Source organism: Thermobia domestica, chromosome 9 (genome assembly GCF_964235325.1).
Source record: "Thermobia domestica chromosome 9, izTheDome1.hap1.1, whole genome shotgun sequence".
Lineage (NCBI taxonomy): Eukaryota > Metazoa > Arthropoda > Insecta > Zygentoma > Lepismatidae > Thermobia > Thermobia domestica.
Genome location: NC_137462.1, coordinates 177,527,930 through 177,600,018, shown reverse-complemented (window position 1 = coordinate 177,600,018; position 72,089 = coordinate 177,527,930). Strand labels below are relative to the sequence as shown.

At 35.0% G+C, this 72,089-nt stretch overlaps 3 protein-coding genes across 3 annotated transcripts in view; 2 read left to right on the top strand and 1 right to left on the bottom strand.

Annotated features, from left to right (window-relative positions):
- The first annotated feature begins 22,325 nt into the window (after positions 1-22,325).
- tilB (touch insensitive larva B) lies at positions 22,326-23,862 on the top strand. The gene has a single exon (XM_081725504.1). It carries the CDS (start codon positions 22,552-22,554, stop codon positions 23,860-23,862), a length of 1,311 nt encoding a protein of 436 aa, XP_081581630.1. The 5' UTR covers positions 22,326-22,551.
- Positions 23,863-24,021: 159 nt separating this feature from the next.
- Positions 24,022-42,012, top strand: LOC145660459 (cytoplasmic 60S subunit biogenesis factor ZNF622). Its single transcript, XM_081725505.1, has 3 exons — positions 24,022-25,075; positions 26,937-27,041; positions 41,762-42,012. Exons 1-3 carry the CDS (start codon positions 24,159-24,161, stop codon positions 41,871-41,873), a joined length of 1,134 nt encoding a protein of 377 aa, XP_081581631.1. The 5' UTR covers positions 24,022-24,158; the 3' UTR covers positions 41,874-42,012.
- A 10,430-nt stretch (positions 42,013-52,442) lies between these two features.
- Positions 52,443-72,089, bottom strand: part of LOC145660457 (V-type proton ATPase subunit D 1-like) — a 26,011-nt gene continuing 6,364 nt past the window's right edge. The window contains exons 3-6 of the mRNA XM_081725503.1: positions 63,409-63,556; positions 59,306-59,521; positions 56,510-56,588; positions 52,443-53,302 (exon numbers count right to left, since the gene is read on the bottom strand). Of these exons, the coding sequence (XP_081581629.1) occupies positions 53,167-53,302; positions 56,510-56,588; positions 59,306-59,521; positions 63,409-63,556 (579 nt within the window). The 3' untranslated portion in view covers positions 52,443-53,166. The remainder of the gene's footprint in view (positions 53,303-56,509; positions 56,589-59,305; positions 59,522-63,408; positions 63,557-72,089) is intronic.

Genomic DNA, 72,089 nt, shown 5'->3' with positions numbered 1-72,089 from the left:
TGATTCGTCTGGATCAACTTCTGCTGTATTCCTACTAACTTAGTATCGAATTGCTGCTGCTGTATGTCCAACTTGCTATCAAGAAGTTGATGTAATTCACCCATAAGTTGTTGTTACTGTTGAGAGAGTTCATCCTTAAGTTGTTGTTGCTGTTGAGAGAGTTCATCCATTTTTCCATCAAATTGTCGTGAAAGTTCACCCTTAAATTGTTGTTGCTGTTGAGAGAGTTGTTTGAGGAGATCCAACACACTTTCAGTACGATTTGTTCCAGTCTCATTCGTATTGTTATCAACCACTTTGTGTTCAATATCAATCATCTTGGCACTTCTATCTATTTTTGTGCCACTTCTCAAAATATTGAAATTAATATTTGGCTCAACTGTGATCGTCTTACTAAAACTTCGGAGCGATCCACAAGGTTTCCCGGGTTTCGGCACCGTATAATATGTCACCTCCTGATTCTTAACGATATTATTTTATCGTTGTTTGAGCCACACAATGAGTACACTAAATTGACATAATGCAAAATGTCGTTTATTGTTTACCTTCCTTTTTATAACGGTTATGATTCTTACAAGGTAGTTTACATTATATCTATAACCTTACTTCTGTTACCATAGCAATAACTAAATATGTCGTCTTGGTGATAACAACACATCATTCATTTTTTTCTAATACATTGACTTTATAATATTTCTTTTCTTTTCTTCTTCTTAATCCAGCTGGCTAGTGCATATTTTATAGACAAGATCAGACATTTTTCCCAAAGAATATAATTAAAAATACAACATATCGTTGTAACATTATTCTTTTAAAATGAAAACTATTTTATATTTACTAGTTTACAGTTAAGATCATTGAGTACTTATGTTTCTTGTATTAGAGTAAGGAAATTTTATGGCAACAAATATATTTGCACCAGCTGTTTAAAGTTAGCACCGTGATAGAATGGAGTTATGGCTACGAAGGCTACTAAAATATAATCCTAGTTAGATTAATTAATATAGACGCATTTAATTACCTTAAGTAATATTATAAAGTTACCGTTTTATGGCAGGGAAGTGTTAAAATAACAGGGTCAGAATCATTTTAGTTAATACCAGTATGTTAAAATCAAATATATATATATATTTATGGAGATACGTACCTTCCTTGTGCTGTGTAAAATTTCTGGAAATGTTGAACCCATTAGAAAAAGTCTTTTGTTCGGAAATATTGGCAAAACCCGGAAAATGTAATTTAAAAACTATTTCTTCGCCTGATGCTAATCTTATTTGCTGCAACCTGTCTGCAGCATATATACAGCGTATTTCGCTACCAGGAAAAATATTTAAAGCAACAGCTTTTAATTTTTCTTTTTAGTTGTCTGATTTCTGATAAAAATCCCTCTTTATTATTTGTATATTTTTCGAACAACTCTAAGGGTGGTGAGCACCAAACTAGTGTAAATTACTCTTATAGTAACTCTTACTTCTTTAGTCTGGACTACTTTAGTAAATTACTCCCGTAGTAATATACTCTTTTAGTAACTGTTGGAGAGCTCAATTTCTATTTACTTCTTTAGTTATAACTAAAGTAGTAACGCCTTTTTACTAAAGAAGTCAGCCATTTCTGAACACTGCTGGCACGTGCATTTAGTTTTCTATCGGTAGCTGAAGCTTATCGGAAGATGCGCCTATGAAGAAAGGCAGAGAATATGGGGTTGTAGTGAAGGACAGGAAGTTGTTGGCAAAAGCAAACGAGCTTCATTCGTTAAAAATGCGTTTAATACGAGAGGAATATAATGCAAAAATGTTGTTAATTGAAAGACAAAGACAAATCATGGAAGAAGAGCATAACCTTAAATGGAAAGTTCAAGAATGAAATGGAGCAAACTTCAGGTTCCGGTTCTTCAGGCAATATGTTCGAAAAGTTTATGTTTTTGTAAATAAATATAAATATGTTTGATATGTATAAAACATATTTTATATGCTTGATATTTTTCAGTGGTTTATGTGTTTTTGTTTTTACATGACATAATATTTGTGTATATTAATTCAGTATTAGTACACTCATGTCCGAAATTATTGTCGCATGTCTATAAATATGTTGTTGTAGGAATATAATTTGATATTGAATTTGCCCGGTATTTCTTACAATGTTAGAACGTGTACAATCGTGAAAGACATGTATGTGGCAAATTTCATGTCAAAAGAACAGTAAATAAGAACAATAAAACACAAATAAAACTTTCTTGTCCATTTAGCAACATTATGTTTTATTCGCCCTAATTTTCGTATTTATTATTCTTTTCCTATGAAATTCGCCACAAATATACATTTTCTGATTATACACATAGTATCAGTATTAAAAGTGGCCTGCGAAATCACTATCAAATTATATTCTTACAAGAAGAGAGTTATAGATATGCGACAATCATTTTGGACATGAGTGTACATTTAATTTTTCTAATTACCACATTCTAATATTAATTTGTGTTACCAAAATTATAAAAGTAGACATCTTGTTTTTCTTAGAGATTATCAAAACACTTTTATTGTATAACTTTGTGTGCTGAAGTAAGAAATAAAATGAAAATATTAATTCCCTAATTGCAAATAAGAAAAAAGAAAAAGAAAAACAGAGAAACGTAACTATAAAATTATACGTAAATAAAAGAAGTGCCTTATTTATTCATTTAAGAAAGAAAAGTCTTTACACTAACTTGTTATTTTACTAGAAAATTAGGTACAATTTTAATTAAAAATAATTAAGTATAATAAACCTTCTGACAGATTGCCTTGCAGCATCTGCTTCTGTATGAAATGCATATTGGTTGATGTCATTCACATCCATAGCATTAAGGTAAAACACGCCTTCAGTTCTATTCCAAAGTAGTGTAGAACTGCAGCAGCCACAATAACATTCCCACACGTGTTCTGTTTATTTCGCATTGTTTTAGTAAGAATTTGGAAACGTTTCTTCCAACACCGAATGTACGTTCTATTACATATCTTGTAGCAATTCAGGCTCTAGTCTAGCGCCCTTCGGCTCCTATGTGGGGTAGAAATTCAGGAGTCATAAGGTGTTTGAAGAGAGCATGTCCACTGTCTCCTTAACAAGCAACCCATCATATTGTCCATTATTAAATTCTACAGCAACTTTACTATTGTCCGAAATGCATGCATCATGTGTGGAACCCAGCCAACCGCTTACCATGTTGAAAAATTTCATATTGGCATCACAAATGATTTGTGTATTCAGGGGTGCCCATCCCCCCCAAAGCTGATGGCGCACTCCCCCCAAAAACTAATAATCTCTTCCCTCCTCAAAACTCAAGTCCTCTAAAAACAATTGCCCAGTGTAGCAGTAGTTTTTATAGTACTAGTAATTGTTATTTTTGTTGTTGTTTTTATTTCCTGTAGTAGTATTATAGAATGCTTGTAGTAGTAGTAGGAGCAGTAGTAATTATAAAAATGGCATTACTTTTATTAGTAGTCTTGGTAGTGTACAATACTAAATATGTTCTATAAGGATATTGAAGGGTATAAAAACTTCTACACACTGTGTATGGCACAGGTATTCTTTTTTTACAATTAGTAGTATTATTTTTTTCTTTACAAAATATTGATATAATTCCCGTGTACATGAAAAGTAAGACGCAAGTTACAAGTTATTGAGTTTGATACCATAAGAAAATGTTATCCTCGAAATTAGCCTACAAAAAGAAGTGATATCCAACAAAAAACATTCTTGTAAAAGAGCCAAGTACGAGTGGCCTTAAAAAGAATTGAAATCACAAAAATAGGCGCCAAGTTCTGGTGGACAACAGTTACAAACACTCACTGGCTCACTTCAAATTTAGATTTGAAACTTGGCTGTTATTTGTATGGTTACCACTAGCTCACAATTATGTCAAACTACTTTATAATTTTTGGCGTGGGAGACCCGGGTTCGATTCCCGGCGGGAGCTCATGTGGTTCGGATTCCACGTTAATCAGTAGGTCCACGTCTCATATAGCCTCGCTGCTGAAAGGGACGCTAAACTAAAATCACCTTACTTTATAATTTTCAACAGACAACATAGGCAATTTTCAAATCTAAATTTGAAAGTGATTCCTTGAGTGTTTGTAACTGTTGTTCACCAGAACTTGGCGTTATCCTTTCATATAGCAACTTGCGCGGTACTTCATTCATAGAGTTTCTAAGCAGGGGGTAGGGGGATTCATTCTCGAGATTTAAAAAAAAAAAATCGCATCGTGTTCCAATGTTATTCTGACGACAGCAAAATTACTTATTCGACATTAGAGTAAAATTCTTCCCCAATTTTTTTATTCCCCCCAAATTTTTTCTCGATGGCGCCATTCATCCCTCCTGTGGGCGACCCTTCTCTCTTAAAACGAACCAACCTTTCCTTTCATACGGCTACTTGCGCGGTACTTCATTCATCGAGTATCGAAGCAGGGGGTACGGAGGTTCACCCCGGAAAATTTTTGAAAATTAGCTTCTCAAAATCGTGTTTTAATGCTATTCCGACAGTAAAATTGCTAGTTCGAAAGTAGAGTAAAATCCCCCCCAAAATTTTTCTCAATGGCGCAGCTTGCGCCATAATCCCCCCTGTGGGCGGCCCTGTGTGTATTAATAGAAAAGAAATTTTGGCTATTTCTATATAGTTCTGCTTGTGCTCCAGAAGGACAAAGTATGGGTATATATATACATAATTTATGATCCCTATGACATTCGGCAATCCACCAATTCGATAGAACTCTCTTTTGTTCATTGATATATTTTCTTGGGTCTGTGGCATGAATACATACAGTGGCTTTAAGGCAATAGAACTGTCTACCACTCTGTTAAAAGTTCTTCCAGTAGTTAATGAGATCTCCTGCTACAATTTGATAAGTATATACCAGTGCGAAATATTTGCAAGCCGCAAAAGAAGTTGCAGCTAGGAGACAAAGCACGGTTCCTGTCAGAATTATGCTACATTTACGGCTCCAGCATACCAAACAGCGACTCAAAAGATCCCGTACGAAACGCAAACGGCTCTTTGAAATCATTGCCGCTATACATCGCAAATGGATCTCGTCTCTCCATTAAAAGCCTCATTTTTGGGATGTGTACCTCTTCTGCCATCTCCTTATATTCTTCGTAGACCAGGTAATCCATAGAATTCGATATTTAACACGCAGAAACCAAAGAACTCATCTTACTGTCTAACTTTACTCCTACTAGTGCTTAGGAGTAAATATTGGTCTTATTTACTCCTAAAGTTACTAATGTAGTAGTGTATTCTTTGATGGTGCTCTCCACTACTTGTGGAGTAAATAAATTTACTACATTAGTAAATGAAAATTTTTACTTCTGTAGTAATTTACTCCTTTAGTTCCTGTAGTAATTTACTACTGTAGTAAATTTATTTACTCCAAAACTGGTGGAGAGCACCATTCTGGAGTACGCTAATACATTAGTAACTTAATAAGGCCAAAATTTACTCCTAAGCAGTAGTAGGAGTACAGTTACAGAGTAAGGTGTGTACTGTGGTTTCTGCGTGTTAAATACAGAATTCTATGGATTATCTGGATTACAAAGAATATATGGAGATGGAGGAAGAGGTAGACATTCCATGAATGAGAGTTTTAATGGAGAGAAGAGAACCACTTGCAATGTATAGCGACAATGATCTCAAAGAGCTCTTTGGGTTTCGTAAGGAATCTTTTGAGTCACTACTTGGTATGTTGGAGCCGTTACTGCAGCATAATTTTGATAGGAATCGTGCTTTGTCCCCTAGGCTGCAACTTCTTTGTAAATTACGAATTCTTCGCACTGGTCCATCGTAATACTGCTGGAAGAGCTTTTAACAGTGTGATAGACAGTTTAATTGCCTTAAAACCACTGTGTGGGTCCATGCCACAGAACCAAGAAAATATATCAAGGGAAAAAAGGAAATTCTATCGAATTGGTGGTTTCCCGAATGTCGTAGGACCATGGGTTGTGTACATATACCCTACTTTGTCCCTTGGAGCTCAAGCAGAACTATACAGAAATCGCAAGAATTTCTTTTCTATCAATACACTAATCATTTCTAATGCCACTATGAAGATTTTGAACGTAATTAGCCTTTGGCTGAGTTCCACGCATGATGCACGCATTTGAGACAATAGTAGAAATGCTGCAGAATTTAAAACCGAACAATATAATGGGTTGCTTGTTGGAGATAGTGGATATGCTCTCCCCAAACATATGACTCCTGTGTTTCATCCCCACAGAGGAGCCGTAGGACGCTACAATAGCTACAATATTGTTACAAGATGTGTAATAGAACGTACATTCGGTGTTTGGAAGAACCGTTTCCAAATTCTCACTAAAACAATGAGATATAAACAAAACATGTGTGGGAATGCTATTGAGGATACTGCAGCTCTGCACAACTTTGGAACATAAGTAAATGTGTTTCACCCTGATGCTGTGCAGTTCTTTTTTCTTTTAAGAAAAAAAAATGTCCCAGAGGATCACACTTAGTATTCGGAGGGGAACATATTATTTTTATATGGTACTATTCTATTTATTATTATATTATAGAAGTATTATTTTCGTCTCCCCCGGGAGAAACTCTCAGAGTTTCCGGGGGGCAATGCCCTCAAAACCCCTGGAAGAAACACTGATGCTGTGGATGTGAATGGCATGAACCAATATGCATTTCGGCCAGAAGCAGATGCTGCAGCACAAGCTGTCAGAAGGTGTATTATGTTAATTATTTTTAATTAAAATTGTACCTTATTTGCCAATAAAATAATAAATTAGTGTAAAGACTTTTCCTTCTTAAATGAATAAATAAGGCACTGGGTTGTCACTACAGTGCAATGTGACCCATTTTTATTTATGTATAATTTTAGTTATGTTTCTCTCTATTTTCTTTTTTCTTTCTTTCTTCTTTGTTTTGCAATTAGGGATTAAGATTTTCATTTTATTTCTTACTTAAGTACACAGAGTTATACAATGAAGATGTTTTGATTATTTCTAAGAAAAATAAAATGTCTACTTTTATAATTTTGCTAATACAAATAAATATAAGAATGTGGTAATTAGAAAAATTAAATATACTGATGCTGAAATAATAAACACAAATATTACGTCATATGAAAAACAAGAACCATATTAATAATTGGAAAAAAATATAAAGCAAACAGAATATGTTTCATACATATAAAACATATTCACATTCATTTACAAATTTCTCGAGCACATTGCCTGAAGAACAGGAACCTGAAGTTTGCTCCATTTCGTTCTTGAATTCGTTCTTATTCAAAACTTCCGTTTTAAGCTTATGCTCTTCCACGATTTCTCTTTGTCTTTCAATTAACAACATTTTTGTATTATATTCCTGTTGTATTAAACGCCTTTTTAACGAATGAAGCTCGTCCCTTTTTTCCAACAACTTCCTGTTCTTCACTACAACCGCATATTCTTTGCCTTTTTTCATGGGCACATCTTCTGATAAGCTTCAGCTCCTAATAGGAAAGGAAATGCAAGTGCCAGCAGTGTGTAGAAGTGGCGTAACTACTTTAGTTACAACTAAAGAAGTAAATAGAAATTGAGCTCTCCAACAGTTACTAAAAGAGTGTATTACTACGGAAGTGATTTACTAAAGTAGTCCAGACTAAAATAGTAAGAGTTACTTCAAGAGTAATTTATATACTAGTTTGGTGCTTGCCGTCCTAAAAGACATGATCTTATTTACATATACACACATACACCGCACAAGTCTGTAAATTTGAGCAGCGACAAATATATTAAATAATTTAACATGTGAAACTTCCGTTCATTATTATTAAAGACTAGCAGAATATCTGTTCTTCGCACGGAGAGAATACGTTTCATTTTCGGTATTAAGGACAATAAAATTGTCACAAATAAACTTAGGGATCCCAAAAACTATGAATTCGACACTAGTATTAGTCATTTTCAATTACTTTTACATGTCACCCTCCCCCTTTACGATAATAGGGGCTGAATTTCGATTTAAACGACATCGGAAGTGTCACTGTTCATCTTAGCCACCCCGAAAACTATGGTTTCGACATTAATATCGCCCATTTTCGATCATTTTTATACATCCACCCCTTTTTCTTCCCCAAAGCTGCGGCGCTGAATTTGGATTTAAACAGCATTGGAATTGTTAATGTTCATCTCACGACCCTCAAACCATGGATTAGACATTAATATCGGTCATTTTCGATCAATTTTATATATATACTGTATTTCTCCCCTTCCCCGCCCCCAAGTTACGAGGATGAATTTTGATTTAAACGGCATCGGAAGCATCACTGTTCATCTCATCAACCTCGAAAACTATGGATTCGACAATAATAGTATATCAGCCATTTTCGATCATTTTTTACGTATCACTACCTTCCTCCACCTTAAAATTTCGGCGTTGAATTTGGATTGGAACTGCATCGGAAATGTCCTTGTTCATCTAAGCGGCCGTGAGAACTATGGATTCACACTAACATCGATCATTTTGAATTATTTTTATATATCTTCCCCTTCCCCGAATCTGAAGGAATAAATTTGGATTTAAACGGCATCGAAAATGTCACTGTTCACCTCAGTGACCCCGAAAACCTATGTATTCGACACTGATATCGGCTATTTTCAATTATTATATATACCCTTCCACCTCCCGTAAGTTGCGGGACTGAATTTTTATTTAAAGAGCATCGAAAGTCTTACTGTTTATCTCAGCAACCCCGAAAACTATGGATTCGACACTAATATTGATCATTTTCGATCATTTTATATATCTCCCCTACCCTTCCCCCAATTTACAGTGCTGAATTTGAATTTAAGCTTCATCGGAAATGACACTGTTCACCTTAGCAACCCAGAAAACTATGGGTCCAACACTAGGATCGGTAATTTTCAATATACAGGGTGGGCCATTTTAATCAATCCACAGAAATATCTGAAAAATGATAAAACATAGAAGAAATATTTTAAGTACACGTTATATATTGCTAAAGAGAAAACCAATTCCGCCAAAAGTACCCCTCTCCGCCCCCCGTAAATGCGGTAACGGGGGGTAACTTTGAAATGTCAAATGGGAACATGGGTCGACTAATACCTCGTTCGAAAGGTCTTGGAAAACTAAGTAACGCTGTACCAAAAGATGTTTCATATGGAGCATTAGTTTCAAAATGGCCGCCATGATATGGTTCGGAAACTCCAGTACCCGTAGTATGAAAACCACGGAAGGTAAATGAATGGAACAAAATTGAAATACGTAAATATCATAGGACATATCGAATGGTGTGGTCCTTGTGATCCCAGTGGCCTCCCTGAAGGGATCTTGGGGGCTAACTTCAAGATTTCAAATAGTAACATGAGTCGAGTGATACCTCGTTCGATAAATCTTGCAAGATCAAACATCTTGCAGGAGAAAACGATTGAGGTGAAATAGCACTGTTCTCGAAAGGCCGCCGAAACATAGTATCCGTGTCAGAGAAAAGGTTTAGTACCCGTAGTATGAAAGCGATTGGAGATAAATCAACACAAGAAAAACTGGAGTAGGTAACTGACGTAAGGCACGTCGAGAGGTGTTGTCGGGGTGACTCCACTGAAAAGTATCCGGGGCCAACTTGAAAATTTCAAATAGCAACTTGAAGCGAGTAACATCACGTTACATAGACAAATGAATATCAAACAGCTTCTGTAAGAATATTTTCGACATGAGACACCGTTTTCAGAATGATCGCCAAGACATGGTGAATGTGTCTAAGAAAACGTCTAGTGCCCAAAGTATGAATACGGTTAAAGATAAATGAAAATAACGAAAATTAAATAGGAAAACCACGGAGGCGTTCCAAGGCTCGAGTATGATACAACAGAGATAAAAATGTTACAGTAAAATGCCATGATGTATATAGAGAAATCCAAGTCCTGCAAAATAATATCTTCTGCGCTCTGTATGAGAGTGGGGTGGAAAGTAACTGTGAAAGTTCAAGTGAGAACTCTACTTTAATTCGCAAATTAAGGCTACGCTATAAATAGGTGTGGTGTGGTTGAAACATTTGTTTGTAAGGATGACGCTGTAGTGACTAAAAAAAAAGTGAAATTTTTTTTGAATGGTAACGCATATCTATATGGCTGAGTATGATTTGAAGCGAAAACAGAAGGAACGTTATACGAAAAAAGTTGTCGAATAATGCAGTTGCTGGAACTTAGAAACGTGTGAATTTGCTAATCTCCGTCGCCACAAAAACTTTTATGCAATGCGTGCTGGTTATTCGGAAAGCATTTCGGAGATATACAGTACGTACATACTGTTTCGTCACTCAAGCTCACAATATGACATGAGTGCTAATAGTTAATCAAAATGTAAATGTGGCCATCCGCATTAAGTCAGTGCACCAATTCTCTATCTATGAAGTCTGTCTTCCAAACAGCATTGGGTAGGTCAAGCGTACGCCCGAACCGTTGTCCGATTGGACATTGAAATTTTGAAGTTAGCCTACAAGACTCCTTCAGAGAAGCCGCTGGGATCACAGGAATCACATCATTCGATATGTCCTATGATATTTACGTATTTCAATTTTGTTCCATTCATTTACCTTCCATGGTTTTCATACTACGGGTACTGGAGTTTCCGAACTATATCATGGCGGCCATTTTGAAACTGGTGCTCCATATGAAACATCTTTTGGTACAGCGTTACTTAGTTTTCCAAGACCTTTCGAACGAGGTATTAGTCGACCCATGTTCCCATTTGACATTTCAAAGTTACCCCCCGTTACCCCCATTTACGGGGGGTGGGGAGGGGTACTTTTGGCGGAATTGGTTTTCTCTTTAGCAATGTATAACGTGTACATAAAATATTTCTTCTATGTTTTATCATTTTTCAGATATTTCTGTTGATTGATTAAAATGGCCACCCTGTATATCCGCACTTCCTTTTTCCAAGTTGCACCTTCAAAGTGAAATGGTAAAATCCATCTCAGGCCCGAACCTCATCTAGAAAATATGTTCTAAATTTTTATCGAGATCAGTCTGGTGGTTCAAGAGTTGTTAAGTTACAAATATAGTCACTTTCATTTTTATACATATAGATAATTTGTCGCACTAGAGAACACGTATTTGTTTACATACAAAATTTTGTACATAAAGTTTATATTAAAGTCTCTATTTGAATATTAAATAATAGTAATTATATGTCAGCATGCGCGCCGACTACGTGGGTGCTCCGGGACTCCGACACCCACACAAATAATCTTGTGGGTGGGGCACACACACAAGATTTTTACTTTGGACCCGGGTTTGAATCCGTTTCTCTTGCGTTAGCCTTGTTACCGACTGAGCTAGGTAGAGCAGCCCCAACTTATCCTTATGATACCAGTATATTTTGCTTTATCACTACATAGCCCTTTATTTCAGTGTTCATAAAAATTTTTAACTGGAAACAAATCTATCAAATATTGAGACTTCGCTAAAAAGATATATGCTAACACGTCCCGCCATTAATATGCACCACAGAAATTTTGGAAAGTCGGTGCCGTTGTGTCTTAGTGCATGAGTTTTAGTGAAATTTTCCTACTGCTCTTTCTTTTAAGAAGTAATTTGGTTAAAATTAACAAAATTTCACCAGATCAAAGAGCACATTAAGAACTCCGTTTCATTCTAGAGCCCTATTTGTTACAATATAAACGCTTCATGATAGTAGATGTGTATGCAATTGTAAACGTTCTGTAATTAATGCACAGCCAGGAGTAAACGACGAAAAGGCACATAAAGAAAATGAGTGGACACTATTAATTTTGAAGAATAATTACCAGTGGCGACTGGTACTATATGTTGCATGGTTCTGCAACCGGATATTATTTAATACTAAAGATATTTTTAGGTATTAAAGTAGTGTATCAGTAAAAAATAAACCTTTACTCTTGAGCGCAAGACAGTATTGATGCATTTCTTAAAAAAATAAATTTAAAAAACTGAAAAAAAGAGAGAGATTTACATTTCCAGTTGCAGCGAGCGTTGCCACTGGGAGCAGTAACGTTGAGCATATAGCGGCGAGCGCATATCTCTTAACATGGGGTGTCTGCTTGCAGTTGCAGCTCGTTCCGCGACTGGTGTATCGTCAGCTTCTATAATAGTTACGTATTCCTCCGCTTGGCAGCGCTTGACTCAATTGATAGGGTAACATACAGACGCTTGGAAGAAAGAAGAAGGACAATATGGCGTCGAATATGGTTGTATGTTCTTGTTCACCTGATGGAAGAAATCGTGAAACTCAGGTTAAGAAGTGTTATAAATGTAAAAAAGTAGTAAAAAAACAGTATACGCTGTGATGTTTGTAAACATATATTTCATATTGGCAAATGTAGCGGTGTGAAGAAAACTGACATCAAAAATAAATGGTCTTGTATTTCATGTGTTGATACTGTAATTCAAACAAGTTATGATCGACATGAAGTTTCAAATTTTCAAGCAGTGTTAGATGAATTTCCTAAAATATATGAAGAAATTGCTATATTACGTAAAATAATTGAGATCTTAAGTAATGATGTCCAGAAATTTCACCAGCACTATAGTAATGAATCGACTAACACAAGTGAAGTAAACAGTACGTGGAGTAAGGTTGTGCAAAAAGGTGCAAAGTCCAGTGGCTTAAATGGTAACAAAAAAGTAGTAGACCTAAGCGTGGTGAGTAGTGAAAGCTGTAATATTTACAGTAGTACCAAATGTTCTTCCCAGCTGCGAAAAAACGGTGTGAGCAGTACCCTAAATTCACAGGATCTAAGTGCAAGGGTGCAAAATGTGTCAGCTGCAAAACTGTCATGTACATCACCAATGAAGAGTGCAGATAAGGTAACTAATGTGAAAACAGTTGTAGAACCTGTTACTGAACTGACTAATGCTACAAGAGCTGATACGTTAGTGATACCTACACAGAACTGGTATAGTGTGTTGATGGAACCTGATGTTGATGAAGTACAAGGAAGGATATCTCCTACACGAAGAATAGTTCAGGTGAAGTCATCTGTGAATAATGCAGTGAAATCTACACCAACAAAGGAAGTAGCAGGTAAAATTGTTATTTACTCTGATAGCAATGGTCGTAATATGTCCTCTATGCTAAAAGATAAGGTAAATAATATTGGTGTACAAGGTTTAATTAAACCAGGCGCAAATCTTAAAGAAGTAACCCAACCTATCATGGCATCTGTTGATAAACTCACAAAAGAGGATACAGTGATAATATTCGGAGGCACAAATGATGTGTCAAAAAATGAATCAAAAATGTTACAGATACACTGCGTCAAAGGTTGCCTTATATGACACATACAAATGTAATAGTTGTAAATTTGCCTTATAGGTATGATCTTGCTGATTTCTCGTGTGTAAACAAAGAAGTGCTGAAAACAAACGAGAGTTTGAAGAGGTTGTGTAAGCACTTTGGGAATGTAAGGCTGTTAGATGTTAGTAGTATGCCAAGGGAATACCACACAAGGCATGGTATGCATTTAAATCGTAATGGTAAAGATTACATTTGTAACAAACTAAGTGAAATGATAAAACGTAACATAGTAACCTGTCCTATACCCCTCCCTTATCCAGAAAGTAGGAATGAAAATATGGTAAATTCCTTTTCAAATGTGGAAAAACTTCCTTTTTTAGTTCACAACCAGAAAAATTATGCAAAGGTCCATTAAATATTTATCATCATAATGTACAAGGGCTTGGTACAAAGGTTGAATTATTAGAAGTGCTCCTGGATAAATTAAACAATATAAACATTGTATGTCTTTCTGAACACTGGCTTGATAACAACGCAATAAAATTAGTGAATTTTAGTAAGTTTAAGTTAGCATCATTCTATTGTCGTTCGGAAAGGAAGCACGGCGGAGTCTGTATCTTTACAAATGATAATGTAAAATATACTGAGTTAGATATAAGTCAGTTCATCTGTGAAATGCACATTGAAGCAACGGCCCTGAAACTAAATGAGTCTAATGTTTACATTATATGTCTATATAGACCTTATGCTGGCGATATGTCTATCTTCTTTAATAAATTAGAATCCATGCTGAATCATTTGTTTGTTAAGCCTCGAAATGTAATTATTTGTGGTGATGTGAATATCAATTGGTTAATTGACTCGAAGTATAAGTCTCAGTTAGGTTTGCTGAACACATTTAATATGCATGCCGTTATAAATGAACCCACGCGATTTGGAAAAAACAGCTTTAGATCAGTTCATAATTATGAAAAATCAACCAATAAATGTATCACGTGTTTTCAATCCTGGTTTTTCAGATCATGACGCTATATACGTACAATTACCATTGATAGATAAATTAGTTAAAAATAAAAACTATACAGCCTTAAAGAGATCCTTTTCAGAGTCGAATATTCAATATATGTGTTATTTAATAAGCCAAGAAACATGGGAGGAGATACATAAATATAGTTCCATGAATGAAAAGTTTAAAGCTTTTATGGACACATTTTTATATTATTTTAATATTGCTTTTTCCCTAAAAAGTCGTACTATTTCGAAACGCATTGATAAAAGTTGGATTACAAATGGAATTAGAAAATCCAGTACCAATTTGATAAGATATAATAAGATCCTTAAATCTGGTAATTTTAAATCTGATGATTTAAAGAAATACATACAACTGTATAGGAAAACCTATAAGAAGGTCATAAGGGCAGCAAAATTAATGCAAAACAATAGCTTGATTTTAAATGCCCGAAATAAGACTAAAGCAATGTGGCAAATAATCAATAAAACTCTTGGCACAAGCAGGCCTAAGAGTGTAGAATATCTTAAACTAAATGGTAAAGTTATAAACAATCCACAGCAAATTGCAGATATATTTAACGATCATTTTGTGAATTCAGCTGATCAAACGAAAAATACTGATCACTCAAAAATAATGCAGAAACTCCCAAATCAAGGAGAAATAAAGACAAAGTCTATGTTCTTATATCCAGTTTCTGTAGATGAGTTAATAGGAATAATTAAATCTTTATCAAACAGCAGTTCTTCAGGTATGGATGAAGTTCCTTCCATTGTAATTAAAAAATGTGCGAAACATATCACATATCAACTTTGTTACCTTATAAATTTCTCGTTAGAAAACGGTATATTTCCCATACTACTTAAAAATGCTAAGGTTCTTCCAACTTTTAAAAAGGGTGATGAGAATGTCATGACAAATTATCGACCTATTTCAGTGCTATCGATATTTTCAAAAATATTTGAGTCAGTCATGGCAAAACGTCTTAGCAAATTTTTAATAAATCATAATATTATCTCGACTTTTCAGCACGGATTTCAGAAGAATAAAAGTATTGATACCGCTTTATTTGATTTTCTTACAGATGTCCTGAAATCACTCGATAATAAGAATTGTGTTATAGGTTTATTCATCGATCTGTCAAAGGCATTTGACAAAATTGATCACAATATTATGCTAAATAAATTGTCTCAATATGGCATACGTGGCGTAGCAAACCAGTGGTTTTCATCCTACCTAACAAATAGATGCCAAACTGTTCAAATTACAAAAGTTGAATCAAATCGATCCTGCACTTTCTTCTCAAAGCAAACAAAAATTACCAGAGGTGTCCCTCAGGCATCTATTTTAGGCCCTACTCTATTCATAATTTACATAAATGATCTGATAAAAACTTTACACCCCACAAAATGCATGTTATATGCTGATGATATAGTTATTACTGAACAAGACCCAAATTTAGTATTGGTCAAGGCAGAAAAGGTTATAAGCAAAATAGTTACTTGGTTGAATGCAAATAACCTTCTCCTAAATACAGATAAAACAGTCGCAATTAACTTTCGTTTTCCAGGAAATAATCCATCCTTCCCTTCGCTAAACATTAATGGAAAACAAATTGAGTATTCTAATGCAACAAAATTACTTGGTGTTTACATCGATGATGATTTGTCTTGGCAAACCCATGATAAAACATTAAATAAAAAATTGACTACTTTATGTTTTGCATTCTTTAGGTTACGAGATACAGTTTCACGCAATAGCTTATTATCGATATACTATGCAAAAGTCCAATCACTCCTCAGTTTTGGAATTATCTTTTGGGGTTCAGCCGCATGCAGTCAGGAAACATTTCGGATACAAAGGAAATACTACGAATAATATTCAGACTAAATAAAAGAACATCATGTAAACAAATATTTAGATCACAAAAAATTTTAACCCTTCCAAGCCTAAACATATATAAATGTATACACTTCGTGAAACAAAACAAACAGATGTTTATACAAACAAGAGATATTCATACATACAACACGCGGCAATTAAACGACATTTACGTAGTACAACAAAATTACTCTAAGTACCAAAAAAATGTTTATTTAAACTGTACGAGACTTTATAATATGTTACCATCACATTATAAAAAGGTAAATTTTAATACTCAAAACAAAATTCGTACTCTGTTACTTTCTAAAGCATATTATTCAGTTCAGGAATTTGCAAATGATAACGATGTATGAACATGATGTAATTATGTAACAAATTTAACATTTGATGTTTATTGTAACTTTGTACTTCAAATGGTGTAATAAGCTGTAATTACAATTTGATTTATATGCATAACAACTGTAGAACTTATAGGAGATACTCTCCATATTGTAAGTCAAACCAGGCTAAATAAATAAATAAAAATATCCACAAAACAAACTCGCAAAGAACAACTACGCGTCTGGTGGAAGTATTGTTTCTTTCTTTCTTAATATCGGGGGAGTTTTGCCCTCCCAACGTTGGGTGGTTGTGGTCCTAAATATTCATTGTGATTAAAACAGAGGAATTATCGAAATATAAAATAATTCTGTATTTTAATTTTGTGCTCGTATCGGTGCAGTTTTTAAGAATGTTTACTGCCTCAAGAACTGTCCCTATCGGTTCTCTTTCAAGCAAGATGTTTTCCTTTTTGTGGGGGGGGGGTATTGTCATATTACCAGCCATGAAATCAAGAGATTCCAACATGGAACACCAGGAAGTATGTCTAATAAAAAAACAAGTAAAAACGTAGTCAGCGGGACTTAATACTGTATTTATTATATTTCTTCCCACTCCACCCAGTTAAGTAATTTGTAATTAATTTCTCATCAATACTTTTTATGGCCATATACTAAAGAAGATGGTGGGAATGAATGAAATGTCTGAATGAAGAAAGTGGGAGGAAACACACGTACACGGTGTTCGTCCAACACGAAGCCCACTTGACGCGACCTGGGATCGAACCAGGGGCCGCAAGTAATTTAGAATATAGGAGATAATTTGTGACACTGAAAGAATAATAATCTTACTATGCACAGAAGTTTACATATTATTTTTGTGTTTAAGAGGTTGTTTGATTTTGTTTTCACAAAATTTCTCCAATTTAAAACATCGTTACAGTTAAGAACTAAAATAAAGAAGACACAATAGTCAAACATACATATAATATGATGTACAGAATGAATGGTAAACCAAATCAAATCAGATGAACATTGATAATAGCAGAAATATCTAGTCCTTGCAATCGCAGTTCGTTCTTTTTTTTCTACTTTGAGATATATACCTACCATTCCCAAAAGAGAAATTCCTATATTCAAGATATTTTCAGCATCAAATTCAGCGATTTCGAATTCACGGTTAATTCCCATCGATTGAAAACTAACAAATCATTCCAAATATTAATATTTAGTAAATCATGTCTCGAAGGAGAAAAAGTCCTATCACTGGTCTAATTCCTAGTTCTGTGTCTTTCATGCACATGATCCCGTGTTCGATTTCCGGCGGAGAGCATAAAAAATTAATTTGAAATCATTCACTTTCAATAATCATCTGTCTTCTTTAGCCTAATTTGTTGGAATGTTAAACTACTTTTTTAACTGTTATTTTCGAAGGAAAACATCTTAGATTTCATGCTTCTTTATAGTAGAACAGCAGACAAAAATACGTGGTTACTGAAAATGGACTTTTTGTCCCTTATATGCATACAAAGAAATGATAACAAAATGCGTATTATCGGAGAGACGTGTTTCTGTACCCTAAAGAAAATAAAGCGGAAAATATTTGCGGTAGCGGTGCTTTTTATTCAGAAAAACTTGGCGAGTAGCATTTCAGATTTCAATGAAGTCATATAAAAAATTGAAGCTCGAAAAGAACGAAGAAAGGCCTTTTATTTTAAAATAATGCATAGTTTATTTAATTAAATAATTTTTGTTTAACTGCTTGCTTGAATATGTGCAATTTCCTTGCTTTTTTCTTCTTTTGGGTTAACGCCATCATTCATGACTTACAGCACATACTATATATTCGATTTATCTCTTGTTCAATAACACGAGTGTAGAAGTTTTGTACCTGCGTATATAAATAGTTTATGAACGTACATTTATAGTGGTTGTTTCAAATAAAGAAAATAGCTTATATATTAAATCAATATTAGAGAATACACTTCAATCAATAAATATACTAATATACGTAGCTTTAAAAGACTTTCCTCTTTATATTTCCTGAATATTTTTTTTGGATAAAACTCAAGAACGCTGGGGGAGGGAAACACTTGCGCGTATCTACATACCTTTGAAATTGCAACCGGTGCTTCTACAGACTACGAACCGCTACTGATAATTACAACAGTTTTATTTTCGAATGTTTTTTGTTTTTAAATATTCACAATATTGATATTTTTCAACTTACATTTTTCACGCGTTTGAAAAGAAACTGTTCAATTACTAGTGGAACTAACCTAATACAAAGATTTTTGTTATTTTCCCATTTTTTCCGAAAGAAACCGGAATTTTTTTTTTACCAGCAGGTTCAAAATTTCCGGAAATTTTACAACACTATGCTAGATACAAAAAAAATTGAAATTCGGTTAGGGATTTCTTGTAAATTTTCATCCCTACATTTCCCTCAATAATTTTCCACCCTTTGGCAACACTGCAATGCAACTTACACCAAAAAATAGCCACATCCATTTTCTCAAGGCCTTAACCATATCAATCGAATAAATGATTTTTGAGCAATAAGTCACTAACTGAAATTGTAGGAAAACGACAAAAATGACCTGGGTCCGAAAGGAATAATCACACAATTTTGCTCGTATAGGTACAAAGAAACAAGCGATTTGTAAGTTCAGCTTCAGCTCAAGTTCTGTTTATTATTTCAATAATCTGCAACATAAATCAATAAATAATAGTTGTCAGAAAAAACAGACATTTGAAAAAAAACATGAAAAAGAACGTTTTTTTATTTTTAAAAAAACTTCACAGAAAAAAAGTTTTTTACAACACTAGGTCTACGTCTCATATAGCCTCGCTGCTGAAGCTGAATGGGATGTTAAACTCAAAATCTACTCAACTCAACTGGACTTCGTTAGCCTTATTCAAGTGAATTTTATCTTTGCCCAAAGCCATAGCTAGGGGGAGAGCGAGCGGGGCGGTTGCCCCGGGCGCTGATAGAACGGGGCGCCGAATAAACAAGAAGAAAGAGAAAGTGTTAGAAATGGGTAAACGACGCGTCGCCCTAAAAAGTATTGGCGCCCTATTAAATCGACATTATTGCGGTTTACAAAGAAATAGATTTGTTAAAAAATTTTCTTGCTCGCTCCGTTCGCAATCCGAACGTTTCAATAAGTTACAAAAGTTTTTACTTATTACTTCAAGAAAGTTATTATATAAGATTTATTAATGATAAGGTGTCGAGTAATGACTTATAGTGTACCCAGGAGCGTTTTCAAAATCATAAACGGTCAAAGTCTGAAATACGTGTTCGGCGTTTTGATGGTGGTGAAATTTCCTTAGTTAATTACCGTTTGCTATACAATCGGATTAATCACGACGGTGAGAATGAGAGAACTAAGACACACGGAAGCTGCTGTTTGCGCCGAAATATTAAAAATGAAGGTAAAAGGGTGCAATGACATTTTCGAACTTGAAGCAGTTGTAAAATAGGACTTAAGAGGTTAGATTTTAACCAAACGAGTTTCATCTTTTCCAAAGACTGGTCAATATCATTTTCTTTTATTCCTTTGACGTATGAAATGCTTCCAATTTGAAGAGATTTACGAGGTGTGGCAATTAAATAATCCTGTCGCGCAGGATCGTGGGGGATAGGGGTAGCTAATGATGTGTTGTTGATCTTGAACCCTCATGAGCAGCCACTCATGATTCTGAAAGCTTTTATTTTCTTTGCAGGCATGTCTGAAGAGAATAGTGTTCTGTAGTAGGGCCGAAATCATGGTGAACAGTAAAGCTGAGCAACGCCTTAACATCAAATTTCTTGTGAAATTAAACAAAACACCAACGAAATGTTGTGCAATGTTAAAAGAGGTGTATGGTAATAATACTATGTCACGTGCGAAAGTTTTCGAATGGCACAAACGATATTCAGAAGGTAGGGAGGAGGTTGAAGATGATGAACGACGCGGCCGCCGTTTGAGTTCAAGAACGGACGAAAATGTTCTATCGCAGACATGATGAACATTAACAAAGAGACAGTAAGACAAAGTTTGCATGACAATTTAAACATGACAAAAGTTTGTGCAAAAATTGTCCCGAAAAACCTCTTTCAGGAACAAGAAGACATTCGAAAGACCATTTGCTGTGACGTCATGGAACGAATCAAAGCAGAACCATACTTGCAAACACGTGTCACCACATGTGATGAAACATGGATTTTCCAGTATGACCCCGAGATAAGCATCAATCCATGCACTGGAAGACTCCCACATCACCAAGAATGAAAAAAGTACTTATGAGCAAGTCGAAAGTGAAGGCAATGCTCATAATTTTTTTTTCGATATCAAAGGTATCATCATGACTGAATGGGTGCCTCAGGGTCAAACGGTGAATCAGACCTACTACAAAGAAACCCTAATCAAACTGAGGGAAAGGATAAGGAAGAAGAGACCGGATTTGTGTAAGAACGATGCATGGATCCTCCACCAAGACAATGCGCCTGCCCATAATGCCCTTTCTGTGAAGCAGTTTTTAGCAGCGAAGCGCATTCCTGTGCTCGATCATTCCCCAGACCTGGCTCCCTGTGGCTTTTATCTATTCCCAAAAGTGAAAAGTGCATTGAAGGGAACACATTTTTCAGTCTATGGAAGAGGTGAAACGAAAAACGGCAGAGTTGTTGAACAGTGTGACATCTGAGGACCTACAGCATTGCTTTGAACAATAGAAGGCACGTATGCAGCGGTGTATAGATAGGGGAGGGGAGTATTGAAGGGGATAACAGTCAATTGTAACTTTCTTTGCAATACATCACATTTATGACACCAGTCTCGTTATTTAATTGCCACACCTCGTATAAGGATCATTTCTCCATCAACTACTTGCATCATCAGAATATATTTTTTTGTACATACGTATCTAGTTTTGTAATATTTTATGTGTGTGTGTGTGTATGTTGGTGTATTTTAATATGTTATATAATCTTACGTTCAGAACTTTCATTCATTAAGAATTAAGTAATTACTATACTTTCAAACGTATGATGTAGCCAAACTATATTTTGGATTTTAAATACAAACATTAAGCATATTCTTCATCTGCATTGATCAATATTGAGAAATTCGCAAAGAAGGCTCCTTCTGAATTTCCATTATATTTCACACAGTATTTTTTTTTTTTTTTTTTTTTTACCGTAAAGGAATCGAAATTAAAATGTTCTTTGTATAGTCGTATACAAAATAAAATTACAAAAGTTAACAATTACTACTGGAAATTAATTCTGTTACCCATTGCAGACACTTTATAATGTATTGAAATTTCATTTCTTTTCGATAGTATGAAACGTTGTAAATAGTTAGAAACTTGAAAACTGTTCTCCAAGTGGGTTTGCATTCATCCAAAGGTAGTTTTGTCAAGTTTAACAAACAAACAAACAAAAAAAAATCCAAGATAAATCTCTTTAAAACGACTCTTATTTGTTGTAGAAGAATACATAGTGATTGCTTTTGGCTGTTGCAATGGTCTTTCCAAGCAGCTTGATAGTAACAACAAAAGCTGCTTCTTATTTGTAAGAAAAAAAAAGATAAGGTGAGTGTAGGGGTGCCGAATTCTACTTCGAACCGGGCGCCATCTTTGTTATTTTTTTCTTAATATTTTCCTACGGTATGGAAGTTAGTATCACTTTGTTCCAATTAATTTAAATATGTAATAATTAAAAATAATAATAATGTTCTAGAATGACAATAAAAAAGAAAAAAGAATGAAGAAAGAAACGAAAGTTCGTTAAATAATAGATTATCTTTTGATTGCAACTAACAATGTTGTTTATATTGTAGATTCATACGTGTTATAGATTTGTCGATTCAAATTTAACTTTTGACAGTTAATAGTAGCTAGAAAGTGTGGAATAAAACGCTTCCCGCATGCGCAAATCAAATAGAATCGAAGTCGGAGGTTCTTGTTACAGTTCTGATGCGCTGAATCGATAATACGCAAGCAGGAACGTTGGAACAAACAGCAGCTTATATAAAGAGATCTGCTGATTCAATGTGTGCTGCTTACCAAAGAACTTCAAGATGGTTAGAATAACGGAAGAACTTGTAAGAAAGAAGTCGGAGCACAACGATTGTGAAATTGGTTCCTTAGAGGAGCTTTCTCTGCATCAAGAGGACATCGAGAAGATTGAGTGCCTTGAGAAATGGTGTAAGGACTTACAAATATTGCTTCTTCAATCTAATTTAATTTCCAAAATAGAGAATGTATCTAAACTAAAGAAACTTACATATTTGAATTTGGCACTTAACAATATAGAGATCATAGAAAATTTGGAAGGGTGTGAGTGTCTTGAAAAACTGGATTTAACGCTAAACTTCATTGGGAAAATAACAAGCGCCGAAAGTTTGAAAAATAATTACAACTTGAGAACAATATATCTAACAGGAAATCCATGTACTGATTTTCAGACTTACCGAGAGTTTGTAATAGCAACACTTCCACAACTAGAGTGCCTCGATGGTAAAGAAATTGAACGTTCTACAAAAATACAGGCCATTCACTCTTACGACAATGCACGAAGACAAGTCATGAAAGACGAGGCAGAATACAGTGTTAAACGGGAGAATCAGAGATTGCGGGAAGAAAAGAAATATAGAGAAAAATTAGAGCAAGAAAATATAAAATCTCAGCAGAATGATTCCGATTCTTCTGATGAAGACAGTAACAAAAAATTTTGGAGTGAAATGACAGAGCATAGCCCTGAAACTAGAGTGTGGCTTGCAAATAAAGCAAGAGAAAGAGAGAAGAAAGATGACAAGCCGAAGAAAGAAAGTAAGCGCGAAAGACGATTATTTGCCAATGATGGAAGACCTTTGAATATAAATGAAGCAAGAATTGACTTTTCGTTGAAGGAATGTGATGAAACAAATAGTATCATTTTAGATGTTGCCCTATACAAACACTTGGATACATCATTAGTAGAAGCTGATGTTCAACCGAAGTACGTCCGAGTCAAAATCAAGGGCAAAATTTTACAAATTACTTTAATGGACGAAGTCAAGCCTGATTCTTCAACTGCGCAGCGTTCCCAAACTACTGGACACTTATTGATTACTATGCCCAAAGCAAATGATTGTGTTCGAGTTAAGAAGCCAAATACACAAAACACTAAAAAGATTTATTCAGCACACAAATACTCTTCTGATATCTCTAAACGAGAGTTTTTGGAAATAGGAGCTGCTACTGACATGGATTTTAGCAATATTGTAAAAAAACAGACGCAGGAATTATCTACTGCCGATGTCCAGCGTGAAGCTTGTGGTTTTAAGCATAAGAACGAGTACATATCACGTGATTTTGTAGATAATCCAGATGTCCCACCATTAGAGTAAAAACAGTTGTAGCAAAATAAGTTAAAATTTAAAACACTTTTTATGTTTAATTGTTATTTTTTGTTTTTCGTAAAATTACAAGTGCACTTTTTTTTTAACGCACGAAGTAATTCTACAGTATATTTTTCTTCATAATAACACGCGCAGTAAATTGATTTTGTTACGACAAATGACTAATGACTGCGCATAGATGTGGAAATTGTATGTAAAGCGCAATTCTGATTCAGTGATAGAGAAGTGGGGTAATTGCAGACATTTTATTTTTTAGAAGTGTTATTATAATTACTCGTGTAATTATGACTTCTCGTTTCACGTGTGTAACTTGTAGAGTTGCATTTAAAGAGCCTGAAATTCAGAGGCAGCATTACAAGACCGATTGGCACAGGTATAATCTCAAAAGAAAGATTGCTGAGTTACCACCAGTGACTGCTGAAACATTTCAAAAATTAGTTTTAGAAGAACAAAAAAAGGCACAAGAAAAACAAGAGGAATTACTACTTCATTGTGATATTTGCAAAAAATATTTCAATACAAAGAATGCTTTCGAAAATCATATGAAGTCCAAGAAGCACAGGGATTCGTTTGATAAACAAGGTTTGAAAGTGAATGCTGATCGTACAGAAGATGACCAGAAGAAAGACGACTTAACTTCTAATTCTTTTGTGATTGTAAGGAAACTTAATGACAAAGAAAAACTCGAGGATAGTGCTTTAGAAGGGGATTCAGATGTCGAGATGGTAGATTCGGATGAATGGGAAGATACAGTGGGCGATCCTATTCCGGTTAACCAGTGTTTATTTTGTTCGTATAACAGTGCTAATATGGAGAAAAATTTGAAACATATGACTATAGAACACTCATTTTTCATTCCTGACATCGAATATGTGGTTGATATGAAGGGACTTATGTCATATTTGGGGGAAAAGGTTGGACAGTTTTATATGTGTTTGTGGTGCAATGACAGAGGGCGAACTTTTTATTCAGTTCAAGCAGCGCAGAGTCATATGCAAGATAAGGGTCATTGTAAGATGTTGCATGAAGGTGAAGCCTTGGCAGAGTATTCGGATTTTTATGATTATAGTTCAAGCTATCCAGATCAAGATGGAAATCCTGAAGAAGAGGTGCACGTACCAGTGTTAAGTGAGTTGGACTTCCAGTTAACCTTACCGTCAGGAGCAACCATTGGCCATCGGTCATTAATGAGATACTATAGGTAAGTGTAGTTTAATAGCTGATGTACAGTCCCCAGCTAAAATTTGGTGAACAGTGTTTAGCAGAAGGGGTCCAGCTATTTTTTTCTAAAAAAAAAATGTTACAATTTTGGTAGTTTCTGTTCACATTATGTTAGTTTAGGTTAGGATAGTTTTGGGTAAGTTACTTTGTTAGATTATATTAGCGTAGGGGTCCGGCATAGTTTTCGAAGAAATGAAAGAAAAATTTGCTTATTTCTATTAATATTAGGTTAGTTCAGGTTAGATTTGGTTATTTTATGTTAAGTCATCTTCTGTCTCTCGTAAATTTTGCATTTTTTAACGTACTTCTAGACCCCGTCTGCTAAACATTTACCAATTTGGTTCACCAGAGCTAACTAAACCTCAATTGTAGAACTCATGGGTTGACCTTACAAAGTACGCTCTAGTTGACATCCTTATGCAGCCACAAACAGTGACACTGCTTCAAACCATGATAAAAAAATAGTCGTATTAAATGTTGGAACAAGTAAAGGGTTAAGTTCCATCGCGCCAAACGTATGTACTAAGTAAGCGAACGAAACCAAGTCTAACCTAATCTAACGTATTCTTATGTCATTATTGTCATCTTGAAAAACTGCCGGAGATTAACGGAATAAATCTTTATACACATACTCACGTTCACTAACGCACTTGCTTACGCGCATACTAACATGTGGGCCTCCTGCTCTGGCATCCATTGAGTAGAGGTACTACTAAGTTATACTAACCATCTAGCACAGGTTGTTCATAGTTTTTAGCACAACCGTACTACGAATGCCTTAAAGATATAGTTAACACCTAGTCATTGAACACTGTTAAACCTTTGTCGTGTTTGCATAAGGATATTAACCAGAGCCTGAAATGCAGAATTAACCCATAGGCTATAATCTTGATAAATTACCTCTTAGTATCTGAGAAGTTAATATTCAATTGTTGACAGGTGTAGAGTAAGAACATGTGTACGGAAGAACCCCGAGGAAACATACTACGGAGTTTGTCCACCACAAAGCCCACTTTACGGAGTTGGTATTAAACTAGAGAGGCCACGCACCATAAATGAGCACTCTATCGCTGAAGCTCTGCGACTCCGTGTAGTTTTCATATATATATGATTTTGAAACAAAAATGTTTGGAAAGATAAAAAATGAAAACTGCATTTTATCGTATATTTGTTGAGATAGGGCCTGTATCAAAATAGAATGATAATTTGTCGACACTCTAAGCCGTGGTCCGAACTTATATCAGGGCTTTTTCGCATTATATATAACGGTATGTATTCCTGATGGGGACATTCGGTCGGAAAGGTGTAAAAGCTTTTTCAGGTCAGCCATTCTGAGTGAAGTTTTTACTGGGTTTTCGTCATTCACTAGGCAAATGCGGGATGGTACCTAACATAAAGATACCATGCCGCTTCCTTACTTCCCCTCTCCGGATATTGTGATTTCCGAGGGAGGCATATTTTTGGATTTTGAGGACCAGAATTCTTTGCTTAAAATTCGTATTTTCATGCCATAGTTTCTGTATTTTTGATGGTTTAGGTTAAGTTAGATTAGTACTTAATTACCCTTACGTAACATCAACTCATTTCACTTGTAAACATGGTGTTCTTTTTTACCTAATTTTGGTCCCCCAGTTCCAAAACGATTCCTCTGTGGGAGGTCATATCTTATATGGGAAGGGCTAAAATTATCATAGATGCCGAGAGCCCAGAAATATAATTCGTAGTTCATATTCGAAAACCAGACGATATCCCAGTATGGTAATTATGTGAATCAAGAAAAGAAAACTATATAAACTAGAGGAATATTTGTAAATCATATAAATAAATTAATTGCTTTTCAGACAAAACCCTCGAGTTACTCTTCAGCCAAGCAAACCATCTTCTCGCATCTTGAGTCATTACAGAGCACTTGGTTGGACGGGATCAGAGAGAGCGGCAGTGGAAAGGTAAATATATAAATATACATTACCAATATTTTTAAAAATATTGTAATTTCTATCTTCAGCAGGGTTGGCAGAAACCATGGTTTTTATTGTAAAAAAAAATGTTTTTTGGTTTAAATAATTTGCTATATATATTTATATCGCATATGGACAGAAATAAGTTTGGTTCGCCTTGGTGTTATTATGCAACAACCGGGTTATGCCAGAAAGGGTCAGATAAGCTTAAAGCAGAATCGAAACCGGGACTAATTGGCCAGAAATGCAGTAAGTCTGCCGACTCAATCACGAAGGACTCCTGATAAAAATACGTCGTACTAATCTTTACATACTTCTTAATATAACTGTCAAGAGTCATTTCAGAAGGAGAAATAGATGAACACTTGCATAAGTGAAACCATTATACAGAATTACGTATGGACAATTTCAAAATACTGCAGAGTACAGAAGAACTAATTTAGTCCCAAATTAGTTCACTACGACTTTTATTAGTCCAAGTTAGAGAAATACAATAACTTAATTTGCATATCAGTTTAAAAAAATGAATAAAGATACGAATTATTTGAGTCCACTTTGGCTCTGACGCATTTATACATAAATAGATACCAAAGATACTTCTGATATCAATAAATGTCTCTCGTGGGGTTTGTATGACCCCTCCTCTTCCCCCAAAAAGGTAGAGCATTTCGATGTATTTTATCAATAGTAAACATTATTAAAACGAAACAATATTTAGAGTTTTTCTTTGATTGCAATTGCATAACAATAATAAACTATTAAAAAATCACAAAGGAAACATTCATAAACTTATAAAAGAAAAACAAAAGTTGCTTTTATAGTATAATCTCTTTGAGTAATAAATGGGGAATTTAGGTCTGAATATAACACGAATAATATGCGGGAGTGAAACGTGATAACCCACGAATGTATGTTCATCAAGATTTACGCGTACACTGTTACGAACATTTTTCTCTTTTTGGTTTAAACCAGCCAGCCCTGATCTTCAGCAAGTTATTACGTAAGGTATTTGTGAAGTGAATGTCACATAATTTTTAGCAGTACTATTGAAATATTTTTGTAATATTTATTTAAGCACAATAAATATACTCTGTTGTATTCATAATAAACATCAACGATACAATGCCGACCAACTAATATTGTACCGTTAGCAGTGGTGCTATTCTAATCTTCTAACAACCGGTACTCTCTATATATAAAGGGTGGCCCAAAAGTAGGTATATACTCCTGCATTGATCAAGTATAACATTCTAGTTTATGAGATTATTTGCTTCGGCTCTTCCGAGCGTAAGATGTAAGTAAAAACACATTAAGAACCAATAATAAAAAAAACTAAGTCTATTTGATGGTTAACAATAAGAAATGATATAAAATGCAGCACGATACTGTTTACCTACTTTTGGGCCACCCTGTATATATATATATATATATATATTTAAATATATATATAGGGAGCCCCACCAGGAAAGTGCCATATTTAGAGGAATGATAGTATTGGTCATGACAAGCAATCGATCGAGATATCGATGAAAAGACTACTTCATTTTCTACACATCGTTTCGAAGATACATAACTCGAGAACTAATGAAGACATTGGAATTATTCAAAAACGTGTTGCAGGTAGATAGCACACATAATAGACATTAGGGGCCGTTCACAAATTACGTAACGCTGTTTTTGATCAATTTTACCCTCTCCCTTGTCACACTTCGTAATGCAAGGCTGAACCCCCTCCCCTTTCGTTACGTAAAGCTTTTTGATTTTTGTTTTTTTTACTTATTTTGGGGGTTATCACAATAAAAAAAATATGGCAGGACTTTTCATTACAAAATGCTTGTATTTTGAATATATTTGTAGTGTTTTTTTTTTTTTTTCGTCAACAAATCAAAGTATTAAAAAATGGTAGTACCATAATAATATTTAAACCCCATAAGGTTGATTAGTTAACCAGTCTTAATTTTTCGATATTCCATACTGTCGTTTTCCCAAGGAGATCGCATCCAACATCTTAGGTCACCGATGGTTGGCAAGAAGGAAATGCTGCAGGAAGATACAGGTGAAATAGGATCTAGAGAATTGACATTGACTTCTTTTTTCTGGAATCCAGGATGCTTCCTTTATTTGAAGTTTCCCAGTGTCGATGATACAAAGTTCTCTTCCCCGTAGATCACAAATTCGACGTGGCTGCACACGTGAAGGAGCAGGACAACTCGTTTGTGAACAAGCTTTCGACCACTTTCTTTGGACTTCAGTTTACCCCTTTTCAAATTCTTCTTGTCCTAAATCAATGTCAGAATGTGAATAAACTCGATTTCTCTTGGAAAATTCAAATCTAAAGATAAAAAAATCAGTATGAGATGAATATCCGACAAAATCGGTTTTTAATATTTTATTTTGCTTGGATCGTTCTGTCGCGGAAATTATTATTTCAAGAAAAAGAATTTCTTCTGTTTCACATGCGAAACCTTTTGGAAGAATACTTGGTAATGATTCAAATCAAAAGTTTTAAATCTATTCTCAGCAATAGCGATACAAGTGGGAACGCGAGGACATTTTTAAGCTGTAGTTACGATCGCTAACAACTAACTCCAGAACAGCGTGTACCGTAAATGCATTGCGGCAATAGCCACAAAACAGATCTTTATTGTATTGTAATACACGCAGGGTTCGTCACCAGTCATGCTGGTGTATAGTAGCGTCTTCAAATCCCTTCTGCATGATTCAATTTATACAGGCTGTATGTTCTCAATTTTCCAAAACAATATAAATATTTATTTATAAAAATGAAAAGAACTGAATAAAATTATTTGTTTAAAAGATTGCATATAAATCTAAGAATAGAAAGAAATATTGTAGAAAAAATCACGTTACGTAACAAAGATGTTAACCACCGCCTCCTTCATGTCATACTTTGTAACGCAAGGCTAAACCCCCTATCTCCCTTTGGCTGCGTTACGTAATATATGGACGAACCCCTAGATACGTATCACATTCATTACACTCAGAACCCAGTATCCCGGAATTCATATTCAAATTTCCATCTGCCCATTCAAATATCTGTCTGCCCATTGAATTGAAACAATTGAAAGTTGTTTGTTTTCACAACACAAGCGAGTGGGAAAAGTACAGAGTTGTTTTCACTAATTTGTTTGGCTTCTTTCTTTCATTCTTGGCTGGGCCTTTCGTTATGTATGTATGTGTATGTTTGTTTGGGTATAACAAACGGTTCTACGAACTCGAATTCTTTTGAACTGGTGCGAACCGGCTGAATAGCACCACTGACTGTTAGTATCTTTCTTAAGTTATTAATAACAATTCATGATGAAGATTTCATTGAAATTGGAAGCAGTTTTCATCAACGCTCGGAAAAATGAATCCGATTATACATTTCGAGAATGAAATACTTCCCTTCGCTAGGCTTCGAAGTATGCGCGGTTGTATGATTGCAAATGTCATAGGCCTAATAGAGCTATTCATGTATAATTTGATATTTTCATTCTTCCCGTATATAGTTTAATCTGTTTAATTCTTAGTTGTTATGTATTGGAATTCATTCTCAATCAATATTTATAGTTTGTATTGTTAAAATTCAAAATTTTAATTTGCACCCCAACTGCCACTACTTTTTAAGTTTCTCTCTAGAACCATTATCAGATGCAGGTATGACGCAAGGCGGAATCTATTTATGGTTACATTAGCATATGACCCAAAACCTCAAAATAGAAAAATTGGCATCGAGGTCTTTTTCTTACCTGGGGAAAGCAAAACGGATTCGATAATTACTCTTAATAAATGGGGAAGAAACTGTTTTCTAAGGCTGATATTTAGTATCTCCCCCAATCTTGCACATATAAGATTTACAGTGTGTTACTTACTTTACAAAATATAGCTGAGCTAGGGACAGCTAGCGAAGGTAGTTAGAAGCCCCCAGGGCCTTGTACTTCTACCTTTATCACAATTTAAACAAATACAAGGTACTCGGTTCTGGAACCATGAAACGAGTTGGGGAGATACTAAATGCCATTCGTTTTCGAACACCACGCAAGACCGGAAAACAATATTAAAATGGAATAGATGTGGGTGTCCTGACTTTTTGGACAGGAATTTCTGAAACGGTGAGGAAAATAGGCAATAATTTTGATATTAAATTTTCAGTCAAACCTGCGAACCAGTTTTGAAAATTTTTCTTACAAAATTTATTACAAAGATCAGAAGTCTTTCACAGGGATTTACGTAGCCTGTTGCACTTGCGACAAGCACTAGGTAGGCATCCAAAAGGAATATCAAGATGAGGATTAGAGAACACACAAGGGATGCACGATATAAAGAGTCCCCAATAATCAGGACTGCCCAGACATCTACAAGTAACAGATCATGAAATAGACAGTCGAAATCTTACCGTGTGCTCAAACATTGATAGTAATATTTTTGAATATTTCTTCATCAGAACAAAAAGACTTGAATTAAAAGTGGATAGCGGGAAGCCCTAAAACAGGTATAAGCAATAATGCAATACGTTTGTTTCCATAAAAACTCAGAAGTGTTGAATAGAATTGATAGGAGTCTACCACAGAATACTAGATGCCAAATTTTCTACCTACAAATTTTGGAGTAATATACTAATATAATCGTAAATAGATTCCGGTTTGCATCATACCTGTACGTGATAATGATTTTGAAGAGAACTGAAATATCTCGTGCAGAATCATGTCCTAAACAGGAACGGTAGTTGGAGGTGCAAGTTTTTGAGTTCTGAACTATGTAATCAAGAGCACAATTTAGTAATTACATATTGTAGGTGCACCGGTGCATTCGTAGGAATTGTGTTATAGTACACTCTACAAGTTTCAAAAATCATAAACTATTAGATTGTGTATTCGGAGGTCAAAATTAACAATACATTTACTGTGATTTGAAAATAACATAGACAGTGTGTACACTTTCCGAATCGTGTCAAGCGTCCTGTGGCGGACACGCCCAGTTTCACACACAGGATTTCACGTTCGCTCGTTGTTCTAATTTGTTGTCCATGATGAAATCGCAGATGTGGTAACGCGCGTGGAGAGAATAGCACCAGCTGCACAGCTCCCTATGCACACAGGATTATGTCTCTTGACACTGACTTACGAAGGTCGGTGATCCCTGTGCCTGTGCGAGCTGCCTGCGCTGCCATCTGTTGGCATGTTGCAAAACTAGTCTCGAAACTCTTTGATTTCACCTCGTATAACAGAGTTGGTTGGTAAATGCAATGCCCATAAGTGGTAGGGTAAATTTATTCAATTTTTTTATACAACAATAGAGTTGAACTTAAACTATCAGAACAACTAGGTTGTAAGTGGCTATTTTTGTTACGTGATATACTGATTGTTGAAAAAATATATATTCTGGACCAACTGTATAAAATAAGCTTTTGAAGTTAACAGTTACATACAAATTCATGCTGTAAACTAGCGCCATAATATAATATATTCTACGTGCCATCCATTTCGTGATTACCTAATTCAAGCACTCTATAAACCCTTGCCGCTGGTCTAGTAGGTGGCAAATGTTCCTTTGGTGCACTTGATTCCGATGGAAGAGCACAAAGATTTAGTTTCGAAAAGAGATGCAAGGGCTGGGAAAAAACCCGGCTTTTTTGGAAAAAAAAACTCGGTTTTTTCTGCTTCGCTTTTTTGCTTGGGAAATTTTGTGCTTTTTTTCAAAATTCTGCTTTAAATTGATAAAGCAGACTTTGTTTCGCTTCTCTATAACACAAAAAATCATTTAAAAAGTGGTTGATGCTGATAATGATATAAAACCTCGAAAATAAACCATGAATTTCGAAAAGATATTTCAAACAATTTTACTTCAACATATTTACATTATGAATTCCAAAGGATTAACCAATGTATATAATAAGAATTTTTTAACCTCCTATATACAAAAGTAAGCAGGGTTGGCAAAGTAAGCACTGCTGTTTTTGAAAATGCCAAAACCCGTTTTGGGGGGGAAGTTTAAACCAGGTTTTTTTGGGGTTTAAACCAGGTTTTTTGACTTAGATATTTTGCTTTATGTATTTATATTACATATTCACAGAAATAAGTTTGTTTCGCCTTAGTGTTATTATCAGTGGCGGCGATTGGACGTTAAAAGTGTGTGTGGGGGAAGGAGGGGGCAAGACATGATCTGAATATTTGTGTATCAATCTTAGTTTCCCTAGTTGTTTCTAACACTTTGTTTGCCGAAAGGTTGTATAACTAATAGGATACTATCTTTTTCAGTTCAAGTACTGTATATCGTATTTCATATTTTATTAAGTAAATTGACAAGAGCAACAGAAGTAGGTACTAGCTCTTTGTACTCTTGAACAACAAAGGTGTAAGAAGAAAGTTGATTCCTTGCTCATGAACATCATAAAATTGTCTGAAAAATTGTGAGATCAGATTATTTAATAACAATTTGCAAAAGAAATAAATAGAAAGGATAATATTAATCATAGTAATGAATAATGAGGCTTCATTTGTAGAAGTTACATTGAAACTGGGGATTAATGAACAACTTAATTTTTAATTCCACACAATTATTAAATGTATGTTATTACTCTTAGAAAATGAAAGACAGTGAATACTACGAACATATGCTACATTTAAAGAAATATTTACTTTTGCAGCTTCCCGAAACATGTTCGTTGCCATTAGATGGTTTTCACTTTTTTGGACCACATCAAAACAGAACACTTAGAATCACTCCACACTCCAGTTATGCAAAATAATCCTAAAACCTAGAATTGTGTTGAATTCAGTAAATTTAGTGTATATACACTCGTACACCCAGAACACACCATTTCAGTTGTATATTACACTACAAAACAATGGAAAAGGTAGAAGTTGTTTCATATTACTCCCTTTTTAATCAATATGCCTTACTATTAGAAAGAAGATACGGCATTTTACGAACTGTCCATTTTTGTGCAAGAATAACTTGTGAAAAGCTTTTTTCGAAATGTTCTCTCAATTAGTTTCAAAGCGGCTAATACATCGAACCCTTGTAAGAAGTAGTGAAAGTGTCTTGGAATTGTTGTGATCCAATAGGTTAATTTTTGGGTTATTTTCGGTGACAATTAAAACCCAATTCCTGTAGCTTTCTTAACTACACGGAAAGACAACCAATACGTACTCACGCAACAGCAAATATTATATGGCATCATTTTTTTCTATAAACCAGTATTACATACAAAAATTTTACATTTCCAGATGAAATTATATACCTTAATGGGCTACTTCAAAAAAGTGGGGACGCAACTGCCCCCTTTGCCCCCCTAATCGCCGCCCATGGTTATTATGCAACAACAGGGTTATGTTGGAAGAGGTCCCATAAGCTTAAAGAAGTCCGGTCAGTAAATTTCTTAAATTGAGAAACTCCCGCCCTAGCCATCGGGAAAATCCCGTCATTACTTTAAATGTAAAACAATAACGGGAATATCCTGTTATTGCTTTGCATGTAAAATTTAAAGGTCAACGTATCATAATCAGTACGCTAAAACTGAGGTATTAAATTACAAATTTAGTATGTAGATATCATTGAAAGTCCAATCCAAGCTAAGGTTTAGGCTTAACATCCTTACGTAATACCGAGGTTATCAAGGAGAAGACTTTCGCTTAAAGTGACATCCGAACCGTTACTTGGTTTACGCATGAAAGAAGGGTTGTGGTTCGACCGAGAATTGAACATGGGACACCTTGATTAAAAGCTGAAAAGGAAATAAAACTAATCCAGATGGTTTGATATGTGGAAACGTCACCATGAAGTTCACACGATTTGCATTTTTCGTTCTTTTTATTTTTTGGTTTAAACCAATTATTTAAAGAAGAAAAAAAAGAAAAAACAACTGGTGTAAACCAGCCAACCCTAAAAGTAAACACTTCTTTAAAAAAAATACACAAATAACTAATAAAATTGTATGTAGTATTTTATTTCAAAATATTCCATCCCCTCTTTTTGAAACAAAATAAAATTAAAATAAAACAGGAGAAATACTTTGATTTATATGATACACTTAAAGGCTGCACATCTACAGCTTTTGGTTCTGTATATTCTTGAAATTCTACAGTTTTATATAACCATCGTCACGGTTTACCCAATCCTCAAGTTTTCTGAATTTTTAACAAGAGGGATTCAACGTATCATTACGGACCCCCCCCCCCCAAAAAAAAGGACTACGGAATATATTTGAGTTAAGCTAAATACAACTGCACAACAAACATGACTGAGTGGTTAGCTTTTGCGCTTCTATCGGGAAGTCCGGGATTCAACCCAGCATTCGACCATTCTGACAAAGCTTTTCTTCATTCCATCTGTGAATGTAGAAATAGTGCGTGTACTGTGAGTTGACTGACTTCCTTTCTTATTGTTTTTAAATCGGTATTATTACTAATTACCAGCAGTGACGGTTTTACGAAGGTTAGGGGAGCGGTCTTTCGAACTGAAGCCTGTTCCCCAAAGTTACGGAATGTCTAAAACAGGGTTGACAAAGACCATGGTTTTTATTAAAAAAACCAAAAAAACCGGTTTTTTTTTTTTTTTTTTTTTTTTGGTTTAAACCAGGTTTTTATGGTTTAAATGATTTGCTCTATATATTCATATCATATATGGACAGAAATAAGTTTGTTTCGCCTTGATGTTATTATGCAACAACCGGGTTATGCTGGAAGGGGTCACATAAGCTTAAAGCGGAATAAAAACCGCTTCTTGAGTTACATCCGAGAGAAATTGTCCTCCATTTGAACTCAGAACCAGGACTAATTGGCCACAAATGCGATACGTCTGCCGACTCACTCACGAAGGAATCCTGATTTAAAAAAATACGTTGTACTGATTTTTACATGCTTCTTAATATAACTGTCAAGAGTCATTTCAGAAGGACAAAAAATTAAACAGTTGCACAAGTGAAACCATTACACAGAATTACATATGAACAATTTCAAAGTACTACGGACTACAGAAGAACTAATTTAGTTCAAGTTAGTTAACAACGACTTTTATTGGTCCAAGTTAAAGAAATACACCGACTTAATCTGCATATCAATAAGAAAGGTGAATAAAGATACGAATTATTTGAGTCCACTTTGGCTCAAACTCATTTATACATAAATAGATACCAAAGATACTTATTTCACTAAATGCCTCTCGTGGGGTCTGTATGACCCCCCCCCCCACACACACACACACAAAGTACGGCATTTTCGATGTATTTTATCAATAATAAACATTGAAACGAAACAATATTTAGAATTTTTCTTCGATTGCAATTACATTACAATAATAACAACTACAAAAGAATCACAAAATAAACATTTATAAACTTGTAAAAAAAAAAGTTGCTTTTGTAGTATAATCTTTTTGAGTAATGAATGGGGACTTTAGGTCTGAATATAATACGAATAATATACGGGAGTGAAACGTGATAACCCACAAATGTGTGTTCATCAAGATTTTACGAACACTTACACTTTTACGAACATTTTTTTGTTTTTTGGTTGAAACCAGTTGGTTTTTTTGAAAAAACCAGCTGGTTTAAACCATGGTTTAAACCACCTTGGTTTAAACCAGTCAACCCTGGTCTAAAACAAACGAAATATCTATTAGTTATGCCTTTACTCATAAACCTTAAGCTCCCGTCAAATAAAAATTACGAATGTTTAGAAAAACTAAACATTAGTAAGAAAAACCATTCCCAAAATACTTTTTTCTAAATCCGCCACTGATTCTCAGTATAAAATTATCTTCAAGGTTGTATCTGGAAGATTATTGCTAAACATATAAACGAAACGAAATATTAATTATGCTTGTACTCTTAAACTTCAAACACCTCCCAAATAAAATTAGGACATTTTAGAAAACGAAACAATCAGAGAAACCCCGCCCAAAGTACTTTTCTAAATCCGCTACTGATTATTTGTGTAAATTGGTATTGAAGATTGTATCCGGAAAATTATTGCTAAATCATTGCACAACTACAGTATAACAGAAATGTGAAAGTACGGCTTGACGCATATATAGAAAAACATAAGTTTAACTTTTGCGCTAGAAGCTAGAGTACTCAGCTCTTAGAAATGAAACACGGATGACAAACTAAAATGATCTAGAGAAGAAAAAAATTGTCGATAACTCAAAAGTTAAAATAAAGTTAAATAGCCTCTAAAATTGCCCTCAAATATTACATTCTTCATGTTAGCTTTAATACGTAAAACATGTGCTCCATCCATCTTGATGGTGAATTTAAGAGCGAAATATGGCATTTAGGTCATGGAATTCTCATCTAACTATAGAACATACTATAAGAAAGCTATTTAGATAGAAAAATCATGAAAATGAAAAGAGCCAAAATTTCCAAAATTCTCGTTTTTTTCCCCCCAAAAAGCCGGCATTTTATGTGAAAAAAAAACATCGATTCAAAAAAGCCGGCTTTTTTGCATCTCTAGTTTCGAAGTCACTCAATTTCACTTATCATCTGTTTCCTTTAGCCTAAAGCGCATATCCGTGAGACATTAAACTAAGAAGAAAAGCGCTGTATACAATAATAGACCAACAATAAATATAACGAAAGCGAGAAATTCAACAATACGTTGTGACGTAAGAAACAATAAATTTAAGTGAAATTACCGGTGAACAACGTATTCAAATACCTGCTACAGCCTGAATCTTCGAGCTGCTACAGTTTTAGTTTTAGATCGAAAGTAAAAAAACACCTAAATCATTTCCGATTATTTAATCAGAATCCTGAAATGAAATGTTACATCGAATTTGTACATAATTTATTATTCTTCATTTCTTTTATTTATGCATTTATTCTTTTTATATATGTGAGGGGAATGGCGAAAGTTTTTAGATACTCTTTGAAAAATCAATTTATTTACATAAGACTTTTTACAGTTTCTCAAATTAGCCCCACAAGCATCAATACACTTTTGCGTTCTTAAAATCCACGAGTCAAATATTAAAATTGAATATCAGATATTTCATTATTATACGCGAAAATAGCCTCTTCACTTGTTGGAAAGCGTCGTCGTCGAAGCTTTTTGAGTTTTGGGAACAAGGCAAAGTCGGAGTTAAATCTTTAAAATAAATAATAAAAAAAAACGAATGCAGTAGAATGCGGATTCCACTTTCCTGTAGAAACTTTCAGTGGTGTGTCGTGATGAAGAAGAAAGTGAGATAGTGGAGACTTTCGGCAGGCATATCTCCAAGCTTCAAAGACACACAGAAGGCAATAAGTAACGTACCACTCTGCTGTCACTGCCTCAATCATCTAACTGTATAGTTGCTGCATTGTCGGTCTAGAGAAAAAAGATGCCACTATAACTTTACCCATCCTTCATGCTCATTTACCTTTCGAAGGTGGAGTTTCATTTTGAAAACACCATACTGTCGACTGCAGTTTTATTTCCGAGTCATAGTTGTAAATCCATGTTTCGTCATCTGTGACGATATTATACACGTCTTTACTTTGCTCCTGTGAAAATAATTCGAGCACGGCACCACTCCATGTGGTCATCTGGTTGTTTAGGCATAAGTACATGTGGGATCCAGGGACTGTAACGCGTGAAAAGGCCTGTTCAAAGTTGACTGAATTTCGTCGTATGTGATATGGCGATCCTCTTTTAGAAGATTTCTTACTGCTGCGACATACTTATCCGCAACTGCGGTGCTAGAGCGCTCAGAACGAGGCTCATCAAGATTTGTCGGCCGCGTCTAAATCCGGCAGCCAATTAAAGACGATTGAGTGTGAAGGAGCAGAGTACCCGAAAAACTTTTCTAAACGATCATGGCACTGGTCTTTCATTAAACTGTACTTAAAATTGTAAAAGGTCATTGCACGAAAATCACGTTGCTCGAGCTCCATTATTGCCGACTTACAGGCTCAAACTAACATGCATTTCCAACCCCCTTAATAATAATAATAATAATAACTGTACCCTTGCAGTTATACCATTCACGTAGGGGCATACGCCTTGAAATGTACGTTTCAGTACGGCAACGCCATTTGAATTTTAGTATCTAAAAGCTTCCATCTTCCTTTCGTACAGACGAACATGTTTGTTAATGAGTAAAGCTGTGTCAACTCTTAATGTTATGTTGTTGTTCTTTTAAAACATGTGGAGATATCTCAAATTTGTCTTCTGTTTTTAAGTCGAATTACTTTGTTAAAACTAAAAATCTGCGTTAATATACTTGTGATTTCATGAAAATACTCGTTTAAAAGAGAGCTTAGATTTTTCCCTGGGAATTAATAATAATCTCTAGTTTAGTAGTGAAATTAATTAGTTAGTAATGTGCATAATTATGTCTATGCATTGCTAGAAATGTTACTCCACGTCCATGATCATAGGTTATCCAACGCTGAGAATATTGATGATCGAACGTTGAGTTAGTATAAATTCTAAAACGTGTACGGACCTTGTAAAAGATGTCCATCTTTCTATATGTGAAGTATTCAAGAATTACTTCTGGATTCTGGCGTATTTAAAACTATTTGATATGCTCTGTATGTTAGAAGTAATGACGAATTCGTAGTTTGAATTTCATGTATATAGCGAGATCTCGTTAATGTTTCACGAATCTGCGATTATATAGTAGTCAATGAATTTACATCACGAGGAATAAGAATTTTGTTGAGAAATTGTTATTGAGAGTCTGCAAAATAGATGAATAAATCAAAAGATTGAGACTCGTTTATGTAATAAGAAACAAGATTGAGATATGAAATGCTATTCCTGTAGAGTAGCAAAATTTCAAGTCAATCCATATTTCCTTGACTCTGTACTTTATGCTTACATCCAAGATCAGATTGTGAAATAAAACAAGCTTTACTACAAGGAAAAAGCTGTTACACATCATTTTATTGTAGAGCAGTCAACACTAGGTACCCTGTCTTCGAAGAAGGTCTTATTTCGGTTGCGAAACTGGTTTCTTTAGATTGAAGTTCACATGATGACGAAGTTTTCTTCGTAAGCTAGTTCACAATACAAAATATCCATTCGCATATGACGAGAAGAAAGGTCACTACAGTGTTGTAGCTTTATAAAATGAGTGCAATCCGTATACTAAGCAAATTTAAAGGACAGTGAAATTCATTATAATTAACTCTACATTGCTGTTAACAGTGAAGTGGTAGTCTAAGATTCCTGAGCACAGATCACGGTTGTTAGATTTAAATAATAATAATAATAATAATAATAACTAGAATTTGTACATAGAGCTTTTAGACCAATTAAAGAGTTAACTGTTCCTAACGTAATTAACCTTTCTAGAACACACAATGAATCGAACGAAATACATTCAATGTTTTGTAACATCGCTGCATGTAAATGTGTAAACTTCATTAAAATGAAACGATTCATTGCTTTTAGTCAGTATGAACAAAATGAAGAAAGATTATGCATGCTAAATAGAAGTATGTTTTTTGTAGATATTTAACAGTTCTTGTGTATATGGTAACAGTGTTAATGTTAAATACGTGGTAAGTGGCTGCTGAACTAGTGAAAATGTTCTTATGTGGTGCACCAATTGTGCAAAGTGTGTTTATGAAGTAATTTAATCTTATGTAAGTGACTTAACCTAGTGAACAAGGCCACAGAATTAGTGATTGAAGCTCTGCAGGAAAACTCCTTTGCAATCAACAAAGTGTTTCACTTATCTCCTTAACAATTAGATTGAAAACATGTCAACTACTGTCGTAAATTAAGTTAATTTTTCACATTAAGTTAAAAACGTCGTATAATCTTATATTCTTGATCAACATTATTAACGTTTTGGCATGGAGACTGTTGAATTGTTCAAATGTAACTTCCTCAAAAGTTAACTACATTGCCTTCTGTGGAATCAAGAGTTCTTGTGATGATAAGTGATTTCAAAGTTATTTTTTCTACGTATTGCGCAGCTCATAACAGATTCACATTATAGATAGAGACCAATCATGCTTCATCCATTTTTGTTGTAAGCCTGTTGAGATTCCATAACTTTCTACCAACATTCCGAATTAAGACTAGTTTCATGTATCCTGAGTCTAAATGGTAATTTCGTATTAACCAACATAGTATATTTAGACCCTAAAACTGGACGCTTTTCCCAAATATGTGATTGATTATGTGCAGTGTATGTTGTCGGTATAGTTATGTGAGGATCCTTAAATTAGGATGGAAATTTCTAGAATGAGTAATTTCCTTTACTTCTGTAAGCGCCACATCTGCGGAATTAATTATTGTATGAGTGATGAAAGCTATAGTTTCTTCGTCCAATAATTCGGATTTATATATTATATACACACTCTGTGGTAGGATCAGGTAATATTCTTATCTTGGCAACGTCGTTTTGAACACCAGCTACAATTTTAATTTTTATTTCTTATTCTGTGGCTTTGTTCACCAGGTCAAGTCACTTATATAGTAGTCGAAACCGTACAGGAGAGCTCTTTCAGACAAACAATGGAGTGTTTCAGTGATCTTTTTAATAATTTGATATTTAAAATAATGGACCCATTTCTGTTTTTAAGTAAATATTCAGATATTGTTGAAATTATACCTACTATCTACTAGAATTGCTTTTGTCACAAATATTCATTACTACAATCGTTTCGTCCGAGCTGTCAGTTGTAGTTTTGAATAGTATGAAAAAGATTGTAAATTCGTTGTCACTAAGTAATATTTTTTTTATTTTTTCTTTCTTTACAGGAAAGCAAGGGATATACAATACATGCGCAAAGTACAGGCTAAATATTCTATGAAGCTAGGAGTTCATAATAATAAACTCCAAAAACATTTTCGTCCACAGGTTAATTTCTAACTGTTGAATTTAATCAAAGCCTACATGTGAATGTTAATGCGTTGCTGGTGTTAACGGGATTTATTTTCAAAAAAATCATACATGGCATATAGTTTATGAAATATGTTGAAGTGAAATAAAAACTACTGAGAGAATTAAATTAAGCTTTTTAATACATTGATTCCGAAATTGTCCAAATTTTTCCACTAGTATTAGATTGGTTTGACACATTTAATTCTAGTTGAGTTCTGGAACATTAGATGCGAGGGCAATAACTGTCACTATTCCAAGAAGTTGAAGTGCTGGTATATTCTGTTGAAATTAAACATTTACTATGACCTAACAGTATTTGAGATAATCAGTTGGGATCAGTGTTCGAAGTGGGAAAAAAAGCAGAGGTGGTATGTTTTATTATGATTTTGACTCAACATATCGGCTATTTAAACATTGTCTTGATCATTGAAAAAACAGAGACGGTATGTCTTCATTACTGAAAAACCAGAGGCGGTATGGCATACCACCGCATACCGTCTCACTTCGACCACTGGTTGGGATAATGTGGCTGAAACTTTGTGTCTTTCCGTAGGACTCTCAGAATAAATAATAATAATAATAAAAAAAAAAAATCTTTAATAAGATTGGTACTTCGCTCATAAATCAAAACCTGTTCGGATATTTTTAATAATAATTCATGTTATACTGTAATAATGACACAAAGTTAAGCTTCAATGTTTGACAAAGAATTCCTTTTAATACGTCGTATTCAAAATGCGAAAGGTTTCGACAAAACCTCTTGCCTTCCTCAGAGGCTTATAAAATTGTTGTTTGCTTTTCATTTTTGACATATTTTCTTTCATCTTTAACATCAAGAATCATGATAATATTTCTTCGACACGAACTAATTGATATACAAAGCTCATCGAGAAAGTAAATTCTGAAAGTGGCCCAAGATAGCACGAGTAGTCAGAGTGGGACGCGCTAGCGTAAGAATGAAAGAGGAACACTTAGCCTTAAAAAAAAGCGCGAGTGCAGTTAATGTGGAGTCAGTGGCAAAAGAACTGTGGTACGGTAACCATGACTGCACGGCGCCGAATGCAAAACTGACTGTTGTTATACCATCATCATTATGTGGGGTAATCAAGTTTCTTCACGTTATGAGCTTTGGGAGACAGAGATCCACTGATAGTTGTCTGAAGTGTATGGACCGGATCTCATGAATGAAGGTGTGGGTGATGGTGCAGGTAATTCACAGCAATGAGGTCGCACCAATGTTCATAACGGAACCATAGTAGCCGACCTGAATTAGTGGAAAGTGTGTACGAGGCCTCTCCATCAGTTTCTTTCATTCCACTATTCATCTTCCCACATCCTTTTTATTTAATCTTACGACTTTTGTGTATAGGAACTTGATAGGTAAGAATTATTTCAGTTCTATACCTAGTTACATCATACTGTCAAAAGTTTGAATGTGAATAACACAGAGAGTATTAACACTAAGGCAATTTATTTTAGTCATGTTTTACATTGATATGTTGTACACCTGACACACAAATCATTTTTCGAAATGTCCTTCCTTGGCCTTGATGCAGGCACGAAGTCTGTCCGGTCACTGGTCAATGGCACTACGCACCATGTTCATGGGAAAATTGTTCACTGCTCGTGTCAAGGATTGTTTCAGACTGTCGACAGATGGATGCCGTTTATGGCAGACCTTTGCCTGAAGGACTGCCCAAAGTTTGTAGTCCAACGGGTTACGGTCCGGGCTGCTAGAAGGGCAATCAGCGGTAGAAATGAAGTCGGGGCGTTCCGTGCCAGCCAGTCCTGGATTGTTTTCGCTTTGTGGCCTGGAGCGAAATCCTGCTGGAAGGTCCACCTTTCTCCAGGGAATATGGTAGCAGACAGTGGTTTCACTATAGGTGTTAGCATTGTGTCCTGGTACACCGTGGCAGATGTTTTAACACCTTTTTCGCAAAAATGCAGCTGGGTTGTGCCTGAGTAGCTAACTCCCCACCAAACCATCACTAAGGCAGGATGATATGCCCTCTGAACCCTTGGAGCTGCCTCAGCAGCTGCAGTAGATAACGTGGCATACACACGGTCATTTTGGGCGTTGTAGGCCTGCTCAATTGCGAACACCTTTTCGTCAGTGAACAGAATCTTTCTGTGCAGATTGTTGGCATAACGCCGCAACAGTCTCTTTGATTTAAGGACCCTCTGCGACATTAATGTTTGGGTCAGAAAGTGACCAGTCCGCCTCTTCTACGCCCGTAGATGTAGGTCACTTCTGAGCACATGGAAATTTTGCTGATGTTCATCTCATCAGCCATCACACTTTGTGTTCGAACAGGATTTCTTCGAATTCTTGCTGCGACTGCTTTCTGGACCTGCGGGGTTCGTACCGTTCGTGGTCTGCCACTCCTTGCGCGGTCAGCTGCCGTTCCAGTCTCGGTGTATCGCTGTATGGCGCGATACACGAATCTCTTGCTAATTTGCAGGGGTTTCAGGAGGTTGAAGATTTCACCTGCTGTCTTCCCGACCTTGTGTAGTGCAATTACTGCTACACGATTTTCGTAATCGCCCCACTCCATCAGAACTCAGTACAATATCAACGTATGTCATGAACAGTCACACACACACTACAGGCATCATCCGCTTTATACACAGATGGCAGCACTGTGCCACTCCGGATGCCTACAGCACCACTCCAAACTTTGTAACAGCATTTATGATATAACTAGGCATATGTCCACACTAATGTAGGCTACATTTTCTATCATCTCTCTGACACACTCTTTGTTGAGTGTATTCCTTATAGGGTAACTGTCCCAATAATTGACAGTGTACCAGTAATTGACACTGTCGTCTTTTTTCCTCTGCAACAAGACTGTGGGACTAGGTACAAGAAATGCTGCCCCTTTTCTTCCTTTGCGGTGTTGTCAACCCCACACCGTTGTTAATATTTGCCTCTAGGTAGTATTTCCAAAGAAAACGGAAAATCGATGGACAGTGAGAAATCAACCATTTTTTCAGCCTTCTAGTGACGGTTACGCTTAAGGTAAGTTGTTTTTGTATCCGGCGCATATCAAATGGATCACAATAAAATCTGACGAGCTAATGATCTTTTGATGTAATTGAAGGACTAATAGATCAGACTAAACCAATAAATATAACTTCTTGAAAGTTGTACCAAGTTTTCAGGGGGATGTCAATTACTGGTGATTTGTCTAAGCTCAATAAATACCAGCAGAAATTTGTATACCGTGTATTTCAGTGAACTTAAGTTGACTGGTAAAGTTAAAACATTATTATTTATAAAATCCCAGTAGTTGACAGGGGGTGTCAATTACTAGATCAAGGAGTGTCAATTAATAGGCTGCTGTAGAAGAATTGTACAAACGATTTACCAAGGCACACCTTTGCGATTAACAGAGAACCGACCTTGCTTTTTCTAATAATTTAAAAAAAAAAAAAAAAAAAACTTGAAGTGGCAAATACCTTCTTCGTACGGGATTAAGTGAACCTAGGCCTTTTCCTTACTTTTCTTTGTCTTTTTGAGCATTAAGTGTGATTATTAAGCAAGTGTTTTCCCTTAATCTACAGTACTTTTACTTGGCATGTTACCACGGGCAGAGCAGCCTACAGTAGCCGATTGAATAATAATAATTAAAAAAAAAAAGCAATTTCATATGTTTATGCATACTGTGAAAGCTTTCATGAAACTAAGGAAAATTTTTACTTTGTTTCTTTACAAGTGAAATCACATCTATGGAGCAAAGTGAAATCACATATAATAGGTCTATGTCAACTTAGAGTGAATCTTTAGCTAGTTAGTGATCATTTAAATGGAACGCAGCTGCAAACAGCACACCTACAAGCGAGAGGGTACAGTCTTCCTTACGTATTGGTGATAACCCAGAGGAAAACGAAAAAAAAAACAGGAGTGAAATAAGTGTTAGAAATACTATGCGTGCCATCAACTTCGTCCCTTTAGATTCAGTCAGGTGGTGAAAATATCAACTATTCTGTGGAATCGCCCTTCTTGAAATCGCTGTGGAATCTCACGTTGTTCTGATCTGAAAGATGACTTATAGTACGAAAGCAGAAGTAAACCGAACAAGTACCGTCGGTTGTGACATCAGACATTTGGAATAGTTATTATTAAAAGAAATAGGAACAAAAACTTGCTAAACAGAGGTATAGAAGGAAGGAAATTGATCCGGGAGCAGAAGAAAAAACAGAAACTTCAAAAGGACAAAAGAACAAACCACAAAAATTTCAGAAGAGAAAGAAAGCAGTCAGTAAATCTAAAAGTGAACAACAGTACGTCGTCTGAAGAATCAAACATTCAGTTCCAAGATCTTCTGACGAGAGTCTGTTACTGGACAGTGACAGCCCAACCACATCACATGATATCAACGTGTAAGATTGAAAAAGGGAAATACTAGTTGTTTATGATGATGAACGGTTTTATATCGGTCACATTATTGCTAATGATAAGGACAGGGTTCATGTCAGATTTCTTAGAGAGATAACGGAAAACATATTTGTGTAGCCAAAAGTGACAGATATTGATAATGTGGAGATAAAATTCATATTTTACGGACCAATTACTCAAATTGGCAATAGTGCCTTCATTGGGTAATGTCATTATGTACAAGATCGAAACCTCATACCGACAGATGAAACTATCATAAATGTCTTCCGGCATCATTAGGCCATTTTAGTTATTGTGTTATTCGATGTTGTTACATTAGGACATTTCAAATATGATAATATTTCACTGATAGTATTAGAAAATATTTCACTTTTCAATTATATAATTATTAGTACTTATTTTTCTTGTCATATGTCAACTGGAAACAAGATTAGGGCTATGCTATGAATATTTGAATAATTTTAGTATTAACTTCCGTTCGAAAGAAATAAACGTGTTTATCCAGGTGGAAACTGTTATAAATCAGCTTGATAAGTTGGTAGAAAATTATATGGTTCATTCGAATAAGATATTAGGAGATGTCAATTACTGGTGAATCTCTCAAATCATAGTGTCAATTTCTGGTACAATGATTTATTGTAAAAAAATAATTATTATTAGTCTTATTTTTATGGTGGTCTATATAGATGAAGGAAGGATGCCTTCGTACGTACACCAGAGGTCAGTAAGTCAGGCTCATTTAAAGGGTGAAGAAACTTGCAATTTGTCAAATACTGCTCTTATACTGTCAATTATTGGAACAGTTACCCTAATTTCAGTTCTTATTCGGTGTGTCTTTTTAAGAATCTTCTGCTCCTTATGAATCTTAACAGCGTGAATTTTGCTTCAGTCATTATCCATCCGTGTTTTCGCAACGTGGATTATTGGGTACCAAGGATTTACAAGTAGCACTTTTCAAATGTTAAAATCTTCCTTCTTGATGTAGTTTCCTAGTAATTTCTTGTCTCATTTCTTTCTAAACTAGGTATATGAAATTACTAATTGATATAATGGGATGGTTATCTATTTACAAAAGTAAAATTCTCATACTTTTTAACACTCAAAGAGACAAAATCTTTGAACGGTCTCAAGGCAATCTTCACCTCTTTTTCAATGTATATACAGAAGACCAATTGCTTCACAAAATACATGATATATATGAAATTATCTGCTTGTCTTTCCGTAGAATAAAAGTGGGGAGTTTGTAGTTCGATAATAAGATGCTAATTTATGGGTAATGAAACGACTTTAGTATACACTTTTATGTAAGATTACAAGTAGCAAACACACTATAAGTGATGTTGAACTAATATGCAATTTAATTATGTTGATCTGCGAATTACTCACCAAACAAATTATATACGCAAGTTTTATTATTATTATTATTATTATTATTTTTTACTTGAAAAATTTACACACATATTCAAGAAGTAATTGCTGTGTAAATATTTGATTTGATTTTTTTTTTTTAATGGGGGTTTGTTATTGTTCTGTCGAATTCAATTTTTGGATTCTGTGTTCAGAATCTATTCTTTCAAAAAGATTAATAATTGAAGTTCAGACGCGTTAAAAGGTTCATACCTCCTTTTAAAGTTAAACCTATTGTTTTCTCAAGATATTCTATAACATCTACCATATAAACCAACCTCACACACAGTCGACATACGAGCAAAAATTTGTTCATTGACTTAGTTCCAGATTGTCAATTGAGGGTCTTTTATTTGTGGTGTCACTCAAGTATATACTAAGAACTTTTCTATCTACAAATTAGAAAAAGAAGGAAATCTTACAATCAAGCTACAAACTTATCACTTTTACTCTACAGGATGTACAAGAAGATAATTTCATACGTCTTTTATGTAACGGTTTTCTATAGATTTCCTGCGAGGAGGTGAAGAGTGCCTCAAAACCGTTGCAAGTATCAAAACTTCACTTGAAGATATATGAAGTTCTTGCTACCTTCAATAGTTTAATATGTGCACTTCGTTGATTCCTGACTCTTGAAATGATCAAAGCTTTACATATCTCCTGTCCTCTACGAACATCATATTCTTCTACATATTTGTCCAATGCATCCATTTATCTCCAGTTTCGGTTTCTCCCAAACAGTTACGTCGGAAATACAATTCTATCCTTATTCGTTCTTTTAGGTCTTCCAATATAGTATAGTGTAGGAGCTAGCAAACTGCTTTGTATAACTTAGGTTTGTTTGTTTCTTTAAAATTATTGCCCGCACTGTGTTGATTTGCTAAAGGTGATTTTATATGTACTCCGTAGATTTGCTGTCATATGGTTTTCTATGAGTGTTGTAATAAGTTAAACCCTTATTCATTCCATGTTCTTTATAACTCGTTGGCTCAGTGCAAATATTACGTTTATCATTCTTTTCTAAAGTCGTGTTGCTTTTCGAACATATTATCTACGACTTTGTTTTAGAATCGCATGTCAAGTTCTAAATATTTTGGCATAGTGACTCGTTAATTACATTTAATTTCCCTTTTGGACAGTACCACGATTTCTCCCGCTCCAGTCCACGAAAAAAAAAAAAAAAAAAAAAAACAAGGGGTGTCGAAATAATTAGTTTTCCAGACTAAGAAAACATTTCATTTCCATCCTTCAAGTGTATTAAAGACACGTAGTGATACAAATCTACAGCTTTTGATTCCAATACTGATCTACATAGAGAAAACTATACGATAACGTTTTCTTTTTTAAAAAATAGATTTGTCATTCTAAGATAATCATTCTAATAAAATAGATTTCTCATTCCTACAATAAGAAAAACTAGGATACGAATAATGCACATTACCTTTGACCGGACCTTAGTCCGACATTTCGTTCTCGAGTTACGGCAACTTTTGTCCCGTTGCAAGAAATTTTCAGTGGCCTCTATGTCCAAAACAGTGCAGTTCCGAACATTGGTTCCTATTCTCAAATTTGCTTCTTTCGTCATCGTCTATCATCACTAAGTTGTCTCCAGGTCATGGAAACATCCTCTACACAAGGTGTTTCAAATCAACACCCTGGGTGCACGAATGCTTCCTTTCGGAGTTGTAAGCTGCCGAAAACATATCCAGTGCTCCAATACTATGGGACCTACCGTAGTCGGGTCAAGACTTCACTTAGGAAGTAGTATGTGCCCTATCCAAATATACATGTTTCAGAATCCTGCGGTACTTCCGCAACGATTTTTATAGAGGTAGTTGGTGAGTACTTCAAATTATATGCCTGTAGCCAAACTGCCTCTATAAAAATTGTTTCGAGAGTATCGCAGGATTCTGAAACGTGTATTTTTGCATAGCGCGCATTTTAGTTCCTAAGTGAAGTCTTGAGCCGACTACGGTAGGTCCCACAGTATTAGAGCACTGGATCTTTAAAGTTCATTTTTACATGTTTTCAGCAGCCTATAACTCCGAAAGGAAGCATTTGTGCATCCAGGTTGGTCTATCCTTTTTGTCTTATCTTGATGTCAGGAATCACTTCCCAAACGTCGTTGTCGTTGTTGTTTTGAAACACCCTGTACACTGCATTCCACACGAAGTTAGACGCAATGCGAAATGAAGTATGAACATAAAATACATTACCGTTCAAAAGTTCTCGAGCATCCGGATTTGAGGATTACTATGAATCTATTATTTTGACACCATAAATTTGATGTCATATATCAGAGTTACTTTTATCTAAAGCATAAAATTTGGAGACATTGGATCCGTATCTGGGAGATATTGCAGCTGGTATATCTAATTCTTAAAATGGACCCAAAAAAGATGGTTTGGTATGACCAATTTTTGATCGTTTGAATAACGAGCACTACAAATACGCCCTTATTGAGACACAATTGAGCGCAGATAAATTATTTTAAAGGATGAAAACTTAGAAAAAAATTCCGAACAAGCTGGATTTTTGTGGAGACCTTTATTTTGATGTCCTGAAATTAACCCTTGATTTGAGACGTGGATTTCTTTTAGGGTTGTAAAAGGGGCAGGGAGAGATTGTAGTTTCTGTAATTATTTCGAAAATATTAATTTTTCAAAGAGGTCCTTACACTTTCTTTTCATATAATATATAGTTTTAAAGGTATAGACGGAATTATGTCTGAACAGAAATAGACTCAGGTTTTTAAGACTAGAAAATTTATGAAAAAATAAGCGAAAAATATGGATTCGGCACTAGTGTCGGCCATTTTATTTTTCGCTCTTCTCATCCCCTTGCAGATAGGGGCTGAAGTTGGACATAACGGCATCGGGTGTGCCATTATTCACCTCAGCGACCCCGAAAACTATGGATTCGACACTAATACGGTTGATCTCCATTATTTTTACGTCATACCCTTCCCACTTCTGTTGGTGTTACGGGTGTCTTAACCGCACAGTATTTTTTCCGGATTGTAAGTCATATGTGTATGTTCACTTGTTTTTAGAAAAAAAGTTCGTTTCATTTTCCCTAACATGAGGAGCTTGTGAAATACTCTATTTTTGGCATAAATCTTAAACCATCTCTTCACTGCTTCCTCATAATACGCATCAAAAATTAAATAGATTAAGCTTTCCGATATTGTTACTTAGAAGTATGCCAAGCAAATTGTGTAGGTTTGTATACCGAATAAACATTCACTTTTATATGTAAAACTATTGTGGCGTGCTCTAATTCAGTCTATATCTTTGGAACGATCGTTTCTACGAAAAAGTGTTTGTCTTTTTTGTGTAGTATAGTTTGCACTACAATTTTTCTCATAACTATTTGCCTAGAAAAATTGATTTTTTTTTAGATAATTGTAAAAAAACTAGAATTCTCTCCTTTCACGTCCCACAAAAACAAAAATCTCAGGGCTCAAATTAAGGTTAATTTTCAGGATATACTGACGACGTCAAAATAAACCTCTCCACAAAAATCCAGCTCGTTCGGAATTTTTTTAAAGTTTATTTTTACTAAGCTAGTATATAGGCGTCGTAAACACTTCAAAAAATGCGGTACTTTTCTTTCTTAAAACGTTAACATATCAATAAGATACACAGAATTTTATAACACGTAAAACTTGTTTTTCTTATGTATTCTTGTCACTGCATTGATTCCGTATGTCTACAAAGGAAACTATTACCAGTATGTTCTCATCCTCCACACTTGTTTATTGTATAATTGAATTGTATAATATCTATTACAATTTACTTTTGTGTCAATTTTAAGAATTATAATTAGATATATCATCTCGATACCGATCCAACTGTCGCCTAATTTAATGCTTTAGACAAAGGTAATTGACATACGGCGGTAAAATTTCTCGCGTCCCAAAATAATAAATAGATCCACAGCAGATGTTTACTAAATCGGGGATGTTTGAAAACTTTGGAGTAGCAATGTACACTCATGTTCAAAATGATTGTCGCATATCTATAACGGTCTTCTTGTAAGAATATAATTTGATAAGGATTTTGCAGGGTACTTTTAATACTGATACTTTGTGTATAATCGGGAAATGTATATTTGTGGTAAATTTCACAGGAAAAGAATGATAAATACGAAAATTAGAATGAGTGAAACAAAATGTTGCTAATGGACAAGAAAGTTTTATTTTCGTTTTATTGTTCTTATTTACTCTTTTGACATGAAATTTGCCACCTATATACATACTAACATTATAAGAAATACCGGGCGAATTCGTTATCAAATTATATTTCTACAACAACATGTTTATAGGCATGCGACAATAATTTTGGACATGAGTGTACATTCAAATTCGATTTGATTGTTTATATTTATGAAAACTTATGATAAATTTTTATTCTCCATTGTACCAGCTTTGCTTATTATATACTATAATTAAAAATGAACTAATCGCTGAGCAAAGCAAAGCAAAGCAATTTATTATTATAAAACTAATATATTGTAACAGTTTCGCCAACTAATCACTTGACTTCAGATATTATCTATGTGACTAATGATAAAGCCAAGTGATTAGGTGGCGAAACTTTCACAATATATTAGCTTTATATTAATAAATTGGTTTTTCTCATCAGTTAGTTTATTTTTAATGTCACAAAGGACAAACTCAGTTGGGTGCAATATTTCATGTTGTACTCTAATAACGTAAGAATATCTCGACTATAAGAAGGTACACATTTTATTTATATATATATAATCTTTATTTACATTTTCTACATGAATTATTACATTCAACTGTTCCTACATTTCATAAATAAAATCTTGTAGGAATGTCTATTAATAACTTGGAATTTATTTTAGGATTGTAAGTTACAGCTTTATAAAGTAAAAGTGCTGTTGTGAAAAATTATTACCGGGAAGGAAACTGGCACCTATACTTTAAACATAACACACACAATGATCAAAATGACATAATGCATTCACACTGTAATCTATAGGTAAAAATAAAAATAATACTGATAATTCATTTTATTATTTACTAATAACAAGTGAGGACATGAATGAAGTAATAGGTACCATATTTTTTAAGTATAGAAGACAACGTTAAGACCACTTAAATATGAGATGAATCTTGCAACTTTATACGGGAAATAATCGAATATTTTTTTTTTTCACATGATATTTGAAAAATAGAAAAAAATATCATATGTAGAAAAGTCAAGTTCATGACCTGCACCTTTTATTTATTACCAAAAACAAATCTAATTCCCTCATGATAAAATACATGGTTTCACCTTAATACACATTTAACGACCTATCATTTAAACTTAATAAACCACGATTTACTGTACATAATTAACTTATATTTACAACATACTATCTGAACTATCCTATAAGCCACGGCAAAACATGTTCGAATAATAAGAGATCGAAGCATTTCCAGCACTTGTCTATTTCGGTCTAGAACAGAAGATCCTCGTCACCTTCTTCAAGAAGATTTGCCGCTTCAATTGCTAAATTCTTTTCTTTTAATTCGGCTGCCGCAGCTTCCTTTATAATCCTCATACGTCGTTTCTTGTCCTGAATCTTCTTCAATCTTAAGGAAAATAAACAGAAAAAAAATATACATTTAGTAAATAACAGTTCTCATGTCTTACAGGTCTGCATTTAATGACGTCATTATTAGCAATCTAATATATTTTGAATATTTGATGAACATGTGTATTTTAAACAAAGTATAGAAAAACGAAACTGTGAAATTAGTATTGTATTTTCAAAATTACGTTTGTAGTGCACGAAAAGTTGTCATGCACATATACAATGAGATGTTTCATACGTAAAAATTACCGTATTATTTAAGACAAATCCTCAATAATGCAACTCAATTATTTTAAATTATTTCACAAGATGGAGAACTGTATCTTCGCTACTACTTCGGTAATTACATACGCCTAAAAACAATCGTGAACTTGAAGTTTTAGCTATTTTCTTTATTAACTCTATTATTGTACTTTCTATGTTTAAGTTCTTACCTGAATTTTTAAAGTGTAGGGTATTAAGTTTCAAAAAAAAAAAAGTCATAACTCAAGTCACTATGCTTTCCGTTGTGACTTTCAGTCACCACAACGAGAATTTATTTATTGACTAATCAGCATTTACGTTTCTAATCAGAAGCGAGACCGTACATGACGAAAATATACAATTTAAAAGTAGGATCTGAACAACTAAAATGAATTTAATGCTCTTTCATCAGGAATCGAACCCGGGACCTCAATGTGCAAAAGGTGCGCGCTCTATCCACTGGACTAGAAGTGAATGAGCTGAGAATTTATGCAAGTAGCTAACGCGCTATACCTGATGCTAGGTAGTGAACCCATTTAAAGGGGTGAGACAAGAACATGGTAACCCACAATGTTACTATTTTAAGAAATTACAGGTTTTCTACTGCACAATTCATTTTCAAAGTCGGAAAGCTGATTTTGCACATAAGACTATACATGAAGGATTAAAATAATTGTATCAAATCAAAATAGCGAATTTCTAATTTTGTATGCTGCTTTGTGAGTTACCATGTTTTAACATTTAAGCCATAATTGATACAAACATTTTCTGAAGCATGTGTATTTACTTAGCGTTGTGGCTTACATTTTGTATTGGTTTTTCATATCAAGAAACAATATTTGTAACATGAGTATTACAAAAATGTACCTAACGATACAAAAAACCTCGAACGAGTGGAGTTTTAATCCAACTAATGCAAATATTACAAACTTTGTGAAACCTTATTATCTAAAGAAATCGATTCTAAATTAAGAAGAAAATCTAATATAAAAATGATTTTTTTTCACAATGTCCTAACAGAAGTTAACACAAAAAATGAATCTTGGAGTATATTGCTTTTGATGATACAGAAGTGTAGGTCCTCCTGTGTATCATCAAGTTCTTCTATCAATTTGATACACACGTTAGAATATTACTATTGGCGCTATTTCCGTTTTTCACACCGGAGAGCCATTTCTAATCTAACCCAACCCAACCCAACCCTAACGGTAGTCCAGTTCTACTCCGCCAGCCTTAAGTATTTGTCACAATTAGGTTTCTTTTCTACATCAAACGAACATCTACGATCATCTTTCCTACAATTATTTAGGATGCGAAAAATGGGGTGTAGGCCCTTGTACTTCACTTAATAAAAGAAAAATACGTCAAGCGACGTAACAAAATAGTTCTTTTGGTTTCTGAAAAGTACAAGGGCTATATGCTCACTTGTTTGCCCAAGTTACAAAATCTTGCTGGACCAGCCACAATCTGGTATGAATTTTCAGCAACCAAGTGCGGATTCCGGAAGAATATTTGCGAATACATACTGTGCTAATGGAAACTTGCTGATGCGAAAAATTGTTTTCCTGGATTTTTATTGGACCAGCAACGAAGCCTCGTAAATGTTTAAAAGACACAATCTTGCTGGAAATACATCTGGATTTTTGGTGGTCCAGCAAAAGAATCTGGGTGAGGTATGAAATTATTGAGTTTTACGTCCCACGGTTATGCCGGCAAGGCTAAAGGAGACTGTGAAGAAGAGAAATGAGTGAAATGGTGGAATGAAGAAAGTGGCAGGAAACGGGAGAACCTCGAGGAAATCCTCGCACATGGTAATTGTCCACCACAAAGTTCACTTGGCGGGAGCAGGATTTGAACCCGAGACCCCATGCACCAGAGGTGAACGCTCTACCACTGAGCCACCGCGGCCCCCACCAAATAACAATGACTATCTTCAAGGAAAGACAATTTATCCATGTAACAAACGGTGCAGCAGAAAGGGGAGTGTAACTAATAGAAGATTACAACAACGTTCCTAGGAAAAATGAGCAGAAACAGTTTCTTTTGCAGATAGTGAAGGCCCACAGACAATCTTGTCCTAGATGCGACAAAAGCGAACTATGTAGCATATAAGATTTATAACTTATCAAAAAGCTACTACATAAATAAGGGATACTGCAATTTCTTCTAAGTTATATATTTTTTTCCCTCATAATGGACTATGAATCATCTTGATGGAAAAATTTATTTGTAGTCCAAAGCGAAACAAGCAGTTTGCTTTAATTTATGTAAAAGACCTCAAAAATTCTTACAAATCTGTGTTCCAGAACTCCAATAAAATAACATTACATCGAAGCATTTTGTTTTTCACACGTAATAACTCTTACATGAATATAGGTAACTTGAAAATAATACCAGATTTGTGCTTCTGGTGAAATGCTACCTCAAAAAGATGTCACATGACCCTCTTCCTATTTAAAAATTTTGACCTGAATTGAAGATGGCTGATAATGCTATACAAGATTAGGTTGGTCTCCTCCTCTAGTTCCATTATTCAAGATATTTTTCCATTCCCTTAAGCCGTTTCTAAATTACAAGTTTATTTCAGCTTTTCCCCATATACTATGTATTGTAAACGAATTCAAAACTTTAGGTCGTTTGGGGCACCATTTAAAATTATTCAATGGATCTAATTTTTCTCCTGGCTTAATTTAGTCCCATATTAGGGGGTGAGTCCAAGGAAATTCCTAAATTTATTTTTCCCCATATAAATAAGGACCACCATATCAAGCGGAAAACTTTATAAGCATTTTAACTCTACTGCCTGTAAATAAGGTTGCAGACAGGAGATGAAATTTTTATGACATTTTACTAACAAAACCAAACACTTTGCTTACCAAAATGAGGAATATAGGGCTAACTTGCAAGATTTAACAAAATTCACTTTCTAAAATGTTATTAGTATAATTTATTCCCAACATACCTGTAGAACTCTTCTCTTTCTAGTTCATCTAACTCAGAGATGATGTAGGCAAGGGTCCTTTCAATACGTGGAATAATCACTGAAATAAAAAATGCTTAATTTATTAAGTACACTGGGAGTTGATAAAAGTATTTATTATTAAAAGTATTGTAAACATCCTGGCGCTACAAATCATATGGCTGATCAAATGATGCATGATCGGCGTATCGCCTCTCACCCCATTATATGTACTTACCAGTAAGTATTTGCTTTTATTTATTAAACTATTTTCAAAATGCAGCAGTAACAATGTAATTAGCTTCTGAAAGACCCATTTAATCATTTTGTCCAACATTCAGTAACTGGAAAAAAATGTCCACATCACTTGTCAGCTTATTATAGAAATTGGGTAGGTCTCCGGATAACTGACAATCAAGGACCGGATAATTAAAAGGTGGAACAGATGTGTTCAAGGAAATTATACGAAAGGTATAGAGATTAAACAAACAATTACTAATTGAGGTTTACTATTCTTTATGTATCCTGGCTGCAATAACTCCGTTCTAAATCAAGTAAGCCATTACTGTTCATATGCGAACCCAATAATGAAGAAACACTGCACTTACCTTTACTTCAAAAACATGACATTTAAATTACATGAATAATCTGTTATAATTCAATTCTCAATTACTGTATTTTTCGCTATCACTTTTATGAACAGCTTTGTTTATCAACTCAAAATGTTTACAATTACATTCACAAATCATGTCATGACTTTATGTCGACCACTAACTTTCCTTAACTACGAATCAATAACAGACTACTGGCCGAAAACAATACATGGCGATAGGCACGTACCTTTTATATAACTTTCTGCTGCAAACAAAGGAAAGTCTTAAGAGTACGATTTCAGGTCTCTTATGTAGAAGTTTCAAGTCAATGACATTACTGCGCAACTCAAAAGTCTGGTCTTAAAATGCATGTCTTCTTTTGTCAAGATGTAAATTGAAAGAACACATAAGCGTGCTTGAACATCTCGTTCAGCGCCGTGGAGTAAAGACTAACGTGAGATGTAAACCACATGAGCTACTACTGGAAATGAAACTCGAGTCTCCCGCGTTGAATGCGCGTATGCTAACTACATAGCCATGAAGGAGGTCTACAACGGTATTGAGTCTACACAGATGTAGGTGAGTGACATGGCCCATATATGAGAGAGCAATATTCAATCTTGGATGATATTAGTTTTATATGCGTAACTAGTGATGACATGTGCATCTTGTTCAGTGCATCGGTAAAGAACTCTTAACATATGCATCACCAGGAATATAATAGTAAGGCAAGATCATTATATCATTGTTCGGCACCAATCTTTACTATGATCAACTTAATGCACCTACAAGATTTGAATTAATGTTAAAAAAAAATAAAATAAAATAAATAAAGTAAAAAGAATGTTTTTTGAAAATTTATTTATTCATTAAAAGAAAAAAAGAAATTAAATTTAGACAAGGGATGGTTGATCGACGAATTGGAGGTGGTAATTACAAAATTTCACAGCATTGGCATGACAATAAAAATAATGAGTTGGAAACCTTCCAACAAGGGACAACAAAAAGACACAAGCTGACTCCGCCATATTTCACTTTGCATCATCATCATCTGCTGATCGTTGATGTACAACACAGCTCTTTCCTTGGTAAGTCAGTTCCTTTATTATTTCTTGATGTTTATATTATTTTTCTTCCTGTTTTAAACCCCCGTGCAGTGGCGGATCTAGGGCCTAGGCCTCTCAGTTGTTTCAGTGACAAAATAATTTAAGCTATTATTTATGTATTTTTGAAAGTTTATATATACATATCATAGTATGGATACTGGCTTCCCCCCCCCCCCCTTAGTTTTTCCCTTCTAGATCCGCTACTGCCCTCGTGACCAAGACTCCTGGAGACAGTAGAAAGCTTGGAAGCTTAAAGGAAATTCAGGAATTACAGAAATCCGTAAGTAGAATGTTAGTTAGAAATCCTGAGCGTGGGTTTGTATTATCTGAAGTAAACAACAGAAATCTACAACGGGTATGAACTACTGCAATTACACTTATATCGAAAAATGAAATGAAATCTTTGAGTTTTACGTCCAACGGTTATGCCGGTTAGGCTAAAGGAGACAGTGATGATGAGAGATGAGTGAAATGGTGGAATGAAGAAAGTGGGAGGAAACAGGAGAGCCCCGAGAAAACCCACGAGCACGGTGTTTGTCCACCACAAGTTCACTTGGCGGGAGTTGGGATCGAACCCGGGACTCCAAGCACCAGAGGTGAACGCTCTACCACTGAGCCACCGCGCCCCCCTACACTTATATCGAAAAGGGAACTCCTAGTGCTACTTGCTCTTCAACTTACAGTATACGAAATTCAGCAGATAGATAGTAGAAATTTAGTCATTTTCGACGTCAAAAAAGCTGTTCGGCTCCGAATGTATTATCTATGGTTCTAAGGAATTTCGCCGTTAAGTAAAGAAAGCATAGGCCTGTACCAAATGAGGATAACCATTTCATGATTGTGTCCGCAGTTCAAGTCAATATTAAAAACTTGACACCGCCAGACACGGCCAAATATAGTCATAAGTGAAAAAAGATAAAGAAGCATGATATGAAAGGCGTCAAAGATATTTGGCCATCTTCGGTTATATTATATTTAAGGTCTCATTTTATGATTAAGTATTTTACCAATAGGATACACAAGTCAAGCTTTCATGAACTTACGAATTTAGAAAAGTTTTATGGTATTTTTTTAAAACCCGAAGATTTAACAACACTTACCATGCTCAATAGCATTTACTCTTCTGTTTGTAATTTTAATAACTTCATCCAATGTGACGAAAGATGTCTGCAACGAAGCTAATTCTACTAAAAGTTCTACAGCCTTATGGTAGTTCTTCTTCAGCTTTGCAAGCTGTTGCCCACCTCTGGCAAGCCCAGCCAATTCGTAGGTGTCGGTTCCATCCTGGTAGCATTCAAACACAGGTAATTGTACACCTGTAAATAAAGAACTGCTAAATAAATAAATAAAGAACTTTTGTTTTTAAAAAAAATCAAATATACCATTCAAAATATCACATTTCGGAACACAGTGGGTTCCTCCAGCAAACTGGAATATTAACAGAGAATAGTAAACTGACAGTCTAGGCCTGATGCTTTATTATTGTTATTTAAAAGTTGTAGTCCCACTTGAAAAGCAATTATTTGTACTGCTTCTATCTTCTGTTCACCATCTAATCTTCCCTTTCGAATTTTCCGAATAAATTTAGAACTGTCCATCTAACGTCCAATTTAGTCACATTCTTGGATTTTATGTAGAAGGCATCCATCATAATTCTGCAAATTATCGGTAAAATCATATATTTGCCAAAGGCCTTTCCTGCTGGTTTGATAGTCATATTTATCATTTTTTTTAAAATTAACTTATTGGTATATAAATTTAGCAAAGCTATTCATTTTCGGTTATTATTTTGTTCATTTAGAGGAGAAAGTTCCCTTGATCTCAAGCTACTCATTATTGAAGTAATCACTTCCTCTTCCTTTATCTTTTTAAGATATAAGGGCAACGCATTATTACGAAACAATTCTTTCCATACGTTAGCCTTCATCTGGAATGGTATGCGGAATATCAACGTAAACATTCACAGATCCAAGCTTAATTTCCTACAAAATTTTATATGAAATTTATTGTTCTGTATAATATTAAATTTGCTGAAATGATTGTTTTCTTCTTTTCCTACTGTTACTCTTATTCGATTCTATACTATTAAACGACTAAAATAAAATGGTTAGTTAACTTTCATTTCTGTAAATATACAAAATATCTGGGAAGTTTTTTTTATCTTTTAATTTTGAATTTGGTAAACACAGCATAACGATCTGAAAATAGTTCATTTTAAATTGAATAACAGGCAATAATTAAGATAAAGGAGGGAAATAGAAAAAGTTCAAGTCATATTGAAAGTCGTGAGCAGCATGTTTTCACAACCGTAATATTTAGTTGTAATTGAAACCAAGTATATCATTTTAATCTACAGACGTTTCTTTCTTTCCAGACGTTGACGTTGTTTGTTACTAGCACGTGATCACAGGCAGGATTTCCAAAATGGCGGGTAGCGAGGTTTCGTTTCGACAGTGTGCTATGACTGAATTCCTCGTTAAAAAGGACCAATCTGCTTCCGAAACTCACCGGAGACTGCAGCGTGCCTATGGAGATGTGTGCATGGGTGCCAGTAGTGGGTGAAACATTTTAAGGATGGAAACACGAGTATCGAAGAATGAGCCTCGCAGCGGACGCCCTCGAACTACCTCCACGGAACGCAACAAGGAAAAGGTTGATGAGCTGATTAGGAGATTGGCGTATCACTGTGAATGAAATTGCTGCAAAACTTGGTGTTGGACATGGTGCGGTGCAAGAAATGATTCAAAGCTTAGGTTATCGGAAGGTTTGTGCCGTTGGGTCCCACGTTTATTAACCGAGGACCACATACCCTTCTACCCTGCCAAACCTTCCGATGATGACATTTGAGGAGTATTGTGACTGGAGATGAAAGCTGGTTCCAAACGACAGAGTATGGAAAGGCACCACTTGAATTCGTCACCGAAGAAGAAAGCGAAGACAGTGCAATCGGTAGGGAAAGTTATGGAGAGCGTCTTCTGGGATGCACAGGGTTGTATTCTGGTTGACTTTCTCGAGCCTGGACAAACCATAAATTCTGCCCGCTACATCCAGACACTTTTGAAGCTCCGTTGTGCCTTACTTGATAAACGTCCTGGAAAGAACATCATCCTTCAACAGGATAATGCGCGTTCGCATACTGCACGTGCCACTATGGAGCAGATTAGGAGATTTGGGTGGGAAACACTTCCACATCCTTCCTGCAGCCCCGACAAGGCACCCTGTAACTACCATCTTTTCGGTTTTCTGAAGGAACAGATGCAAGGCCATCGCTACGAGACACTGGAAGATATTCGGCAAGCAGTGCGTCAATGTCTACAGCAACTGGAACGGAATTCTATCGCAAGAGTATTTTGAAACTTGCAGAACGATGGGAAAAATGTGTGCAAAAAAACGGAGACTAAGTGGAAAAGTGAAAAAAAAAAGTCTGCAGATTGAGATGATATATCTGGTTTCACTTATAAATAAAGATTACTATTGTGAAAAAAAAAATATTTTTCAAGACTTTCGTATAACTGGAAGGTTTTCTAAATATTTAGTAAAATATATATATATCCCCTATATCTACATTACCTAATTTTCCTGCAACATTCCCCTTTTAACATTGTTCATACAAGGCAGCAGAAGAACTGCCAAAAATAGACTGTTTAGAAGCAAAAGAATATTTATTAGTACTTGGCTATTACAGAATATTACAGTTCCAAAGTAAATCAATAAAATATTTCTGTTCAAAAAATATATACACTTAATATGTATAATTAACCACAAAACATAAAGGACAAACTAATCAGGATTGTTGGAAATCTCACTTTTTTTCTGTTAACTATAAAAATTAGGTAATTACGCATGGTGGTTAAAAAAGTTACTGATCACTCCTTATAGAAAGCACGATAGAATTCAGTTTTCTGTTTTCGGTTAACTGCTCCAGCAAGCAAGTTTTTATTCTAGAATCTGGGTAAAATTTGTAGAATATGCCTGCAAAATTTAGAGCAAGGATGGGAGCAATTTTAGTTTATGGCATACACAGATAACTGCTCCGGATTATTTCATTTATTTATTTTCCTGCTTAGTTCTCTAGTATTTAATATACAGGTATAACTCCAATAAAGCAAAACTAAAAGATTTAAAATGATAAATCTGTTAAATGAACGAATGGGGTCGCGTATTCCATAAAATATAATTGAACCCAAGAGAGTGGCATGAAACAGGGTAGAATCTCATACAAGATAATCACTTTATGTAACACAAATTAAACTACTATGTTCATCTATATTAGGTGACCACCTAAACCTGATTTCTTCAATTCACAAACTACAGTAAAGATACTAATTAATAAAATAAATATAATGAAATTGTGCAAATTTGGTACTTTAATCGTTTCATGGTGGTTAATGATAGATTATTAGTACAAACATCATTCTTTCTTGCTTTAGAGACGATTGAGATAACCACTGTAACAACTAACTCACAGCTGTGATTCCCTACAAAATGCTAATCACGGATTAATCTTCCATTCTCGACGATTTATCTTAATCTGATGATTTGTCGAAATGATCTTCAGATCAATGTTGGTGCAACACATTATCCTCAGTTCGATTATTAACTTTAGTTTTATCCCTATCCACAGATTAATCCTCGGCTGGTGCAACTTAGCATCAATGTTTATATTGTCGAAATCCGTTCATTTACAACAACTTTCTCCTGCTTATGAACATCTCAGAAATTGTCTATATGCAAAATAAAATGCTGTACTTTTATGTACACTCCACTCAAGGCAAGAAATTATTCAATTTCATAATTTATTCTAAAGCACTTAAGGCACCACCGTATTTTACATTAGAACGTATGTGATATGCATCAAGTCTTGTTTCATTTGGTTATATGGAAGTGTAATAATAATGTAAAAATCAACCAGAAAACGAGTCAAATTTTGTTTGAAATTGAATTTTCAGTACCTGTTGAACCTTGTTCTTGCTCTTGCTCTTGCTCTCACTGGAGCCTGACGTCAATCATTTACCAGTTTCGTCCAATTTTCTGAAAAGCAATTATGTCTTCATTGAACTTTCCACTCACTATTAGATAACTGAATTTTATTGGAAACTTCTAGTTTTTCATAAAAGTTTTGGATGCAACCTTTGAACTCACACTTTCACAATAAAATTATAAATTTTACGAATCACCTTAATTTACATTGATACATACATACCTGCTACATTGTCTTTTTTCGTCCTAACTTTTAACTGGGCTTTTGTTACGTTTTGAAGAACAACTTGATTGAAATCCCCTGTGGCAAATTTCGCTTCCGCTAGAGAAAATGCTGCCTCTTTCATAACTTCTCCCATCAATATTTTTGTCTACAAAGACAGAAAGTAAACTAAGTGTTTGGATTGAAGCTATAATGCAAAACTGAACTCTAATTACGAATTTCTCTTTAAAATGACAGTATCATAATAGATCTTGTGCTGGGGGTAGGTGAGATGGATGTTGGAGTTTAAAAGATTGACTAGTTAAAGTTTAATGAGGACGTAACAGCGAGGCTATTTGTCCCCATTAGGTTAAGCCCAATTGCCGACACAAGATCCACATTAAAAATGCACATCAAAACTTTTAAAAAGTGTAACTATTGTGAACGTTATTCATATGAATATTTACAATTGTGTTATTATATGCTTAATTTATTTTAATTGTATTTGTTAACTGAGTGCAGATTAAATATCTTTAAATCTTCTTGGTGTGATCCCGTGTTGGTTCCTGAAATGAGGATGACACTAGCTCTTAACTGTAGAAATTTTATAGAAAGACTATTTATTGTTTAACAAAAAGTTTGAATATTACAAATTGTGTATTGTGTTTACCTAAATATTTGATTACATTATCCCATCTGTGATTTCAGTGTTGTTGGATAAGGGGAAAAAACAGTAGTAAGTTCAATATTGTGTCCTGTTTCTTGTAGATGTCACGATAAAGCGGAAGTACTAAGAGAAACATTTCCACCAGAGCAAAGACCCTATCAGAGATATTAAGGGTGAAGAACTCTCCACTTCTGGCTTATCAAGATTTTTACAGGACAGAACATTAAGCTTACTAAATAAAATAGTTTCTCAATCGTTTCTCATGAGTACCAATGGATCGAAACTTAATTTAGCTAGGCAGCCTTGACCACAGATGGGATAGTATAAGCAACAATATTTAGGTAAACGCAACACAAAATTTCTAATAATTTTTCCAACTTCTTCAGTAAATAAACAAAAAAATAAAATACAATAGAATAAAATCTTTCTATACAATTTACAATTAAGAACTAGTGTCATCCTCATTTCACGTATGAACATGGGACTACACCAACAAGGTTTGGAAAATCATAGTTGGATCTGGTCACAAGAAGCACTTCTAGTTTGAAAAGAAGATTTATAGACACTTAACCTGCACATAGTTAACTATATATATACATATATATATATCAGTTTAACCGTATAACAATACATGTGTATATACTCTTAAAAATAAGGGTGATCGACAGTAACAAAAATGAGTTTAAGTGAAAATAATTCCATCAATAGCAAAAACACAGTTATGGAATTCCACAAACTTCGTAATCGAATCGAACATCTTTTTAAAAAAATGAGTGGAGAGGCTAAATTATAGTGTCAGTGAATAGGTGAAAGCATTTACTAGCAACAAAAATTAAGGAGTATTTTACGTGCACTTGTATTTTTAAGTAAACTCAAAATCATAGCAGATGTAAAAGAGAATTTCGGTGACGCAGCATAAACAGATGTTGAAGATGATCTGGTAGGTAGAAATATCTAAATAATGGAAGAAAGCAAAGCTACAAGGTAAGCCACGCTCCTTATGAATCTGTACTCTATAGCTTCAGGAAGCAGAGTAAATAAACGAATTACAGAACTCGTAAAAAAGGAAAATACCTCGAGAGCACATGCATCAATCCAATTGCAGGAATAAATATTAAGAATACAGACACTAAAGACCGCATTAATCCTCAAAACCTGATTAAGAGTTAGGTACTCTCAAACGTTCTCTGAGGTCTGAATATTCAAATGAAATGAAATCTTTGAGTTTTACGTCCCACGGTTATGCCCGTTAGGCTAAAGGAGACGGTGATGATGAGAGATGAGTGAAATGGTGGAATGAAGAAAGTGGGAGGAAACGGGAGAACCCCGAGAAAACCCACGAGCACGGTGTTTGTCCACCACAAAGTTCACTTGGCGGGGGCTGGGATCGAACCCGGGACCCCAAGCACCAGAGGTGAACGCTCTACCACTGAGCCACCGCGCCCCCTCTGAATATTCAAGTGAGACGATACAATCTTCACAATACAGATGGTGAGCGCCCCGCATTAAATATGAGATGTGAGCGTTCGATACGCAAGTGCTTCCGGGTCGCTTCATATTGGCGACTAGTATGCAACAATGTCTACCAATTGCCCATACAAGGTTTCACTGAGTGAAGCCCATTTTCGCTGATCTGGTTTCAGTCCATTTGCACATTGGCGTTTAATGTATTCTTTCAGCACTTGGGACGAAATCTACTGTTTAACGTAGAATCTGAAATACTACTAGGGTTTTTATCTGATGTAAATATCCGCAAAAGTAATCGAACCTGGAACCACGAGCACACAAAGCACATGCGTTAGTAACATGTCGTCACCTGTGAAGGAATCGACCCACAAGAGTCCAAATTGACAAGAAACAGACAGACTCAATAAAATAGTATATATGCACAACAATCGACAAAACTATTTGGAAACGATAAAGTATTTATTTAAAAAAAAAATCTTTACGTACTTTCATATTATGTATAAAGTAAAATAGTACTAGTTCTCGTCGAATTCGTCCCTAGTCAAAGGTAACAGTGAATATTTTCCGAAATATCGAAAAAAAAAAGAAAAATTACTTAAAAGTTAAATAATTACTTTTACTTTATTCGTATACTTGGATACGAATGAAAGTTTAAAATTTAGTGTTGGATCTAAGTTCGGAAAAATACTTACGTTCATAAACACTTATTTTTTTAGAAAGCTCCAAACACCATGATCGAAACTATCAGGGGCAATAACTTACCCAAGATCATTCAATTACTTGTTGCTATGATGTTAATAATACTGTGTGTTGATATATCCAGACATTCAGTTACAATATTAGTTATTTGGGTAAATAACTGGTACTTTTCTCGTCCTGGTAGTTGCGGTTTTGAAAACGTATGAATTAGTGATATTTATTCCATGGGGCAAAATGTACATACATAAACAAGTAAGATTGATTGAAAGAATCTGGCTAAGTGCGTCGACAGCGAGATCTTCTGCATCCTTCTGTGACACCAACAATAAGAAATACAAAGGATTAAAAACATTTATCCCAGGAAAAAATATAAAATAAAAGCGCAGTCTATAGCATAATAAAAGGTGTCACTTCACTTACGAGTTAAAAAGTTAAAATGTCATAGCATTTAAGAAATGTTCAAACTCAATAAACAGACACAAGGACTGGTTAATACACAACGATATGTTAATTTTCTCTGCCGGGGCAGCTCGGCAATAGGTGAACACACGTTGGGCAACTCGTAATTAGTACTGGATATGACTGTGCAGGAAAGAAAAGGAAAGAAATGCTATGACAAGCATAAAACCACAATGGAAACAGAAAATGAGAAATAAACTAAAAGATCAGGAATACACTCACAAAGCAGTCAGGACTTGAGCATGGTGTAGGAAGGAGAAAACTTTGAGGATCACTGGACATCGTCTCCAAACAAAGTAGACATATCAGCTTATAGTCCAAGGCGGGCTCGCTCAGGAGCAAGAGGAAGACACTTCACGAGAAGATGACGGATAGTAAGTAATGCACTATAAAGAGTGCAGGAAGGCGGATTCTGCCTACGCAACAGATAGCCATGGATCAGATGGCTATGCCCGATACGCAAGCGTGCTAATCTTCGTTCTTCTAGCCGTGAAGGACGAGAACTCGTGGCCCAAACACCAAGCCAGCGTGCAGTTAATTATGTAGGTGCTCGTCCCAGTCTGTCTGCCAGCAGCGCTGAAGGAGATGACAGTCGACGACAGGACTGAGGATCGGTAATTAATAGTCAGAGCCTGTAAGGGCAGCTTCCTTGGTAGCACGGTTAACACGCTCGTTCCCTGGGATACCAACATGGCCAAGCACCTAACACAATCGTACATCGTAGCCTCCCATACGTAAGGAGTGGCAGGAAAGTAGAATTTGCTGAGCAAGTGGGTGCAAAGTCGAGACATCAGTAAGTCTACATAAAGCACTGATGGAATCAGAGCAGAGAACATGTCGAAGATGGCGTCGACGAATATAATGCAGAGTCTGCAAAATAGCTACTAATTCAGCCGTGACGAAGACACAACCAATAAAGTTCACATGCGTCGAACCATCAGTGTAGATGACATGTAGGTTCGGTACTAATCCAGAAAAGAGGTGAACTCCTGATAAAATTCTTGACTAGTAGTAACAGACTTCTGAAACTGCGCTAGATAAAAGCTAATGACTGGTGGAAGAACAGTTCACGGAGGAATGGACGGGAAGCCTAATGGACAAAGTGTAGGGACGTTCATTCCAAGAGAAGCCGCAAGGTCTATAGTACGAATGCCAAAAGGCCGAGCAGCTGTAGGTCATGCTTGATAGTGGTCATAGCGAGTACCAGATGCACGGGCGAATGCTGAAGGATGATCAGGTTGTGCACGAATATGGATATAATAGCGCACGAGCAGACAATCTCGACGGTGAGAGAAAGAAGGTTCATGAGCCTCAACATAAAGACTAGGAATAGGGCTGGTCCTAAAGGCTGCAAGGGCTAGACGAAGTAAAAGATGATGAACAGTATTCAGGGAACGTAAGATGGAAGGTCGGGCAGAACCATATGCAACACAGCCATAATTCAGTTGTGACCGGATGAGGTTACGATACAGACGCAACATCACCACACGATAGGAACCCAATGAAAGATGAAACACTAAACGTAGTAGGTTCATGGAGCGGAGACACAGGTACTTCAGGTCTCAAATATGAACAGACCAGGTGAGTCGTCTGTCAAACTGCAGACCCAGAAAACAAACATGGTCCACATAAGACAGGCGAGAGCGGGCAAGGAATAGCATAGGATCATAGGCACAGTGACGAAGGCGACAAAAATGAACGCAGTGTGTTTTGGTGAAGGAGAAGGTGAAACCAGTACTGCAGGCCAGCGGTGAAGGTGGTTGAGCACTAACATAAACAAGTAAGAGTATGCGCCTGAAAGGTGTAATTGCAAGATATGTCATTCAAGAGTAATACGCACATATTGTTTCCCTATCAAAGGGTTATGAGAAACATATGAACTCTTGGTTAGTCCTATTTGAGTATTTATGTTGCTGATAATTTCGATGACCTATTTACTTTGCTATCTTTTCTAATAACTTAGAAAAAGATGAGTTAGGAATTGAAAGGATTACAAAATGATTTTGTTTTTAAATTTTACGTCTTCTGTAGGCTAAAGGAAACGAATGATCAATTAAAGTGAATGATTGTGAAATAATTGGTGAAAAGAAAATGTGGAAGGAAACAGAATATCGAGAAAAATCACGGAAATACTGCCCATCATAAACTCAAGTGGCTTTCAAACCAGGAATCCTTTTCACTAGAGGTGAGTGCTCTACCACTGAGCCAACGTGTTACCGTTTCTATGTGTATGTTCTAGCAGGGTGGAAAAAAATCATGATTTTTTTTAAAAAAATCATTTTTGTTGATTTTTTTGATTTAAATCGATTTTTTTGATTTAAATCAAATCTTTCTCCTCGTATAATACAAGCCACGAACTGAAGAAAAAGCTTTAGGTATTAGTATTAAATGCTAATTATGCCATTTAAGTGAAAGTATTGGGTTTGAATTTTGAATTATTCCCAATCGTTAACCTATATCAATCCCAAACAATGTTTCTTAACCCTTTGAAATTATGGCTCTTTTTAAAGGTAAATTATAGACTTTCAGTCAAGCAGCTACAACATCATTCCTATTTATCCTAGGATCATGGTACATACATCACTCTCTTTAGAATAGAACAGCTTTTGAAACGGTAACATTCACATTTCCCTATCATGTCCCTGAAGCGGAAAATTTTGAGAGTAATCGGCATTTTTTAACTTTTTTTTTTAAAAAAAATTTTGATCCCTTCTGGATTCCCCTGTGTTAACGCACAGATTTCAAAATCAACTGGGAAATATTAAGGGGTGTACTAAATGTGTGTACAAAATTTCGAGCTTCTATCTTGAGTAGTAAGGGTGAGGAAACTATTTAACAATGAGCTAAGAACATTCCCACAATGCCCCAGATGACCCGGATATAATATAACAATTTCCTCAGACATCCCTATTTATCCTAGGATCAGGGTTGGCAAAAACCATGATTTTTATTTTTTGAAACCAGAAATCCGTTTTTTTTTGGGGGGGGGGGTTAAACCAGTTTTTTTCTGGCTTAAATAATTTGCTCTACGCACTTGTACCACATGTGGACAGAAACAAGTTTCTTTCTTTCGCCTTGGTGTTATTATGCAACAACCGGGTTATGCTACAAGGGGTGACATAAGCCCAAAGTGGAATCCAAACCGCTTCTCGGCTTACATCCGAGTGAAATTATCCTCCGCTTGAACTCTGAACCGGGACCAATTGGCCACAAACGCGATACGTCTGCCGACTCACTCACGAAGAACTCCTGATAAAAAAATACGTTGTACTAATCTTTACATAATTGTTAATATAACTGTCAAGAGTCATTTCAGAAAAAGATAATCAGTTGCACAAGTAAAACCATTATACAGAATTACATATGGACAATTTCAAGAACTAATTTAGTCCAAGTTAGTTCACTACGACTTTTATTAGTCCAAGTTAAAGAAATACAACGACATAATTTGTATAGACAGTAAGAAAAGTGAATAAAGATACGAAAAGAAATACGACGACTTAATTTGCGTATCAGTAAGAAAAGTGAATGAAGATACGAATTATTTGAGTTCACTTTGGCTCTGACCCATTTATACATAAATAGTTATAAAAGATACGTCTGATTTCAATAAATACCTCTCGTGGGGTTTGTATACCCCCCCCCCCAAAGTACGGCATTTCAATGTATTTTATCAATAATAAACATTATTAAAACGAAACAATATTTAGAATTTCTTTGATTGCAATTGCATAACAATAATAACAAACTATTAAAAAAAATCACAAAAGAAACATTCATAAACTGATATTTTTTTTTAAGTTGCTTTTGTAGTATAATCTCTTTGAGAAATGAATGGGAAATTTAGGTCTGAATATAATACAAATAATATACGGGAGTGAAACGTGATAACCCACAAATGTGTGTTCATCAAGATTTTACGAACACTTACACTTTTATTTTATTTAACATTTTTCGTTTTTGGTTTAAACCACCTTGGTTTAAACCAGACAACCCTGTCTAGGATCATGATTTGTACATTATTCTCTTTAGAATAAAACAAATTTTCAAACGGTATCCTTCAAATGTATCATGTATCTGGGGCGGGAAAATTACGAAAAAAGGAATACTTTGATAAAAATATCTTTAAAAAAAAAATACCTCTGTGGACCCGACTCCTCTCCCTGTTTTAAGGCAGAGATCTGAAACAAATCTGAAAAATACTGAGGGGTGCACTGAGTAAAAGTGCAAAATTTCAATCTTGTAGGTGCAAAAGTAAGCCCGCGAAAAATAATATTCCCAAATACCCCAGATTCCCGTATAAAACAGGATCTCAGGTAACAGTTTCCTGAGACATCCCTATTTATCCTAGGAGCATAGTACGTACATCATTTTCTTCAGAATACAACAGCCTTTCAAACCGTACCATTCATATGTCTCCACCTGAGGCGTGAAAATCACGAAAAAAGCTATTTTTTGTTAAAAATATCTTTTTTTGAAAATATTTTTGCCCCTCTGGACCCCGCTGTTTTCACGCAGAGATCTGAAAACATCTGAAAATTATTAAGGGGTGCACTGAACGAGTGTGCAAAATTTCAGTCTTCTGAATGCAAAATGTAACTCGCCAAATAATAATAATAATACGCATAACAAAAAATATCTTTTTAAGATTATGACGTCATCACACACTATACCTCAACGCAGAAGGGCGTGAAAGCATATGTAACGTGTTCTAAAATGCCTCTAGTCTTGAAGAAAACGAAGTAAAAAGCCTTATTGGTACTTTTTTTAATCGAATAATGAAGATTCTACCCTATCACCTAAAAATAGGTGATATAATTTAAAAGGTTAAGCATTAAGGAAAAAGTACAGCAACGTTTTTCAAAATGACACTTTTTTTTCACGAAAGTTACTGATATTTGGAAGGGGCCTATTTTCAAAAACTCAGAACTAGCTTGCGGCATGAAATACATAAATTTCGCCTAAAGTTAAAAAATTAACAACAAACAAAAAAAAAATGGAGACTGGATAGGATCCCTCTAAATACACCCTATTATCTGGGAACAAACAAACAGACACGCACAAAAAACAATTTTCGTCTTAAATGTCGATGGTGATTTTCCCGTTGGAATAGTGAACGATTTAAAAACCCAAACCCAATGTTACGAAAAGAAGAAAGCAGGATTGCTCCGTTACCTGTTCCAAACGGGATTTTCCCTAATCATCCTCTGCATGACACTTGTTTTCATACTATAATGTACATTTGAGTCTCATTGTAGTATGATTATTAACTTCCATAATCGAAATAACAAAACAGAAACGAGATTTTACTTATTTTCACTTTAAATTAATTTATTTCGGAATTCGATTTAAATCAACGATTTTTATTAAAAAAATCAAGTGATTTAAATCTTGATTTAAATCGCGATTT

Coding starts and splice junctions, on each gene's coding strand:
- tilB (XM_081725504.1), top strand. CDS start 22,552: ATGGTTAGAATAACGGAAGAACTTGTAAGAAAGAAGTCGGAGCACAAC.
- LOC145660459 (XM_081725505.1), top strand. CDS start 24,159: ATGACTTCTCGTTTCACGTGTGTAACTTGTAGAGTTGCATTTAAAGAG. Junction 25,076..26,936: donor TCATTAATGAGATACTATAG/GTAAGTGTAGTT, acceptor ATTGCTTTTCAG/ACAAAACCCTCGAGTTACTC. Junction 27,042..41,761: donor GAGAGAGCGGCAGTGGAAAG/GTAAATATATAA, acceptor CTTTCTTTACAG/GAAAGCAAGGGATATACAAT.